This window comes from Impatiens glandulifera, chromosome 9 (assembly GCF_907164915.1).
Source record: "Impatiens glandulifera chromosome 9, dImpGla2.1, whole genome shotgun sequence".
NCBI classification, from domain to species: Eukaryota; Viridiplantae; Streptophyta; class Magnoliopsida; order Ericales; family Balsaminaceae; genus Impatiens; species Impatiens glandulifera.
Window position 1 is genome coordinate 34,527,873 of NC_061870.1, and position 68,393 is coordinate 34,596,265.

Genomic DNA, 68,393 nt, shown 5'->3' on the forward strand with positions numbered 1-68,393 from the left:
TAGTTAATATATTTAATCATTATATATCGGTTTTTAATATATTCTAACTTAATAATCATAATTTTTTTTTTGTTTTCAAAATGAATCGATATAACGGTCAATATATATAAATTATTACTTCAAATATTTATTATTATAATAATATATAAGTAGTGAGAATTTTGAGGTTTAAAACCGACAAAAAATTGTTACATTCACATCAAAAACATATGTACGAGATCACGGATGGATAGCCGCAATATTTCTCGACAACACCTTTATTTCCTTCAAACCAAGAAAATTATATATATATATATATGACCATGATCAAAACCCTTTTTTTTTTTTTTATTGAATTAAACAATTTTTAAATATGTCTTCTTCTTTTCTTCTTTTCTTCTTTTTTTTTTTTTAATAAAATTCAGTTTCCAAATATTTATTTATTTGAACATGTAACTTTCAGAAAAAAAAAGTTTGTTTATTTATTATCTATTTAATCACGAAAAATGAAACTAAATTATGAAATCCATAAAAGAATAAAAAAATCATTAGAAGTTATTATATAAATTATTCAAATGAAAGTTCAAACTCAAAAAATTTATAATTATTAAACCTAACCAAGATAATTGAAATAAACCATGAAACATGGTTACCCACCTATACTTTCTACACTCATACCTCAATATCTGGTGCATTCTGGAAACTATAAAATTAAATTTTATTTTTAGACCATTTGTTAAAATATTTGTTTAGAAATGAAGTAAATATAACATCAGTTCAGATTTATTTACTTTTAGTAATACGCCAGGATTATAAACAATAACGGTGACTACCAAACAATATCAATGCTTAGTATCTAAGTTGATGAAATTATTTTAAAACTAATTTAAGTGTTAAAAGAGTCTTTATTAAGAAATTAAAAACTTTAAATTTAATTTAATTGAAAACATATTAAATTAAAAAAATGCATATTATGAAATTATGCTATTTTTTTTAAAAAAAAATAAAATAAAATAGTAGGGAGACATTAATACATGGGTGGGAGGCCTATAGCTAGCTAGGGTTGGTTACATAATTAACAAAAACAATAATAATATTATTATTAATTATATTTGTTCGTGTGTTTGTCGTTTTACATTCTGAAGGATATGGATGATGTTATGGGCCACTTCCACTTCAAACAATTATATCCCTATATTAATATACCTACCTAACTAGCTTATTTATATATAGTAAAATAAAATGTCACTATTTATAAATAAACTTTAGTTTATTTTTACATTTATTTTATATTTGTGTATTCAATATCAAAATAGGATCCAATTACATGACACCCACAAATGATGTGAACATAAAAATGTTATTCGAGGTTGATCAAATATATATGCAAGATGGGGACTTGAAAAACATGTTATATATGTATGTATGTATTGATTAATAATATTGAGAAATATATTGTCTCATTTATTTGAATGGGCATAGATGGAGACATGCAATTAAAGAACATGTTATATTTGCTTACAAGATTTTCATGCTACTAGTGGCATGCAAATTAAGTTACAAGATCTAATTATATTTGTTGTTTTATGTGATTTGACTATATAGTGATCAATGCTTGTTTAATGTTTGTTTTTATATTACTCCACTTTTTTAACATTTTTATTACATGAGATTAATTATTTGGATTTTTTTTAATCTATAACTCGTGTTAATTAGAGATGAAGTAAAATTAGGCAATAAATTAAGAAAAGTGAAGACAAGGTTGATCTTGAGGTATGTCAATTCAAGAAAAAAATACTTTTAGTTCTTTTTTGGTAGGATTTTATAGTTTTTATTCGAAAACTACTTCGCACTCTAATATTAGCCTATTCTAAAAGACGAGTTCATTCTCATTATCGTGTTGAGAATTCTAATGGTATTTTTTTTTAATAATAAGATAAATAAAAATAATAGTTTAATCACAATAAATATATATATATATATATATATATATATATATATATATATATATATATATAAATTAGCGGAAATAGATTTTTTACAAGAGCAATAAGTACCCTGCTCATATCACATAATTTTCCGATCAAGCCTCAAACAACGTGATTTTAACTGTGAATTATACACAATGACTACAACTATAGTGAAACTTATGTTATAGACAAGGAACTCTAATTTTATTATATATTATAGTTTAATAAACAAAAAAAAAGTTTGAAAGTAGTCTGAATTGAAAATATATTTTGGATGATGATATTAGATGGTAATTTTCTAGATTAATGTCCCAGAAATAAGAAATCAAATAATATAAGGACTTCGAATGCAAATAAAATTAAACATAATTTCATTCCCTTTTTATCTATAACATTATTCAATTCATTGATTAAAATACTAAAATATTTTTAATTTTATTTTTATTTAAAAAAAAATGGTATAGCGGGTTATGCTCATATATAATCCGCAAATACAATTAATCATTATCCCAGACACTGAATCAGAAACTCAGGAGGCTGCGAATATCCACATTTTTGTATATGCTAGGCTAGAAGAGAGGATTTATTTTATTCATATATATTAATATATTTTAAGTCTTTTTATAAAAAAAATATATATATATATATATATATATATATATATATATATATATTACCTCTTTAAAATCATCATTATTTTCTTCTTCCTCTAATTTATTCAAATAACTCTAATCCAAACAAACTCTAACTCTTTTTTCTATTTTTATTTTATTTTTAAATACCGTGTGTTCTTTTTCAATCATTCTATTTTTTTTTGCTAATCAAATTTAATATTAGAGGAAAAAAGACACATTATCTGTTGATATATGTTTGTTTATAATTAAGCAAGTTATACAACATTGATGAAATGCTACTTTTGCTAATATGCATTAATTGAACATTACAAAGAGAATTGACTAGTCAAAAATAACTTAGATTATTATTATTATTATTATTATTATTATTATTATTATTATTATTATTATTATTATTATTATTATTATTATTATTATTATTATTATTATTATTATCTGTTGGACTATGTAACTCAAAGTAATTTATATGCATATTTTTTTATATAGAATAAGACTATGCATAACCTACAAGCTAGAATGATTTAAAAGTTCATATTCATAACTTTGGTTGAAATGCAATTCAATAACCCCTCTTTCCAGCTGAATGTATTGTGGATGCAATAAAGTAAAGTCATGATTTATGTTTGATGATTTAAATTTCCTAAATTAGCTTTAACCTCATTGTTTGTTTTTGATGGGATATTTTAACATAGCAAGCTCGTGGGATCGTGTCAGCCACTCCGAAATAAAATTTGGGTAAAAAAAAATCCCGATACTTTTGTTGTTACAAGCACTAAATTCCATCTTGTTTAACAAAAATAAAAATAAAAAATAAATAGAGAAATCTACAACTAATTAAGTTCAACCAAATAATATGGATTGTAATTTGTAAGGGTGTTCTTAGTGAGCTAGGCAGCCACATTAGATCACCTCCCTTAAGCTCCCAAATGAAAAAGTGATTAATTTATAAGTTTAATATATCTGTAGTATTTAATCAATTAGACTAATTATTTCTATTAATCTAAATATAAAACATGTTTTCAATATATAATATACAATTTTTCTATAAAAAAAAACTATTATGCCCCGGCCAAATTCCCTTTATTTTTTCTACTACATGAATGTACTGTATAGTGTATATGAAAAAAAAAACTAAAAATAAATAAATAAATAGAGTAAAAGAATATGAAAAAATGAATATTATTCAAAGAAGCATTAATTACTATGTACTTGACAAAATCATCTTTTCCTTCTCTTTTTTAAAAGGCTTTCACAAAATCATCTTTTTCTCATCAGCTGGAATCCCAACCTTTCCCCACTATATATCATGCCAATATTTTTATATAGTCCAAGGAAATATACCTAACTTATTTATTTCTTTATTTATTTAAAAATATATAATATTCTGGGTTGCTGTGAATAGAAATCCATCATACTCAAAGTTGAAACATTCATGCATCCATCTAATCCATCAGAATATTATTAACACTTATAAATTATAACTTCAAAACAAATACTTCAGTTTCAACTTTCAATTAGATACTTATGTAAATATAGACTCCATTTAAAATATAAATTGATTGGCCCAAAATAATTTAAATTTATTTTTGGGTATTCTAAACAAATAAATATCACTATAAAATAAAATAAAAACTAGTCTAAATTTATATATAAATAGAAAAATTAAGGAGAAGAGAGAGAAAAAGTTAGAGAGAGAGAGGGAGAAAGAGAGTAAAATATTGGCAAGATCATATCTCTTATAATTCTTTGCTGGAGTAGCACATTTCTTCATCATCAGCATCATCTACATAATAATTAAATGTGATTATACACAAAGTATTTATTAATTAATAATTTCTAGGGTTAGGTTCATCCTGTCAACTGTAAAATAGTCTCATCTCTCCAACCCCACTAACACTCTCTCTATATATAAATATATTAATTATCTAATAATCGATCGATCGATCGAATCCTCTCTGTTCTGTTCGTGCAGACTCTTCCAATATATATCTTATTTATATATATAAGTATATAGAGAGAGAGATTGATTGATCAAATGAAGAAAAGACAGATCAGGAAGGATATGGGATCAAGCAAATTAGTGGATCCTAGTACCTGCGTGACAAGAATTGTCCGATATGCGGAGTGTCAAAAGAATCATGCGGCGAGCATGGGCGGTTACGCCGTCGACGGCTGTCGGGAATTCATGGCTAGAGGCGGCGAAGGGACGCCGGCCGCCCTTGTCTGTGCCGCCTGCGGATGCCATCGGAGTTTTCACCGGAGGGACGAACAGTTGGAAGTAGTAAGTGAGTCATTTTGAATCCATCACTTTAATTTCTATATATAATATGGGTTTATGAATTAGATTACAATTTTTTTTATATGAATATTATAATTGAAAAATCTATTTATTGTGTGTATGTGTTTGTATAATTGTTTGTATCCAATCATATCATCCATATGTATATATCCATCCACTTGCATACGTATGATAAGGAAATTTCATAATTTAAGGCCGTTTATGTTAATTTATTCGATGTGACATCCACCATCAAATTAAAAAGCAACCACTATATTTATTTTCTATGTTAAAACTACATCTTTTCAATTTGGACTTTTAGTTCACCCCTCTCATCTTTTCATTTAATTATAAGGTAGATTCGTATTTTATTTACCATTTCAATATCTCAATAGTATTATTGTGTTATTAAGGATATGTCTTTTTTATTGAATTTGTAAATTATGTCTTATAAATCTTATTATTAATGCATTTTTTTAAATTGAGAAGAAAGAAATGCATGTATAATTAAATTAATTCAAAATAAAGAAAACTAATTAATTAAGACAATACCAACTTTTTTTTATTTAAAAGTGTGACTAACAATTTTTCATTAATTCACCATATGTGAAAATAAACAGTCACTAAACTAATATTTATCACAATTGAATAGACAATATTAAAAATAAAAGTCAAAGCATAAAACAAATTAAGTTGATCAAAAAAATTTGAAGTTGAGATGAATAGATATCAAACCTTGAATGAGCCCCTATTATTATTTTTTTTAAATTAGAAATACAGCATAAATCCTCAATTGAATTTTATGACATTTTGGAAATCAAATTCAAATTTTTTTAGCATGACTTTTTTCTATTTTAATAGGTTACATGAGCCATAATAATGAATGAACCAATTTGATTTTAATTGATCTAAATTTCGACTAACTAGAAAATTGTTTTATTAATTTGGGATTTTATTATTTGTACAAGTTTATTCTAAAGAATATTGTTTGACAAGACTCAAGAGAATGAGTTATTTAAAATAAATTATTAAAATATTTTTTTTATATATTTTAATAAAGAAATTAAATAATTTAATGATAAAATTATATATTAAAAATAAAATCTTAAAATACCCAAGATCAAAATCAATAATAAAGTGAATTATTTTTATATAGAAAATAAAAGGAAATGAAGGGCAGGTGAAAAAGAGATGACAAAAAGAGATTGATCTGTCATTTTGGAAAAGGCAAACAAGGAATTAAAGACTTTCTATTGGACCCACACGTGATCATAAGACTTTCATAATATTCCCTAAATAAAACTATTTTTTATTTAGAAGTTATTTCTGTTTTAATTTTGTTAATTATTATAATATTTCTTAGTATTTAAAATTTAAATAAGTAATTGAATAATTTAATAATTAAAAAGAAATAATATGTAATATGTGAATTTTTGATAAATAAACCCATTAATATCAAACTATTAAGTAACCAAGATGGAAATTTGGAAAAGCACCACCACCATTAAGCAAAGGACCGACAATATTTATTTAAAACTCTTTTTATCCATTCAATTTATTCACTAGTTTTAATGCTCCCTTTATTTAATTGTATAAGTGATCCAAATTTTGTGAATTAATAAATCCTAATAGAAAGTTCTTTAATATTTTGATTGGTGTATTAAAGCCCATTTCTATATATATATTTGTTCCTTGGGTTGGGCCTTTAGCTTTATTCTGATTGGTGTATTAAAGCCCACATAAAACCCAGCACGCCCAAACCACAAAAAAATAAAACTATCTTAATCGGACTCAGACCCGGACCCATCTACAACATTTTTCACCCTGTTTAATAATTTGCGTTAATTTATAGAAAACATGCTGCTAAATTCTAGAGTTACATCTACAATTTGTAAACGTTACTTTAAAAAAATAGTTATGTTTTTATTATTATTATATATATATATATAATTAACTATAAAAATATATAGCATATAATTATAAAATTGATTACATTAATTTATTTATTTCACTATTTTTCCTTTAAATCATAAAATTAAAATTTTTTATAAACTCATAAAATAATTCACAATCATAAATTTAAATATGAAGAATTTTATTAATTTATAATTTTACCTAAATTAGACTAGCTAGTTGTCCTCATATAAAATAAAATCATAAAATATAAAAAGTTAATTCACAATTTGAACTACTTATATACAAAGAATGGGTTAGATATTCTATTTATGGGTAAAATGAATAATAAATATGTTAACCAGCTCATTGTATAATGTCCCATAAGTATAATTATTGAAATTCAGACGTACAAATGGTTAGAGACTTAAATTATAACTCTTTCCTTTTTAGTGAATAGATCATCCTTAATACAATTTATAAATCAAATTATTAAAGCTATACATACAAGATGTATAAATATTATTATTTTCAAATAAAACCTTTTAAAAGAGAAGAAAAAAGCATTGCAAAGGTCAAAATGAAAGACATTAACACTTTTTAGTGTATAGAGGAATGAATGGGTTATATGAGCAGGGTAAGCCCATCAAGCTCGGTCGAGGACAGTCTATTAAATAAAATAAATAATGCATTTTTATAATTTTTTAAACATAAATAAGTTTTGCCTAATGGTTTGGGAAGAAAACATATCATTATGTTATAAGTTCAAACCTCGTAAAAATTTATTTTTATCATTTTTTTAGCAATTAAAAAACACGTTTTTTTTAAGCTACAGCGCATGCATAGAGGATTAGATTGTATTACGCATCTATGTTATTAATTTATTACATTGTAATGGTAATGAGCGAAAATTTAACGTTAATAATGGTGTTGGAAATGAAAATGATATGACAAAACAAGGTTATTGAAAAATAGAATTTATCTCTCCTATTATATTTAAGTCAAATAAAATGTTGGGACGTCATTTTCGACATCATTAATGACATCGATTGTTTTTCGATGTTTATTATATTATAATATATTTTTCAAACAGAATTATTTTGTAGGGTGGGTGCATGTGGGTCCGTTCGGTTGCTTTCTTCTCCGATGGGATATCGACACGTGTCTTCAATCTAAACCCGTGATCTCAGGGACAGATTTGGCATTTAATGGACTTTCATGTGCGAATGTATAATTTTGCCGATAGATTTTACCACTAATAAAGTATGAATTAAATGTGAATGGGACCCACCATTATCATAATTAATCGCTATAAATATTTCTTCTTCTTGTTCATCACTAAAACAACAAGAGAGTGAAAAAGAGAGATAGCCATGGCCAAGTCTGTATTCATTATGCTTCTACTACTCTTCTTCATTGCCATGATCTCCTTTGTGGCCACCACCACCACCACCACCACCACCACTGTAAGTCTCTTTTTATCACGTAAACCCTCTCACCGATTCATTCATTCATTCATTCATTCATTCATTCGTTAATTGAAATGTTTTTATGTAGGTTATGGCTGCAGATGCTCAATACAATCCAACTGTATGTCTCTTCGATCTTGAGCTAGCTAGCTAGCTAGCTCTGTTACAGTCTCTTTGTTTGTATGAATGCCATTATATATTAATTAATTCTTCTAATTGTTTAGGGATATGGGCAGGGAAGTCTGAAGAGCTATCGTAAGTGTTTTCATGTTGATCTATCAATCTATTGATATTGTCATATTGATGAATGAATTAATGGTGTATGCATGTATGCATGCAGAGTGCGGAGGAGAATGCTCTAGGAGATGCGGGAGGACGCAATACAAGAAGCCATGCCTCTTTTTCTGCAACAAATGCTGCTCAAAGTGCTTATGCGTTCCTCCTGGCTACTATGGCAACAAACAGCTTTGCCCTTGCTATAACAACTGGAAGACCAAACGCGGCGGACCCAAGTGCCCTTAATTAAATTCTTTTTCAACAACATCACCTTCTTCTTCATCATCATCATCATCCGATAAGAATAATTAACTTCTCCGGCAGCCCTTTATTATTATAATTATTGGCAAATGGCAGCACCAGCTGCAGTTTAATTAATAATAAGAGATTTTGGAAAATTTAGATCTGGATTGTTGTGTTTTTGTGCAATTAAACTGTGCCAACTTTTTATTATTTTTTATAAAATAAAGATCAATTTTCTGATGTCATGTTGACATATATAAACAATATTTAATCATGTTTAGTTTTAAGAGATTAAATCCCATTAAAAAAAAGTTTTAAATTGATGTAGATGTAATGGGAAAAAAAATCAACAATATTTAATAAATATAGTTAAGAACACAAGTGTGATTTCATTAAATTGAACTAGTATCCCTGTACAAAATAGAGAGAAATTATTCATAGTGAATCCCACTCATTAACAACAAACAAACAAACAAAGCCTAATAATGTAATGTAGACAATTACAATCCTCAAATTTCTTAATTAGTTTCCACTAAAAGTTTGAACAATGGTGTTATGCCATGGATCAGAAAGATGCTGCAACAGATTGTCAAAAGGCCCTTTCCCAGTCACATTGTGTTGAACCACAAATCCCAAGAATGCCAACATAGCCAATCTCCCTGCATCCATTCATTCATTTAAATATGATATTTTCAAATAAACCCAATATTTACATTCAAAACTTAATTAATTAATGCTTACCGTTTGCAATTTCCTTCTCTTTGGCTTCCAAAGTGGGAGCAAAGTTGAGAGGATTGAATATACCACCTGGGTATCCTACTTCACCTGGGGGTAAACTGTAGTTCTTGAATATAGGGTCCTGATTTACGCTTCCCGGGTTCTTTATGTCTTGCCACCGTCGGATCTCAACGTAATGAAACAATATGAACTCGATCACGAACAGGGTTGACGATGATGCAAAGTATTCTTCCTTCCCTGCATCGTACCATTTCGGAACGTTGATTATTCCGATGTTTGTGAATACCTCCGGAAGTAACATTCCGGCCACTCCTAACATCGCCCATCGCCCGTTTACTAACTCGGCCTGTACGAACCATTTTAGGTTTTCTGGGTCCTCTGCTAGTGCCAACGGATCAAACCCATTGTCACCGGCCAGACTACAAACACACACACACAGAGATCTCGATATCAGAGAACCGATCAAGATGAAGAATTGAAATTGAATTTCATTTACCTGCCATTGAGGTATGCCGGCGAGGTTAAACCGGGAAGCCATTCACCCTTCTTAGCTTCAACCTTGAACGATCTAATTGAGGCGTTTGATGACGTCAGTCTAACGGAGACTTCCTTGTTTAGTTTGGCGCCGGTAAGGAATCTCGGCCGGAGAACGGCGACTGATGCTTGAGTGGTGACGGCTGCCATTTTTGTTTTCCGGTGATTTGGTTTTCGTGATGATAGGTGGGAGATGATGAGTATTTATTTCATTTTAATTAGTTACATTCTTGTGGCTATTGTTGATTTCGCAAGATCTTTTTCAATTGGACGGCTGTGATTTCACAATGTGTTTTTTGATTAACCAATAGGGGACGAAGAAACAAATGCCCACCTTATCCTTATCCTAGGGATGCCATATCTACATGATCTATTTCTTTGCTGCTATTGGCTAAGAGAGGATCTTGTCTGATGACGTGGACCAATCACTGTTTCTGATATTTGTTTCAAATATTCCAATTTCTAATCATTCAGTTTATTAACAAAAGAAAAAATAATTACATGAACTGGTATAAGTGGATAGAAATTACAACACAAACATGAATGGAGAAAAGATCAAATGATCATTTTCAAAATTTTATTTAACCTGAAACAGAATAATTCCATGGACAGAAAGGGATGTTAAATCAATAACCTAAAAATAATTCTTATACAAAAGAAGGAATTATTCTTCTACAATGGCATGGAGAAGAAGAAGAAGAAATGGATGTTTTTCCATGTTTGAATTTTAGGGTTTAACCACTTCCATCAATGTGTCCATGAGAAGCAAGATGTGCCATGTATTGCTGCCACCCCCAAAATAAAAACAACAAAAAGTAAGTATTCAATTCCAACACATAATATGGGGAGATTTATACAAGAAACAAAAAAAATCTTACAGAGTGGTATGCATAGGGAGATTTTCCTTGTCTTTCAAAATGTTTAGCCATTACTGACCATTCAATAGGTCCCCACTCCTCCTCCTCAAAGCAATTCCCAAGGGCAGCTTTATACAACTGGTGATTCATTACACAAATTAAATATCAAGTTCATACACAAAACTAAACATCTAATTCGTGTTTCAACTCACCTTCCCAGTGTCTGTTAGGAGCTCTGTTCCAGCAGGGTAGGACGCGTAAAATTGGTCAGCTCTTGAAAATCCAGCTCGAGTCCTAAATTAATATCAAACCTACTACACAATCAGAATCCTCCTAAAATATTATATAACACAAACAATTGATTGCTTAACTGATATAGTACTAACATACGTGTTGCTTGTATAGGCATAATTCAAGACTGCAGAGAAACAAAAGAATACACTGCCTTTAACTATTCTCCTCAACTTCTGGATCTTCAGGATCTCTAAGAAACCATCATACACCTTCCTCATGATTCTTGCCTGCCTGCACACCATATCTTCTTTGTGATAAACAAACAAACAAACAAGCAGATTGACAATAATGATAGAACCATAACTGCTGCTTCAGCTTCTGGGTAGACAGAACACCAGGAAACATTGTCAAGAAATATATAAGATTTCCTTTACAATCTTTTAGACGAAATAAAAAGAAAGAAAAGGTGAGAAAGCTATGCACATTGAAGGAAGGTCTTGGTCCTGTACTCGATGTCACAAAACTTGAAGGAATGACTTCATTTTTTGAAAAGTTTAAAAACTTATTTATGTTGTATGGATGCTGTTAAGAAAATGGTGGCACAATACAAAACCATTACTCATTCATTAACATGAATGACTCTGTATGAAACTGTTTATGGCTAACCTCCACTAGTTCATGTTTCATACCTCAACAGCATCTCAAAAGTGGACATAGAGCAGATGACTTGTCTTCTCTAGTTCCATCTTAATCAAGTTCAAAGCATCAAAAGAACACAATTTGGGTTTATGAAGTCACATAGTTTTAAAGCTTAAACTAGAAAAATGCTTAAAAAAGATTTTGGGTACGATTAGAGAAGGGGAAACATGTTCTTACTAATAGAGATTTTAAAGATTTATTTACCAAGATGATTTAATCTGTCCATGCGTCCCTGAAGTCTGAATATCAATTAAGGCTACATATTCAAATTGAATTTCAAATAAAGAGCAATGTGACACAATGAATTTCAAAGCCATAATTCCAGCAAACACACAGTAATTGTAAGATATTTGTTTATCGCCAATCTAAAATCTGAGAATAAGAGTTCAAAGGACTTACTGCAGCTGCTGGATCCAGAATACTCCGTTGAAGATCCGATCGTTAAGAAGAAGTCGTCACTGGTTGTTAGGAGATGAGAAAGAGAAGAAAAAGATCACGGCAAGTTGTTATGGGAGATTAAAGAGAAGAATCCTCTGAAAATGACCGCCCTCTACTACTTGAAGAAGATAAATAACAACATGAGCTCTGCTCTGTCGTCGGCGACTCAAATCGAAGAATCCTCTGAAAATGGCGTCAAGCCCTCCCCGGTTTCTTTCAGTCCAGAAATGAAGAGAACGGGTCGGACGATCCGATAAATATCATGGGTTAGGCCTCGTTTGGTTACACGCCTATCAAATTAATATTTTCATATCCCTTTTAAACGGGAAATTGGACGAAATGACCCTACAAATAAGGGAAATTGCCTCCGTGGTCACCAGATAATTGAAATTGATCTGATGACCACTTATTTTTTTTTTGACGAATTTACCCTTTTCGCGTAACGCGAAGGGACTTCGCGTTTCGCGAAGTGAGACGCTGTGAAAAGTCCAGAATACCCTTAATATATAATAAAATCCGGCCATCTTTTTTTCATTTCTTTTCTTCTTCTTCTCTCTCTTCTCCCCTCTTCTCCTCCTTCTCTCTATAGGAGGCGGCTTCTGCGGCGACGATGAGCACCACGACGAGCACGAGCATCCCACTTGGTACGTTTATTCTCTTCAAGTTTCATATCTTCATGTTTTTGTTGTTCGTTTATCATCTTCACATCTGCATTTTCGAATCACTGTTTTTGTTTTTGAATCTGCATCTGCACCACGATGAGACTTAGCGTTTCGCTAAGCCTTAGCGTTTCGCTAAGCCTTAGCGTTTCGCTAAGACCTTCTCGTTTCTTTCTTAATCATCAATCACATCTATTTACCCCGATCTGCAGTTTTAGCTAAATCTTATGCTGACTTTTATGGCCAAAAGCAGAGTCTGGATTGAAATATTGTTTATTCAATTAATGTGTCAGTTGAAACCTGAGGAAGGTCCAGATTATGAAATAAATGTGGTTCCTTTAATTGTTTCTTCAACTAATACCTTACCAGTTTTTTTTCTTATGCTTTAGATGATGTCTTACTTTCCTCTTTAGAGAGATGGAAAGCTTCAAGTGGTATGTTTTATAGGGAAATCTTGTGCTTTCTTGCATGATTGAATTGTATCTTTGTTCAGATTGTTATATGTACTAAACCATTTTGAGATCTTATATGTCACTCTCTTTGTTTTCTATGGGGTCTTATATCTAGAGTGCTCTTCAAGCCTCGATAAATGGCAAATAATGAGGTGGAATCGAACGCACTTCGTGGAGTAGAATGGGAAGTTGTTTCACCTACAACATCGGCTGCTGCTGCTGCTGCTGGTACACATGCTAAAGACACAAATGCATTTTGGTCATTATTGGACAGCAGAAGGAAAGGTGGCAGGTTTTATCATTAAGATGGTGAAGGGACATCAATATTGCTAGTAATTTAAAGGGTGGAACTAACTATTGCACTTGTTAATATAAATTGTAGTAATTGGTTGTGAATTGTGATACAATTACTTTGATCATATGCAATGTTTCAAGTTAAAAGTTTTTTCTTTGCATACTTTCATTACAATCATAATGATGTTTTAAACCAAACTTTATTCATAGTGTTCCTAATGATGTTTTAAACCAAACTTTTAAATATATGTTATATTACTAAACAAAACTTTCAATTTTCTTGTTGCTATTTTACTAGCATCTTGTCTTGGTGTAGCATTCTGGATTGGAATTCAGTATTTTTTTCAGATTAACAAATAACAACTCTAGATATAGTCGATGTAATCTTTGTGTTTAGCATTGTTTTTATGAAAAAATCTTTTTAAAAAGAAGCATATTTGGACACTGTTGGACACAAAATTACAGAGGTTATATAACTACCTATATAAGTATATATAATGAGAACATGTTCTAAGAGTTACATCAACCTAGTAATAGTATTCTCATTCGTGGTAAAGAATGATCTTTATTGAGAGGTTTCAAGTTGATGGTGTGGGCAAGGCCTCTCCGGTTCTCCTCTAGTCCACATGATTATGAGATCTCCTCGTTTTCTTCCCAATGTGAACAAAGTGCCTGCATAGACAACAACAACCCATTAATTATGAGGTATCAAATGAAGTAAAAAAGGAAAAACTATAATTTAGATCTTGATAAGAGAAAATAATTGGTAATTTTCCAATAAGATCTTGATTATGAAAGTACAAATAAGCTGAATGAGTATAACCAAATGAAGTAACTAAAACTACACTATCTGGATCATAACCAAAGGAAGAAAAATCACTTTTAATTTTATGTTTGGTAATTTTCCAACAAGATTGTGAATTTGTGAGTATGATGATAGAGATAGTGACAAATACCTAATCCATATGCAATCATTGCCCATAAGAAATATCCTACTCTGAGATTCTTCTTTGATAACCAGTCAAACCTCTTCATATGCGCGCCTTAGCGTTACGCTAAGTGCTTAACGAAACGTTAAGTACTTAGCGTTACGCTAAGTGCTTAACGAAACGTTAAGTGCTTTGCGTAACGCTAAGTGCTTAACGAATCGCTAAGTGCTTAGCGAGACGGGAGACGCGAATCTTCCCTGAAACGGAACTCTAATGAGCTGCAAATATCATCATGAACAATAATGAACCAAAATATCAACCAATATGAAGAATAATGAACCAAATATCAACCAATATCAACAAATATCAACAAATACCAACAAATATCAACCAATATCAACCAAATATAAACAAATATTAACCAATATGAATAGATTAAACGATTTAGGGTTAGAGTTTGGGTTTGAAACATGGATGTGTATGATGAAAATCGATTCAGGTTAGGTTAAGTTTACTTATCTTTCATTTGATGTTGTTTTCCGTAGGCGCCCTCGCCGTCGCTTCGCCGCCACCGTCGAAGTTTCGCCGCCGTCGTTTCGCCGCCGCCGACGAACAGAGAGAGAAGAGAGAGAAGAGAGAGAAACGAAATGAAGAAAATGAAAAAAATTTAGTATATATATTCACACTGTTTCACTTCGCGTTTCGCGAAGTCCCTTCGCGTTACGCGAAAAGGGTAATTTCGTCTAAAAAAAATAAAGTGGTCACCAGATCAAATTTATTATTGGGTGACCACGGAGGCAAATAACCCAATTTTTAGGGTCATTTCGTCCAATTTCCCTTTTAAACTATTCATGTCCGATTCATTTCATTCCGATTATTTCCGCTTGCATCAAACTATTCATTTTAGAATTATGCATAATCTTTAAATTTAAAATAATTCTCTTCAAGTACTAATTTATATAATATAATTCTTTTTAATTTTATGAATCTTTCTTATGTAAATAACTAAAATCTTTTAACAAAATAACCATTAATTAGTTCTTCAAATAATATGATCTTGAACAAGTCCTAAAATACAGGGGAATTCTACAATAAAATTTCAAAACAAAACTATTCAAAAGAATCCAAGTTTGGTGATTATTCTTATTCATTTAATAATTGCGATCCAATGATCATGTTCTTTGACTCCAATTTAGAGCTTCTTAATGAAGATTAAACATAGATTATGATGAATATTTGAGTATGAGTTATAACCAACTACATAATTGAACTTCCATGTATTGTATAACTAGAACTTGATTTTAAGGAAAATAAATTGTATATATATACATTTAAAAAGAAAAAGGGAAGGGGGTTGGTAATAAAAATTATTTCTTAGAAACACCAGCTTCTTCAAGCTCCCTGATCCCTTCAACCTTCTGCTCAATTTCCTCAATCAGTTCTTCCCTCCACAATGCTGCCCTTGAAGATTCTTCAATGTCCTCTTGCTGCAACATTCATTCATATCATTAATATTATCATCAGATTTCTCTCTTTAATTAAATATAATCAAGAACATACCTTTTCATAAACCCAGTGCCCAGTACCATCTCCTCCATCTTTCCTATAGTGTTCTGAATCATAATATGGATCCTACAACCAACCAACCATTTACCCATTTACAAATCATCTAAACTATGCATAGAATGGAAGCAGATGAATTCAGTTGATGACATACTTTTGTGGAACCAAATACACAGCATCCCCAAACAGTGAACATTATATAGAAAGTATCTGTAAAATGAAATTGATCAAATTATGATTTCATTTGATTAGATACATTAATATTGTTTGTACTCACAAACTTTCTTGATGGCTATGTCGTTGAGATGCCAAATGGATTTGTGGGTTATGAGATCCCTTTTTCCTTCTGAGTGTTCAACCATTACTGCCATTAAAACTGACCAATCTATATGCACTATTTCCGGCAACGGCAAAGCCTTCACTTCCATCTTGTTTCTCTTCTTTTGCAACAGACCACCGCCGAAGTTTGATCTCAAACACTGCTTCATCTGCAATTATGGGTCGGGATTAGAAATAAAGAAATCCAAAATATATGAAATGAAATTATATGCATACTGGTCTGGATGAAAATGGGGAAAGATGGTCCAACTTAGATGCTTGAGGTTTGATCATTGTGAAGCTCATCACAGCTTCTGCCATTGTTGGATATTTTCAGGAAGATGAAGAAGAGATAATAAAATTAGGGCTGTAAGTTTATCAAAGAAACAAACAGAGGGAGGAGGAGGATAAGGAGAAGATTTTCGTCCGCCCCATCTAAATATTTATAATTTTCATTATATAATTGTTAGAATTTATTAAGTTATTTCAAAAACATTTATTTTATATACTATTTGACTTTCAATTTCAGTTTGTATCTATATATTTGTAAAACTGTAGTTCCAATGAAAAATTAACACTTTCTAAAATAAATTTATTTATGTACCATCATATAAATAAATTTTTAAATTCAGGTGAGATATATATTTTTTAAGAATTAGTGATGGACTAGGAAAAATAATTTATTTTGGAGGTAAACTATGACATCAATAGATAATTTTATTTTCACGATATTGTCTTTCTTTTTATGTATTTAGACGTCATTTCTAGTTAAAAGTAATAAATAGAGCAGTGTAAATGAAAGAAGAAATTAATAAGAAAAAGTTTATTGCATTTCTGTATCTAGTTTTTAGATAAAAAAATTATCATCTTGAATTATTTTTAAAAATATATATTATTAAATTCATATAACAAGATTTTAATATAACGATTTAAGTAAATAATTATTTTTTTATACTTTTTTTTTTATTTAAAAGAGTTATATATTTAAATAAATATTTGTATATTAAATACAAATAAAATAACTTCAACATTTTGTTTAAATAATTTTTAAAATTAATTATGACTCGGGACGGACCTAAGATTTCGAACGGGGTGGGTTTGAAAAAAATTTAGGGTAAACTTAAAATAATAAAGAAATTTTTTTGAAAAAACAAATATATAAAAGTAAAGTTTTACCATTTTTTTAATAATTAAATAAAAAACAATGAATTATATTAATTTTTTTTAATAAATTAGGGGTAACGTCATATTTCTACCGTAAAAAAAAAAAAAAAAAATTTTCGAAATGAGTTTCAGGCCACCCGAACCCCTACATAGATTCGTCCCTGATTATGACTATTTAGATAATAATTATATAGTATTAAATGATTGTAGAAATCAAAACTAGATAATAGAAATCTCAAGTGACCTATTTAAAAACAAAATAAGAATTTCAAAGTTTTGGTTTATGTTTGATTTCTAAGATTTAATTAAGTAATAATACTAACTACCTTGTTTATCTTCAATTATATTGAGATTTTCCGTTTGGAATATGATTATGATTGGATTTTCATTATTTTCAAAAAAATAAAAATATTTGTTTAATAATAATAAATTAGTAAACTATTAAATAAAACTCACCGGGACTTGATCGAGAAAGGAAGGAAGGGAGTTGTTTTCTATGGCAACCATTCAGGATAAGCAATTGTCGTCGCCTCACAATGCGACACGTGTCAAGCACGCGCTTCTTACAGAATTCCCTCTTTTCAGAAAGAAAGCAAATTCAGATGACGGATTTGCTTGCGGCGGACAAAAACTGAGAAGGAAATCCAGTCTAGAAGAAGAAGAAGAAGCTCAAAGAAGAAGAAGAAAATGTCAACTTCGTCCCTAGGTTCCTTTACTCTTATTCAATCTACAATCAATGGCTCTTCCCAGGGACTTCGTCTACAGAAGTTATCATTCTCCCGCCCTAGTTTACCTAACTTCACTAGGTAAATTCCATTCAATTCGTATTCAAAATCATAGGAGTAATTCGATTCCACTAGTTATAGTGTTTTGCTAGGTCATGTGAAGGTGAATTTATCTTAATATTTGGTTCAATCATATTTCCTGAAGGAAATCTCAATCTCTTGTTGTCAAGGCAACTTCTCGTGTGGATAGATTCTCTAAATCTGACATCATTGTGTCTCCATCTATCCTCTCTGCTAATTTTGCAAAATTGGGAGAACAGGTTTTCAATTTATATCTATTAGTTTGAACTTGAAGGACTGACTGACTGACTGACGATCTTTCAATTGATCTTTATATTTGTAATCTAGGTCAAAGCAGTGGAATTGGCTGGGTGTGACTGGATTCATGTTGATGTAATGGATGGTCGATTCGTTCCAAATATAACAATTGGACCTCTTGTGGTTGATGCTTTGCGTCCTATTACTGATCTTCCATTGGATGTACATCTGGTATATATCATTCCTTTTCATTACGCCTTAAATCACAACTGTCGTAAAACAGTTTAATAGAGTGAATTAAAAGGAACGCATTGCAGATGATTGTGGAACCTGATCAGAGAGTGCCTGATTTTATTAAGGCTGGAGCTGACATTGTTAGTGTTCATTGTGAACAGTCCTCCACGATTCATTTGCATCGTGCAGTTAACCAAGTGAGACATTCTTCATAACATTTTTGGAGTCTGGTCAAGAAATTTTGTTAATGATTGGTTTGCCCTTTGTCTCATAAATGATGTAGATTAAGAGTCTTGGAGCTAAGGCAGGAGTTGTGTTGAACCCTGCTACTCCTTTAAGCACAATTGAGTACATCCTTGATGGCAAGTCTTCTTTGCCTATTTTGTTTACACAATTTTCCATGAATTAAATGAAGTTAACAATCTGGGGTTTTGGTTGTCCACAGTTGTAGACCTAGTCCTAATCATGTCAGTGAACCCTGGTTTTGGTGGTCAGAGCTTTATTGAGAGCCAAGTGAAGAAAATCTCAGATTTAAGGAAATTATGTGCAGAGAAGGTAGTGTCACATTTACTAAAAAAATATGTATATAAATATGAAAAATATGAACATATTCACTTATATATTGTGCAGGGGGTTAATCCCTGGATCGAAGTGGACGGTGGAGTTGGCCCCAATAATGCATACAAGGTCTGTTATTAAGATTCTTTCTCGTCAAAATGTAATCTGGATTGGATTGTTTTTTCCATTTTGCTAAAAACTTTGAGTTTGAACTTGATTCCAGGTTATCGAGGCGGGAGCAAATGCTTTAGTGGCTGGTTCAGCTGTGTTTGGAGCTAAAGACTATGCTGAAGGTATGTGCTTCTACTTATTACATTTATGGATTGGTGGGTCACTCACTGCCCAGAAACTGGAAAGGAAGAATTATGGTGGTCTAATAATGTTTTGGACAAAATGGAATGCAGCTATTAAAGGAATAAAGACTAGCAAAAGGCCAGTTGCTGTTGGTGTATGAAATTCTAGAATCTTCCGATCATCCTAGGTATGAATTCTAGAATGTTCTGATCCGATGCTGTTGGTAAAGCTGGATTTTGGCGTGTAGAGAACATATATGGCAATTGTTGTGAATGATGTTGTGAGATAGTGAAGTAGTAGTATACAATATATGATTCGATTGTGCCTAAAAAAAAGACGGAAAATTGTAATAAGCATATTTTGCAAAAGGAAATGTAGGCTATTGATCGACATTTATGGCTGTAACAAATAATAATGGTCATGTGTGGATGTTTACCATCATTTTTTAGTTCTGAACTTGTTTTAAGTTTGAGATATTCTGAGTCAAAAACTTACTTGTTGTTTTGGCAAAATGGTGACAGATTCAACAAGCAAAGAATGGTTTCACAGACAGACCCATGTTTCATATATATTCTCCATGTTAAGCAAGGGATAATTTACCTTACAAGTTTGTTTGAATCCTTATTTTATTGTGTTAATTTTAATATTGGAAGCTATCCTGTTCTAAAACTAGAAGAACCCATTTAATGTCCCAGTTTTCTAAATTAATAATACAAATATGTCTAATTTATAGATTATATATAATTATATTTAAATATATTTTAAAATTTATTTATATATTTTTTTTAATTAAGACAGAAACGAGTCATATATATATATATATGGGAAATTTAACGAAATGACTCTAAAAAAGAGGATTAAATGCGTCGGTGAACATCGCATAAAATAAATTGCGCTGGTGACTACTTGATTTTTTTTTTTACGAAAACACTCCTTCGCGTTAGGGGAGGATTATCACGCGAAGGGAAGATATGTTAAAAGTTCAGAATGATCCTGCTTTCGCGTGACGATCTTCCACTTCGCGTAAAGATCCTAGCAATTTAATTTATGCTTTGGGTCACCAGAGCATTTAACACTATTTTGAGAGTTATTTCTTCAATTTTCCCAATATATATAGAATAGGATAATATTATTATTTTAGAGTCTTTCTTGCGGTCGAAGCAGTCTTCTTGTTCTTCTTCCCGCCTATAATAAGCCCAAGCAAAACCCCCTTTTTCTTTCCGAATAAAATCTTCCTCCCTCCTTTATAAATTTTCTTAGATCTCAGTTCTTACGCCGCATTTCCATTTCGCTTCATCCTCTCTCTCTCGCTCTCCTCCGTCGATTTGAGATGTTTTCAGGCGGTGATGACCGATCGGAGATAGCATTCTTCGACGTCGAAACTACTGTGCCTACACGATCGGGACAGGGATTCTCCATTCTCGAATTCGGAGCCATTTTGGTCTGCCCTAAGAAGCTTATCGAGCTGGAGAATTACTCGACTCTGGTACATCCATCCGATCTCTCTCACATATCCAATTTGTCCGTTCGATGCAATGGCATCTCTAAAGAAGCTGTCTCCACTGCCCCTAAGTTTGCTGACATAGCCGATAAAGTTTTCGACATTCTCCACGGTCTCTCCTCCCTTATTTTTCTTCCTTTTGCTCTGTTTCATTTGTATGATTTGTGGATTAAGTCGGCGTGTCTTCAATTTGCAGGGAGGATATGGGCGGGTCACAATATACTGAGGTTCGATTGTGCTAGGATAAGAGAATCCTTCTCAGAGATCAATCGTTCGCCTCCAGTGCCTAAGGGAACGATTGACTCTTTGGCTCTGTTGACTCAAAGGTTTGGAAGGAGAGCTGGTGATATGAAGGTACTCTATTTCTTTCTCATTCTAACCCGGAATTCTGATTGTTTCTTTCCTAGCTTAGATTGGAGGTAGGTGAAGGTATTCAAAGAATTAGCTCAATATTTCCTTGAAATTAGCAGTACTGTAGATCTTGTCTATTTTTGGAGTACTGTATTTGAATAATTCACTCCCATTTTTGAATCAAATCAGAAGAAGAGTCTTGCTCAAAGAAATGAATTCATTTATATAATTTCTCTTTGCAGATGGCATCTCTTGCTTCTTATTTTGGTCTTGGGCAGCAAACTCATAGGTATTTTCATATATAATCTGCAAACTATGTTTGTACAGTAACCTGTTAACATGATTCCCTAGTCTTTATTTCTTGTTTGTGAGGTGTTTCAAATAATAAATTCAAATTTCAAATGTGGATCAATCTTTCACGTAATGTAACAAACAACTACTGTTGGTTTGTTCTTGATTCTTCTACTTTTGGGTGTCTGTATGTATTTTTGGTGGATCCTATCTCGACCTGATATCATGGAAATGATAAAAATTTACTTCATTTTTAGACTAGAATATTGAACTTGAAATCTAAGTCCGGATTGGAACAATATGTTATTTTAATTTCTGAGAAATTTGTATGCATGATGATCTTTTTCAGGAGTTTGGATGATGTTCGAATGAATCTGGAAGTTCTGAAGTATTGTGCTACAGTTCTGTTCTTGGTACGATAATATTTAGATGTTTGAGCTTGGGAACATATTCTTTATTAAACAGATTTCTGTAATATATATATGTACAGGAATCCAGTCTTCCCGAGATATTTACAGAAAAGAGTTGGGTCTCTCCAAATGCAACCACAAGAAGTCGTAGTAATGGAAAAGCTTCTTCTCCAAGCTTCGAGACATCTCCATCTAATCAGAACCTGTCGTTATCATCATCATCTGTGAATCAACGAATCGAAGAGAACCATCCAATACTATCACTTGTGACACCAAACACCGGGGAAGAAGAAACCATTAATAGTAATGCGATAAGTCGAGCAGATCCTTTTGACATGAGCCAGCTAAACTATGAGATGGAGAGGGAATCTCACCATTCATCCGATCCCACATGGGAGGAATCTACGACTGTCTCAGATTCTTCTGTGATCTCTAATAGGTATTTTCTTGACTTTGTGAAGCCTGATGAGATTTCTATAGATTCCATAAGGGCGAATCTGGTCCCTTTCTATAGAGGAATTCAAAAAATACAAATACTGCACAAGGACGTCCCTCTTCAGATTTGTTTCGAGAAACTGAAAGTGAGGTTTGGAGTGAGTGCGAGATTCCTCGACTACGCCGGACGGCCGAGATTGAATTTCATGGCAGACGCTGACCCCACTATATGCCGCGTTTTGGATGCATGCGATGGTATTGTTCAGAAGTTGTTGGGTGAGAATTCGGAGTGGAGAAATGTTGTGACGAGGAAGCCCGGATTTTTCAACAAACCTACCATTCGATTGCATATACCTACTGCAGAAGATGCGACTGGTGTTAAATGGCTGACAGAAATATACGAGAAAGAATCACCCTCGTCGTCAACTAAGAGGGTTGTGTTCAGCAGATTCGATATTACGGAAATTGATTTGTTGTTGACTCCAGGAAGCCTTGTAGATGCTTACTTTTCATTGGAACCTTATGACTATCAGCAGAATGCGGGCATAAGATTGGTGGCTAAGAAACTGATTGTGCATTCGTATTGATTGGGGTAGTGTTATTACTTCTTAAGTTTGTGTGTTGTTGTAGGTGAAACTCCTCCTAATGCTACTTATTATTATTATTATTAATTCATTGTCCTACTCTTATCTTGAACAATATTAATATTAGAGAAAAATTTATATTTGATTAGAGATGATCTTTTAAGTGAATTAATTTATTATTATTTTATTAATTTGAATTTTCATGTTAAATTTTAGTCCATAATTAAGGATGAAATTGTCCAACGGTAACTAAATTGAATTATTCTGTTTGGAGCGGTTTTTTCTCCAAAATCGAATGGGATGGAGTGAGCATGATATTTGTGTCTCCGTCTCAATTCTACTCTTAACACTATAAAAACACAATTGAATATATAAAATTATTAATATATTTATTTATTATATTTTATAAGATTTGTAAGTTTATTTTTTATAATTATATAAAATTTCAATATATATTATATTAAAAAATTTGTTTATATAATTTTATTTTATAATTTTTTATTTTTTTTTTAAATTATTTTATAAATTGTATCCCACAGAACTTTTTTAAAATCGAATGAGGCGATGATATTAAAAAAATCCTGTAAATAAAAATAAAACGAAAATGATAAATGCATTGCATTCCATTCCCTACCTTAATAGAATGAGCAAGAACATTTAATGTGTAGGCTCTTATCTTCTCATCCCTAATTATTATAATAGAATGAGCAAGAACATTTAATGTGTAAGAAGTAATGAAATATAATGTATATAAAGTTTTGGATAAAAATTGTGCAAGTAATAAAACTTACGGAGAATATTGAAGTTAATATATCTTAAAATAAATAAATAAATAAATTAGGCTTCGCCCCTACGCGTCGGTATTATATTATATATATATATTGTTTCTCTTTCTTACGTCTTAAAGTTAGCAAGAAGAGGCCGAGTGTGAAAACTGGTGGCATTATTTCTATCTTCCATCCATCCATCCAACCGAAGAAAGAAGAAGAAGAAAAAAGAAGAAAGAAAGTAAAGGCAAGGCAAGATGGGATCTGGCGCTGGAAGTTTTCTGAAGGTTTTGGCCGCAAATTTTGATGTTCTTGCTGGGTATGTCAAATGTCACTGTAGTATCTCCTTTACCTAATTATTAAGCCTAGAGAACAACCTCTACTCAACTCAACTAAACTAATCATCATTATTATTATTAGTAGACTATAGTCCTTCCCTGCTTGCGAATTCAACTCAACTCAATTCCTTACCTAATTTGTTTACTACATTCATCTGATTTCTGATTTCTGATTTCTGATTTCTAATTTCTAATTTCTAATTGCAGGCCCGTGGTCAGTCTAGTTTATCCACTGTAAGTTTAGATTCTCTATATTTCTATTGTATTGTAGCTCAGATTTATTAGAAGAAAAAGAAGAATGTTCTTCTGACTCTTCCCCTCATATACTTTTGCTTTTTAGATATGCATCAATTAGGGCAATCGAAACCAAATCTGCTGAAGACGATAGGCAATGGCTTACTTATTGGATTCTTTATTCCATGATTACCCTCTTCGAGCTTACCTTTGCCAAACTTATTGAATGGTAATTTTTCTTTCTTTCTTTCTTTGATTGGTTGGATGGCAGTTTGAGGAAAACTGATGAATCATTTTGTACCCAATTAGAAAAAAGAAGAAACTTTTGTGTGTTAGAATCCACTTGAATTGCAAGAGGAATGTAAATGACTTGTGTTTTGTTGGGCAGGATTCCGATTTGGTCATATGCTAAGTTATTTGGGACCTGCTGGCTGGTGATACCATACTTCAGTGGTGCTGCATATGTTTATGAGCATTATCTAAGGCCATTGTTTGTAAATCCTCAGAGTATTAACATCTGGTATGTCCCGAGGAAGAAGAATGACAAGGATTTATTCAGTAAGCCCGATGATATCATCACTGCTGCAGAGAAGTACATTGCACAAAACGGCCCTGATGCATTTGAGAAGCTCATTCATAAGGTATGATTTTAATCTTATTTGTTTTTATGCAACTAATTGAAAATTTCACTGAAATCTCTTGCATATGGTGCAGACTGATAAGGAGTCAAAGATGAGGAGCGAGAGTTATAATCCATTTTTTGAAGATCATCACTCCCATGAGTACAGATACTGAGCTTTGCGACTTATCGTTGCCTTTATGATGAAGACTATTTGTTTAGATCGGGATGGATGGAATGATGTATTATTATTATTAGTTACGTGTGTGTTGATGCTACTTAAGATTAAGATGATGATGATGTTTTGCTGTTTGTTGCAGCAAATACAGTTCATGTTCTTTCTTTTTTATAAGGTTGCTAGAGACAACTAAACTAAACTTGGCTATGTAGATATAATTGTTTTAACTTGTGTGCTTCATGTGGCATTAATATATAATGTTCTTTTTTTCAGCACTTTTGACATTCATCGTCTTTTTATTTTGATTGTTTTTATATATGATTAAAAACAAATTCTAGAGTTTACTCTTAAAAAATATACAAGTTTGATTTTATGACGTAGGACTATTCAAGAGGTACTCTTCGTGATACCTTGTTCCTACTATTGGGTCGGTTTTGATACCACTTGTAACGCACCAAACTCAAGTATCGTTACCCATTAAGAAATATACTAAAAGTATCTCGAGACCAGTATTATCAACCTAGAGGTACCCTATAAAGGTATTTATAGTTTATTAGTGAAGTTCATATTTACTATAAACGTATCTATTGTTTATTAGTGAAAAATATATATTAACTGTAATTGATACAAATAAACAAATAATCTATGCTCTTTGTAACACTACAAAAAGCTCTGGGCTCCTGCTACACTACAAAAAGCTCCAGTCCTTTCCTCGGGTTCGTAGAATTGAGTTTCGTTTACCCACAACGGAGGAGCCCCACCATACAGGTAGCCAAAGTAGCTAGGAACAAGATGTCGTCAACCTCAATGAAACTCCAAAAGAAAATTTATTGGAAAGTCAATTGTATTTTTATCGCTTCTATTTCTGTTTCCTCTTAGAGAAGATCAACATTTTCTTTGAAAACATATATGCTTTCTTCTAATTTAATAACATCATTTAAAAAATGTTATTTGAATAAAAATGATCAATATTATAAATTTTGGTGGCAAGTCAGCTCAAAAATTAAAATATATTAGATAAAATAATAGGATAAAGTGTTAACCATTATTTTCTTATAAATTAATTACAATTTGTAAATATCTATTATATTATCTTACATATACTAAATTTATTTAAAAAAATGCTCACCCTAAAAAGATAAATAGAATTAAATTATAATTTTAAAAAAATAGAATTGTAATTTAATGTTAATTATTGTAAATTAAAATTAAAAATCATTACTTTAGAGTCAATTTCAAAGTTAAAAATTAGAATGGATTAGAAAATGAAAATGTTTGACAAGGGTTAACAAAAAACAAGAAACTAGCCTTAGCCATTCAAAGAAAACATTACTAAAATGCTTAAAACCAATGAGTTAGTTTTGGTTAAACAAACATGAAGAAGAACAAAAACAATCAATCAGTATTCCTCTCCTTCATCATCATCTTCACCATCACCACCTTCAGCACCAACTTCTTCATAATCCTTCTCCAAAGCAGCCAAATCCTCTCGAGCTTCTGAAAATTCACCTTCTTCCATTCCTTCACCAACATACCAATGCACAAACGCCCGTTTAGCATACATCAAATCAAACTTATGATCAATCCTCGAAAACACTTCCGCTACACTCGTCGAATTCGAAATCATACAAACAGCTCTCTGAACTTTCGCCAAATCACCATTTGGAACCACAGTTGGTGGTTGATAGTTTATACCACATTTAAAACCAGTCGGGCACCAATCCACGAATTGAATCGTTCTTTTCGTTTTAATCATAGCCACTGCAGCATTCACATCTTTAGGAACAACATCTCCTCTGTACATCAAACAACAAGCCATGTATTTCCCATGACGGGGATCACATTTCGCCATCATAGAAGCCGGTTCAAAGGCGCTGTTGGTGATTTCAGCAACTGAAAGCTGTTCATGGTATGCTTTCTCTGCAGAGATGACAGGTGCGTATGATGAAAGCATGAAGTGAATGCGAGGATAAGGAACGAGATTGGTTTGGAACTCTGTAACGTCGACATTGAGTGCTCCGTCGAATCTAAGGGAGGCTGTTAAAGAAGAGATGACTTGAGAAACAAGCCTGTTAAGATTGGTGTATGATGGTTTCTCTATGTCGAGTGATTTGTTGCAGATATCGTAAATTGCTTCGTTGTCTAGTAGAATCGAAACATCAGTATGTTCGAGAAGGGAATGAGTTGATAGAACGCTGTTGTAAGGCTCAACAACAGAGGTTGAAACTTGCGGAGATGGATATACTGTGAATCCAAGCTTCGATTTCTTTCCATAATCAACTGATAATCTCTCCAGCAACAACGAACCAAGACCAGATCCAGTTCCGCCTCCCACGGCATGAAAGACTAGAAAACCTTGCAGGCCGGTGCAGTTATCAGCCAATTTCCTTATCCGATCCAAGCAGAGATCAACAATCTCTTTACCAACTGCACATAGTAGTCAAATCTTACAACATTTCTTAAGTTTTGATTCTATTCTACAAATACAGCTAACTTGCTATAGATTCATGTCATCAATCCATAGATCGATTGATTTCTTAAGTTGTTAACAAAGTAGGAATTAGTACGATCTTACTTGTATAATGGCCACGAGCGAAGTTGTTAGCGGCGTCTTCCTTGCCGCTGATGAGTTGCTCAGGGTGAAATAACTGACGATAAGTACCAGTTCGGACTTCATCAATGACTGTAGGTTCGAGATCGACGAAAACAGCTCTAGGAACGTGTTTGCCTGCTCCGGTTTCGCTGAAGAAAGTGTTGAAGGCGTCGTCTCCTCCGCCGACGGTTTTGTCACCAGGCATTTGTCCATCAGGCTACAATAATCGTAATCGTTAATGAAAACAGTACTAATGGAGAAATTGATAAGAGTTTTTGGATCGAAGTTGTATGTATGTATCGCACCTGTATACCGTGTTCGAGGCAGTAGAGCTCCCAGCAGGAATTGCCGACCTGAATACCAGCTTGACCGATGTGGATTGAGATGCATTCTCTCATCTTGAACTGAAATATATGAACACTGAGAGAGAAAGAGGATGATGAACTGGATTTCTGTTATTCTGAACGGGGAGAAAGCTGGAAATGGTATAGCCTTGAGAATTATAAAGGAGAAAAGAAGCGGGAGAATGAGGTGTGGATATCCGTTTGAAATGAATTCAAAATTTGAAATGTAATTATAGAAATTCATTTCTTTGGTAAGAAATATATTATTCTTACCTTTAAAGCTGCAATTGACCGTACATAGAAATTTGGTCCTAGTTGGAAACCATGAATACCGTTCAAATTTGTATTATTATTAGAGAAAGGGACAACTGAAAATAAAAGAAAGAGATAACTTTTGGTTCCACTTACTTTTTCTTTTCAAATAATTTATTAATCCTTTTAGCAAAACAAAAAAAATTAATTCAAAAAAAATTTGAACTGCCTGATAATTTGTATGTTCTTTTTCAAGTTATTATTATCATATTGAAAAATAAAGTTTGAAACTTTTGTTTTGTTGTTAATGTGTTGCTTGATGCTTACAAGGGTTTTGATTTTGTATACTTTCTTTTAAGCGGGTTTTTTCACTTATTTTGAATAAAATTGGACATCAAAACTCAATTAAAATAATGATGAGCTCTAATATGATTTGAATGAAATAGTATTAAGACTCCAATAAGTATGACAATTTTAAGCATATTTTTTTTGTTTATCGAGAATTGTAACTGATGATTCATTATATGACCAAACAACTCATTTTTTGGATTTTGAGTTTCAACATTTTTTTTTTATCTTCTCAATTATTCATGTGAGCGTGAAGACAGAGTTGATCCCGAGTTTCCGGGCTCGATAAAAAAAAATCTTGATATTTTTTGTTGTCCTAGGTATAGTTAAATTTTTTTTTTTTTTTTTGTTGAGATTAAAACAATAACAAAATAAAACTCTAACTTTTAATCTTAAATCACTAGGCTACAATCTTCTATGTTTAAAAATAAGATTTAACTAAACATCTTACTATTTGAAATAAATGGTATGCCTGGAAATGAGCGGCCCTAGCCCCGAGTATTTGCCGGACTTACCCCAGGGTCGGCCCTTCGTGGAAAGACCTAACTAGCCCATATAGATTTAGGCATAATCAATGAAATTGAAACCTAAGAGTGGAAGTGGACAAGTGCAGAGCAAAAATTTAAAAATACACAACTTGGTTTTGGAAGATATGGCACTCAAAGTTGTATAGCTGGTCGTCTTTCATATCGAGCCATTGAAGCAGCGCGTCGGGCTATAATAGATCTACTATAACTATAGATCCACGGTAAGGCCCAAGAATACATATTTACTCTTAGTAATAGCATAAGTGTCTCATTACCCATCTGAGAGGTCGTCTGTCTCAGGACCTCATGCTTATGATAGGTATCGTATCGTATCATGGCACCTTATCAGGTGTGATCCAAGTACCACAACACCGATCGTCTTTGGGGCATTCTCTTTCCCCTGGGAGATGTGATCTTTGGACCAAAAAGCCGAGCCTATCTTTCCTTCCAGTCAGTCTAAGATTCAATGGAAGTATAAGCATTTGAGCTAGACCAGTGAGCTATTACGCTTTCTTCAAAGGATGGCTGCTTCCAAGCCCACCTCCTGGTTGTCATCGCTCAATCACTTCCTTTTCCACTACGTCTGCTCCGGATGAAAGGAGAATAAGGGTATTAAGAAAAGGGATTTCCCAGCACTCACTGAGTAAGGAATCAAAAATATCTCTCGACAGAATTGATTATGTGTCCAGGTCGATCAGAGGTTCGACTTCCTTCTCCCCCACCTTTTAACCTTCCCTAAAAAAATAAAAAATAAAATAGTGAATTAAGATCTAAAAAATAACCCTTCAAAGCAGAGAGCTTGGAGCCAGACGAAACTGGAGTAGAAATGGGCTTGGCCGTAAGCCTACAGAACCCCGAAGAGGTTCTTACTATAGTCCACACTAATGGGAACTTAATTCATCGGCCTCAGTAAACAACTTACGGATGGAGAAGAGTCTCAACTGGTGAATAGTCATTATCTCTTCAACTCTATCCTGTGGGAGCCTTGCACCAGCTATCGCCTGAGAACTCGTAAAGCACTTCAAAAAGGCTTGATGACTCAAATTCCCGCTTGATTCAGCTTTCAAATTAACTAGCTTGGAGAGCATACTTGCCCTTGACTCTGACCTTGTGAAACTTACTTACTTTTGGTTCATTCTTTGACTGCTCCCCCACCAACAAAACCGGCTTTCTTCACCTTCCTCCGATGAAGCAGTCGAGAAGTCAATGGAAAAGGTACCATACCCGCGGATAGCAAGACAAAGAAGCTGCGATCACAACATGAAGAAGCAAAAAAGAGGGTCTTTCATCAAAACTACTTCTTTAGCTATTACCTTCTCCATTACTATGTTCTCATACGCGGGAATACCCCGTTTTCCATGAAGAAGATTTGGCTCGGCATGTTCTATTCAATATAGGTAGGAGAAGACCCCGAATCGGTAAAAGAATGGAGGAAGCAGAACCAGAAAGATCAGCTTTTGACAATAAATCTATTTCGGGTTCCAAACTGCGACCTCATCAATCCGAATAACTTCGCTGTAAAAACATAATTATAAATATTTGGAAACTTCTTGTTACTTACAATCTCCATACTTTTCGATAACAACGGTATTTTTTTGTCGTTATTGTCATTTACATACAAAATATTTTGAACCGACTAGACTTGAAGTGGATGAATTTGTCACCAACTTAATTGTGTCTAGCTATATAGAAAAAAAAACGAACCTTAAAGTCTTGAAAGTCAATTTTTAACTTTTATTTTTTTAGTCTTTAAAATTATATATTACTTTCCCTACATTTTCAATGATGCTATAAACAATATTAATTAGTTGATTCAGTTATAGATTATCATGAGCAATGTCATTCCTGATTCAATCTTTATGTATTGGCTTTATTGGATCAGAATTATTTAAAAAAACTCATTGGATTATATAACCTTTTTAGGATATAGATAGTAAAATATCTTGTTGTATTAATATAATAATAAATAAATAAAAGATGTTTTAATATTTTAATTGATGAGTGAATAAGAAAAGTATTAATTTATTTTAAATAATATAATTTTCAAATAATCCATAATTTAAAAATGATAATGGGTTTGATAAAGAGGAGTTGACTTACCATCCTGCATTCTCTTTCTGATTTTTTTTTTATTACCATCTTGTAAATTTTAAAAAAAATCTGCATACTGTATACGGTTTATATTATATTTTGAATAAATAAATAAAATTATCTTTTTATGTATAATTTAATATTGTTATTAAAAAATAAATATAATAAGAAACTAATAAAATAGAAATAATAAATAAATATATTAGATTATTTATGCTGTGTGAGATTAATTAGAATTGATGATGAGTAAAAGCTGCTTGTGATTAAATAAGAACCGTCCGATGAAAATTGGCTTCTCTTCCACGACCCCTCTGAAAGGAAACTTCCGATTGATTAGCGTTGTTGTTCTTCCTTCCCGCACACACAAAGAGAGACAAGAGTGAAGGAGATTGATTGATTGATTGATTAATAACAAGGTTAGATTCGAGTTTCCATTCAAAATTTGGATTAACTTTGATTCTCTTTCATTTCCGATTTCATTTGATACTCATTTGCTGATCTAGGGTTTAATTATCTAAAACTCAATCCGATTCTCCTTGTAGTTGTTTGTTTTGATCACATTGCGTACTGGCATATCCAAATTAACCTATTGTATTGGATTGTTTTAATTGATTTGTGAAGTTGTTGTTATTTCAGAAGTCGTATAAGTACTTGTGCTGATCATACTTTAGGGAAGAGAGAAAGGATGGTCTTGGTACTGGCCTTGGGGGATCTTCACATACCCCATAGGGCCCATGATCTGCCTGCTAAATTCAAGTCTATGCTCGTTCCTGGGAAGATCCAACATGTCATTTGCACTGGCAATCTAAGCATCAAAGTAAGTATTCTAATGCAAAGAAGATCTTATTCTAGGTCAACCTATTTCAATGAATTTGGTGTTTTTCGAGCTTTACTCAAGACATGCATTTGATTCAGGGTCACATTAAAGTTCAGTTGTTTCCAAATGTGATCTAATATGATCCACATCTGAATGATAATTTCAAATGAAACAGTTACTTGTTTGGTTTTTGTATCTCACATTTTATATGTTCAGGAAGTTCATGACTACTTAAAGAGTATATGCCCCGACCTGCATATTACTAAAGGGGAGTATGATGAGAGCACCCGTTACCCCGAGACTAAGACACTCACTATTGGTCAATTCAAGCTTGGCGTGTGCCACGGCCATCAGGTCTATATCATGCTTCTTTTCCATTCTCATTTTCTTTTCTTTTTTGAATTCTGAGGGATATTGGTTTACTTTATCCTCCATATGATGTCAACTTGATTACTTTTTTTTTTAATAAAGGTCATTGGTATTCATAGTATTTATTTGATTTTGTTCAATGCCCTTGTCTATTTACTGTTGTGAAGGTAATTCCTTGGGGAGATCTAGATTCACTAGCCATGCTTCAGAGACAGTTGGATGTAGACATACTTGTTACAGGCCATACCCATCAGTTCACTGCCTACAAACATGAGGCAGGTGTTGTCATAAACCCCGGTTCTGCAACAGGTGCACACAGCAGCATCACTTATGACGTGAACCCTAGCTTTGTTCTCATGGACATTGATGGCCTTCGTGTTGTTGTTTACGTCTATGAACTCATCGATGGAGAAGTTAAGGTTGACAAGATTGACTTCAAGAAAACTACTACTACTACTCACTAAGCACCACACTGAATTCTGTTTTTTCTTTCTTTTTCATATTAAGGAAGGATCTTAACAAGTGAGTCAGTGACTGACCCTCTTTGTTATATATGATCATTTGTATTAATCTCTTTTGCTTGCTTGTTTGAAGAACATGTGGTTATGTAGATGTTGTTGGTAACAAGTTTAAACAGATATTTGTTGAAATGGAAAAGTTGTTTTTTCTTTGTTTGGTTTATAAGTTAAAAAGCATTACATTAATCATATGTACTGATCAAAAAATTTATTCCCGGGATAGTTAGCATCACCCTTACAAATAGATCATAAGAAAACTCTTAGTTCATCTCTAACTCGATAGCAAAATCATAAGAAAACCGAGTCAAATGTGTGCTCAAATTGTGAACGGCACGATAAATATCATTCGACAAAGGATGAGAAGTATCTCTAACCAAAAATTTATTTACCTTATTCCCCAACTCTATCCAACTACAAGCAGCTGTCTTCTGTAAATTCTGGGTTTTCATCAAATTCCTGAATTTACAAACCTCTTGCCATTTATCTACACTAGCATACACATTTGATAGAAGAACATAGTTCCCAGAATTATCAGGCTCTTGTTCTATCAACTTATTCAATGAGATCTCAGCAAGTTCTAAATTCGATTGAATTCTACTCGCACTTAGTAAAGTCCCCCATACTACACCATTCGGCTCGAATTCCATTTCACATATAAATTTATAAGCTTCTTCAACTCTACCCGACCTGCAGAGAAGATCTACAATACAAGAATAATGTTCTATCTCCGGTTTAATCCCATGTTCTTCCCTCATGCTTTTAAAGAACTCGAAACCTAGCTGGACTAGCCCTGCGTGAGCACAGGCGGTTAGGAGACCCACATATGTTATACTATCAGGTTGAGTCCCGGTTTCTACCATTTTGGCAAACATAAGGAATGCGTCTTCGGCTAGACCATTTATGGCTAGCCCGGTTATGATGGAATTCCACGCCACTGTATCCTTTTGGGGCATTTTATTGAACACTTCACGGGCTTTCTCGATGTTCCCACATTTTGAGTACATAGCGAGTAAGGCTGAGGCGACGTACTTGTCTGAATCAAATCCGCGTTTCTCTATGTAGCCGCCGATTCTGTTACCAGTTTCTGCAGAGCCCAACTGAGAGCAAGCGGATAAAACACTAACGAGAGTGATATTATTCGGTTTGATGACTTTATCTTCCATTTTCTCGAATAGTTCTAGTGCTTCAGATGATCTTCCGTTTTGAGCATATCCAGAAATCATTGATGTCCATGCTACGGTATCTCGTTTAAGCATTTTGTCGAACACTTTACGGGCATCTTCTACTGCCCCACATTTTACATACATTTCTAGAAGTGCAGTCGAGACTACCATATTGTTATGCCAACCATTGTCATCAATAATCTGCTTTAAACTCATTCCCATTTCAAAATCCCCAAGCTTAGCACACATGGAGAGTGCAATTGCTACAGTCCACTCATTAGGTTGGAATTTCTCAGATTTCATTTGATCTAATATTCTAAACCCATCTTGATAAGCACCATTGTTTGCATAGCAAGATAGAATGGCATTCCAGGAGACAAGTGTTCTTTCAGGCATTTCATCGAACAGCTCTCGTGCCATGGAAATATTGCCATGCCTTGAATACCCAGATATCAAAGTATTATACATCATAGGATCCTTAACCAGAACCCCATCAAAAACTAATTTTGCAGAATTCAAATCACCAAATTTAGAATAGAAACCCAATAAAGAAGTCTGAACAAAAACACTTGATTCCAACCCATGCTTTACAACCAAAGAATGGACCTGTTTTTCAAACCCAGTATCTGAAGAAATTGAAGAACAAGACTTGAGGACAGAAGCAAAAGCATAACAATCGGTCCAAATACCTTTTTGGCGCATAGAAGAAAAGTGATGGATGGCTTCTCTGTTCAAAGAAAGCCTGGAGTAGGCAGATATGAAATGGTTGTAGAGAGTATGATCTGGGTGAGGAATTTCATCGAGCACCTGATGTGCATATTGTAAGAAGGATAGATTCAAGAGCTTCCTGGTGAAAAGCGGCATGAGAGATGGGAAGTTGGTGATGAGCAGGCCATGGATTTGGTTGATCTGAGCTATGTGGAGAGTTGATGAGTGGAGTAAGTTTTTCACATGAAGCTCCATACCTGGACTTGGACTGGATATATCGAGTTGCCACAATAAAAAAGATAGGAGTTTAAAAAATAATTATAACACGCTTAATATGTAATTCAATGAGACTATACATTAATATATATATTTGGAATTTAAGAAACTAGTTAAACTTTCCATAAACATATTATGTCCCTTGTACTAAAGATCGTTTTTGAAAATTTTTTAATTGAATATTTTTATATACAATTATATTTTTATAAAGATTTTCTTTTAAAAATTTGTTTTTCCTGTTAGGACTTGTTCATTCAGGTTATTTAAATAACCTAACTTAGTGGGTAAATGAGTCGAGTCGAATATCGAAATCGACTTAATTTGCATTATATATATTCGAACTCGATCTCGAATCAAATATCAAATATCAAATTTATACTTGAACTGAACTGGTTCACAATTTGAATTACAACTCGAAAATTAAATTTTATTAATTAAAATTACCTATTTTATTCTATGTTTATTTGATTATTTTCATGGTTGGAAAGTGAAAGGTGGCAGATCGAGGATGAAACATGTAGAATATCAATTTGCTCAATTGATTATACGGGAGATAAGAGGCAGAAGAAAATGATGAATTTTGAGGGAAGACTTGATAAAATATTATATATTATTATTATTATTATATAATATAATATATTATAAATATAAATGTTATAATGGAACTAAAAATATAAAACTCCAACTCTATTACAAATTTGAGTTCTTTGAATTTGACTCAACCTCTGTCTTCCTTTTTTACTGACCAATTCATAAAAAAAAATGGACTCATTTACACCCTAATTCAACCGAGTCAAACTTATTTTATTTTTTCTAAAATTTATCATTTCATTCATTTTATTAATTAAAATACTATTTATTTAAAATTATTATTTATTTTATCATTATATATTAGTATTTTAAATTTTTTATTAAAAAAATTATCTAATTCTCAAAATCATCATTAATTGTTATTTTATTAAATAAGTCATATTATAACCAAAACCCAAATTCCAAACAAACCCTTATGATTATCTTGCCTATTTTATTTTTATTTTTTTCATAACCATCTCAAATAAGAAACATTTAACTTTTTTGAATAATTGTACGTTTTTTATATCATTTGCTGAATTATCATAATAGAGACAGTTAGAGAAAGAAAATATAACTTTAAAAGTTAGTAAACTCTAAATGTGGAAAATATAAAAAGTGTAATAAGAAGTTAAATTTTTTGGATTCAAAATAGAACACAAATTGATTGTAACTCATTCTTACATAAAAGCGGTTATAGGTCGGATGATAAACATCAGAGGGACAAATGAAGATATTATTATATAGCGGCCTTAAAATTTGAAGTATTATAAGAAAAAAAATTGTTATTATTATTTGTTTCATTTGCTATATTTGAAGTTATATTAAAAAGATAATCTTATTGCAATTAATTAAAGTAATTTAGTATATATAATTTGTTAAATATTATGTTAATATATATTATGATTCATATTTAAACATTTTTACATACATTTCTTTACCTTTTTTAGGTCATAAGTTTGTTTTACAAGTATTTATTATAGTTTTTATATAGTAGCACTATTGAAAAAAATAATAATTATCTTTATTTGTGCATATAAGACACGAGATTAAATGAATACAACAATGTAGTAATTGGACATGTACTAAAAAAAATATAACAACTTAATTAATTTAAAGACTTTCAATCAACATCATCATATTATATGAATGTTTAAGGAGGTAGTTCTAGAACTGGCTAATTAGTCTCTCCGGTGCAACAGAATTCCAGAACTTCATTATTGAGTTGATGTTGATATGATGCTTCGATTTATGTATAGTTATGATAAAGTACTCTTTCTTTATTCTTGATCTAAATCTGCAAGGTAACAAACAAATATTTAGCTAAAGTTTATAAATTGATGATTTAATTAGATAAAGACGAGACTTACATTAAAACTGGTGGAATGGAAGGATCTAGTTATACTTAGTAAAGAAATGCTGATGGAGGAGGAGATGCTGATGGTGGCGGTGGGGATTTATAATAATATGGAGGTGGTGGAGATGGGGATGGTGGGGGTGGAGACTTGTAATAATAAGGTGGTGGAGATGGATCTGGTGGTGGTGGAGATTTATAGTAGTAAGGAGGTGGTGGAGATGGGGATGGGGATGGTGGTGGGGGAGATTTATAATAGTATGGTGGAGGAGGAGACGGTGAGGGAGGTGGTGGTGATTTATAGTAGTATGGAGGTGGCGGTGATGGATCGGGTGGTGGTGGAGATTTATAATAGTATGGTGGAGGAGGAGACGGCGAGGGAGGTGGTGGAGATTTATAATAGTATGGTGGAGGAGGAGACGGTGAAGGAGGTGGTGGAGATTTATAGTGGTATGGAGGTGGCGGTGATGGGTCTGGTGGTGGTGGAGATTTATAGTAGTATGGAGGTGGTGGAGAGGGGGATGGTGGTGGTGGAGATTTATAATAGTAGGGTGGAGGTGGCGATGGTGAAGGAGGTGGAGGAGATTTATAGTAGTAGGGTGGAGGCGGCGATGGTGAAGGCGGTGGTGGAGATTTATAGTAGTATGGTGGTGGTGGTGATGGATCTGGTGGTGGTGGAGATTTGTAATAGTATGGAGGTGGTGGAGATGGAGATGGTGGTGGTGGAGATTTGTAATAATAAGGTGGAGGAGGAGATGGTGATGGTGGTGGTGGAGATTTGTAATAATAAGGTGGAGGAGGAGATGGTGATGGAGGTGGTGGAGATTTATAATAGTATGGTGGTGGTGGCGATGGTGAAGGCGGTGGTGGAGATTTATAGTAGTATGGTGGAGGTGGAGATGGTGACGGAGGTGGTGGAGATTTATAGTAGTATGGTGGTGGTGGCGATGGATCCGGTGGTGGTGGAGATTTATAGTAGTACGGAGGTGGGGGTGATGGAGACGGTGGTGGTGGAGATTTATAATAATAAGGAGGTGGGGGTGATGGAGACGGTGGTGGTGGAGATTTATAGTAATATGGTGGTGGTGAAGATGGATCTGGTGGTGGTGGAGATTTGTAGTAATATGGCGGTGGAGGAGATGGAGACGGAGGGGGTGGCGATTTATAGTAGTAAGGATGAGGAGGAGATGGGGAAGGAGAAGGAGGTGGAGGCGATTTGTAATAGTAAGGTTGAGGTGGTGGAGGTGGTGACTTGTAGTAATAAGGAGATGGAGTCAATGGCTTAGTACATTCTTTAGATGGGGTTTTAGTGGCATAAGAAAAAGGTTTGGCATATAGCACAACTTCGTATTTTGACTTTGATTTTACTTTAAGAATGGCATCTTTCAATCCGTTTATTGCAACATTGCATGATGATCCTTTCGGTGGTGCGTGAAGCTTAGCTTTGCATGCGCTAGCTCCGTATTTTTTGTAATCAAATCCTTCAATAGTAACGGCAAACTTCCCATTTACTTTGGTTGTGCCATAACTTACTATTTCCTTTTTCTCATCTTTACATGTTACCTCTACAATAGCCCCTGTTAAATGAAATAATAATGAATAAAAGGTAAGTCATGACATATAAAGTATGCATGTTTTATAAATTGACTAATGTTAATTAATTACATTTTAATAATAAATGATATTTGGGTATCTTAATTGACTAAAATAGATAGGAGTGTTAACTACATATGGGAGAAGTCTTTGTTAATATATATAGATAAAAATAAAAATAAATTACCTTTAAGATGCTTTTTGTTATGGGACTTCTTGGGGTATGTCCAATCATAGCATTTGTAACAATAGACCTTTCCTATAACCTTCACAATAAGATGTTGATGGTGGTGGTGGGGAGGGTGATATGGTGGTGGAGGAGACTTGTAGACATAAACCGGTGAAGGTGGAGGTGGTGACTTGTAGACATATGCCGGTGAAGGTGGAGGTGGTGACTTGTAGACATATACCGGTGAAGGTGGTGAAGAAGGATCAGCGGATGGAGGAGGAGGAGATTTGTAATAATATGGTGGTGGAGGTGAAGGTGATGGTGGAGGAGGTGATTTATAGTAATAAGGCGGTGGTGGAGATGGTGAAGGTGGTGGTGGAGATTTGTAATAGTACGGTGGTGGTGGAGATGGAAAAGGTGGCGGTGGAGATTTGTAATAGTACGGTGGTGGTGGAGACGGTGACGGTGGAGGCGGTGATTTATAGTAATATGGAGGAGGTGGAGAAGGATCGGGAGGAGGAGGAGACTTGTAATAATATGGTGGTGGAGGAGAAGGTGATGGTGGAGGAGGTGATTTATAGTAATAAGGTGGTGGTGGAGATGGAGAAGGTGGTGGTGGGGATTTGTAGTAATATGGTGGTGGTGGAGATGGAGAAGGTGGTGGTGGAGACTTGTAATAGTATGGTGGGGGTGGAGATGGAGAAGGTGGTGGTGGAGACTTGTAATAGTATGGTGGTGGTGGAGACGGATCAGGAGGAGGAGGAGACTTGTAATAATATGGTGGTGGAGGTGAAGGTGACGGTGGAGGAGGTGATTTATAGTAATAAGGTGGTGGTGGAGATGGAGAAGGTGGTGGAGGAGATTTGTAATAGTATGGTGGTGGTGGAGAAGGTGAAGGTGGAGGTGGTGATTTATAATAATAAGGCGGTGGTGGAGATGGGAAAGGTGGTGGTGGGGTAGATGAATCCAAGGGCGGTGGTGGAGATTTGTAATAGTACGGTGGTGGAGGAGAAGGTGACGGTGGAGGTGGTGATTTATAGTAATATGGAGGAGGCGTAGATGGATCGGATGGTGGTGGCGGAGAATTGTATTGATAAGGTGGAGGAGGTGACGACGAAGGAGGGGGAGGTGAGTGGTAGTAATAAGGTGGTGGCGGCGAAGACAAAGGTGGAGGAGGAGAAGTATACAAGTAGGGCGGTGGAGAGTGAGATCCATAAGGAGCAGCCAACGAAAATGATGTTGAAGATATTGTCAATACGACGACAAAAAGTAGACGACCCCAAATGGGGCCGCTACTATGAGACCTCATTGAGTCTTGCAAATATAGAGATATGAGAAGTGTTAGTTGAGTTGTGAATTGAACAATGAAGCTTGAAGTATTTATACAAGGATGAAGAATGGATTGATCTAGGTAATATTTAGTAGTAGAAGTTAGTGCATGAAATTGAATTAATTTAAAAGGTCAACTTATTGCTAATTAATAAATTAATTGTTTAAAGGATTGTGTAAGCTTATAATTCGGAACTCTTCACATGGAGACTATGAATTGTTAAAAGTTATCACTTCATGAATCCTGACAGTTATTCATTTTTAAACATAAATAAATAATATTAATAATATTCTTCCAATTTATTTTAATCAACACGATCTCTCCTCTTACCATGTGCAAAGGAAGGAAGGAAGACAGGAAGCAACATGATTCTTAGAAATAAATAAATAAATAATTAGCATGATTCAAGTAAAATATTGTAACATATAATTGATAATAAGTACAAGTAAAATATTTTTAAATGATAGTGTATGTGGTATTTAAAAATATCTTAATTTAAAATTTAGATTGTATTAGTATAAATAATATTAATAAGTGTAAAAATCTTATTTTTAAAAAATAGTCATTAATTTATAAATATATAGATAAATGGTATTAATCAATTTTAGCAAAAAAAAATGCTGAAATCAGCAATATCATTACATGTTTAAAAATTTGTCAAATTTTAATTAATAATAATATAGATATATAAATAGTAATTAACATTAATTTTAATCTAATGACCCTAGTTAGTAGGATACCTGTTTTGACCATGTTTATTTATCTAAGCAATGTGCTTTAGTATTAAATTAGTGTGGATTGTCAAGTGGGAAGATTTTGTTTTTTAACTTCTTTCAAGTTAAATTATTATTATTTAAATGTAGGAAATTGTCACTATTTCATGACATTTAATCTCTCATACACCAATTATTATTATTAGAACGATAAAAGATCTAAAATTCAATATTTCAGGATATTTAAAGTGTTTACCCTCTATATTTGATGAAGAATGAATGGTAATTAAATTAAATAGTAGCCGCTTTGAACCACCTTAGTTTTACGGGTCATTACTAACAGTAGACATTTGTTCAATAGAGTATTTGTTTTGCATTGACTTTTCCTGCCTAGAGATTTCTATTTTGTGCACATGAATTCTAACATTTAAATAATATACTTTAAATGAATTACCATTCTCTTTGAAAACCCACCTTCTTTCATATTAAAAAAAAAAATCAGATTCAAATAAATATTTACTTATTAAAATAGTAAAAGTAAAAATAGTATGGTTTAAAAGAAAAAATATATTATATTCGATTTTCACTAATAACACGTCAATAAACTTATTGGTTAAGAGAAATATGTTAATTTCGTACCTAAAAAAAATAAAATTAATGGAGGCCAAGGGCACCGAATCTATGTTAGGACTTAGTCCAATTCGTTTTTTTTTATTGAATGCGACATATTTCTAAGTTATTAATTTTAGTCGCTTAATATCATAGTTAACTATGATGTCTCTATCAATCTAGATAATAAGTTATGATTTAAAATAAATAAATAACATAATGTCTATTGACCCTTACAGCAGCATTGACCAAACAATACGGCCTAGCATGTCAATATGCATATGCTTATACTGATAAAAACCCGATTTCAAAAATAACATCTTATTTACGACGGGTTTATGGATATATTGCCTTCTTTAGCGACATTTTCTTACACAGTTTAATATTAGTCACAGTTCATTTTGAATTTATGCGGTTTTTTTTATTATTATTATTTTAAACTATTTTCAAATACTTGTAATATTATATTTATTTCTTCAAATTTAATATAGTTTTTTTTTCTAACTAAAAATAAATCAAATTAAAATTTCAAATATATTAAATTTTATAACTCCCTAAAGCACTAAATATGAATAACCATGAACATAAAAGAAAAAATATATATATGTATATATATTTCTTTTTTTAATACATTTTATGCCAAAGTATTTTAGATATATAGCAAAGTGCTATCAAGTTTTGTAATTTGAGAAAAGAAAAATGAATACATAGACTTCATTTAAAAACAATTTTTTTATGGGAATATTTTTAATGTGAGATTATATATTTAAATACTACACAAATAAAATTTATTAATAATTTTATTGAATGAGATATATTGTTGAGTTATCAGTTATCACAGGGCACGGCTCCAGCCAAGTATGGCAATTGACTGGTAGCTAACTAATACTTTTTATTTAATGTGAAATATGTCATTTTATTAAATTATTATTATTTTTTATATTAATTTAGTTCGAACTCATAATTTTTACCATTTGAGGAATGACGCATGTTATAAAATAATATTTTTATTTATTTATATATTATTATTTTTTAAATTATCAACATAAATTAAAAATAATAAAAAACCTGTAAACAAAAAGAAAAGCATAAAAATAAATAAATATAAAAATAGAATACAACTACTTTACCAATATATTTTAGATGTAGATCCATTTATATATATTGTTATTATAAAATTAATAATAAATACTAAACTTTTAAATTTTAATATTTATTTATTGTATATACAATTAATGTTAAATTATTAATATTTGTTGTCCATAAATATGTAGATTTGTTTTTGTAAGATTTTGTTTGTATATGCTAACATTGAATCTAAATGAATCATATTTAACTTTAAGTGCATTAATATGATATTTCTTTGAGATTACGATTATACACAATAATCTTGTAATGATAATAACTTGATTTGAAAATAAATAAAATTACATATTTTATTTTTGCTGTTAAGCTTAAGTTTCAACTTATTTTTCATTAATTAATTATACTCAAATAAAAAAATAAAAAATAAATTGTATTTAAACTTTTTGAATGATCACATTTTATATTTTATTATTGAGTTTATAATTCAGACAAACTATATAATTAAATTATGTTGTCAATTAATAATAAGTCAAAAAGTATTTTTTTGTAAAATTATTATTTTATCACAATTATCATCCTGATAATTACAAACAACTTTATAATTACAATTATTTAAAAAAAAAAGTAAAAGGTGGAGGTGATTTATTTTTAATATGATATATATAATTAAATTAGATATAAATAAAATTAAATTATATAAAAAGTTTGAAAGAAAAAAGATTACCAAATAAATATATAGTCTTAATTAGGCCACAAATCAGATCATTTTCAATTTAATTAAAAAAATATCACTCTTGATTTAATTTAGATACTTTTCTAATATAATACAAAATAACAAAATTTAAATCATAATTAATAGCTTTGGATATGATCCAATTAGCCTTAGATCATCTTGAATTGAATTTGGCATTAGTAACGGGAAATTAGACTAATTATTTCAAATATTATGATTTAATTAATTAATTAATTAATTAATTAAATTCAAAATTTGAATTCCTAAGTTCAAAATAAAGAGCGTTCTAATAAGACATCAGCAGGCTGTCGCGGGACCGATAATGGGTCCCAGATAATGAGCCGTTTCACCTTTCTTTCTTTTTCTCTAAGATCTGTTTGTTTTACACTAAAAATAATCACTTCCTCCACTGTGTTTACTTCAAGTAACCAAACAGGGCAGAAGGATATTTTGAGTTCTCAAATTTCCCGCCCATATGGGGCCACGTGTCGGATGAAGCTCAGTTATCTTATTTTCTCAACTTCCGCAGTGCTATAAATTCAGGCATTCTCTCTTTCCTTCATCAAATTGCTTGCTATCTTAATACAACAACAAAAATTCAGATAAGATCAGATCGTTAACTGCAAACAATGGAAGGATCAATGGAGGAATCCACCAAAGAACAATCTTCTGCACCGCCTGGTAAACTATGCTTTAAACCTCTATAATCATGAATAGAAATGACCGATTATTGATTGAATCGGTCCTTATCGTTCTGAATTTGCTTTGCAGTTAGCGCAGGGAAGACAACTACGAAACTTCGATATCCGCTGCGATCGGCAACTACGAAATCCAAGGAGGAGAAACCGTCAGTTACTGAATTGAACAAATCATCTGCTTCGAAGAGGTTCGATATCTCTTGATCTCCCTCTTTAAACTCGTTTTCAACTTGAATAGGCTGCCTGTTTCTGAAAATATACCTTATCTGAATTGTTGTTCATTTTGTAATATATAACAATTTTGCTTGATTTCTATTTCATCACATTTGTTGGAGGAGTATTTGATGAAACATTCTGTAGAATCTCATATTGTCTAGTGTCAAGGCAATTTCCGATTAGGTTTTTCAATTGAATAGTTTTATTATTATTATTATTATTCAGGGGTAGACCACCATCCAGTGTAGCCAAAAGTGTGAGTGTCCTTGATCTATCTGGCAAGAACAGATCATCGGCTAAGCCTCCTAGAAGGCTCTCTGTTCCTTCAAAACCTACTCCCAGTTCTAATCCTAGACCAGTTGGTAACATTTCTCCCATCTCTGAGGCAAACAAGGCGAAAAGGCTGTTTGGTAGTCAAGGAAAAAACGGCACACCAGCTTCAGATTATTCCAGATCCTACTTAACAACAAGCAGGGGAAAGAATCTGTTATCATCAACCTCATATTGGCTATCACATATTAAGCAATCTGAATCTGCAGCCAAGCACAATATTTCACTTGGATTCTTTAAACTCGCACTAGAAGCTGGATGCGAGGTAGGTACTCTATACTTTTATATAACATTCAAATCCAAATATACATTTCTTGATTGATGATCACTCTTAAAATTACATGGCAGCCGATTCAGAAAATGAGAGATGAACTGAAATCCTATGCGCGTAGACATAATATTGTTGTTTTGGGAGAAGCTGTGGCAGCAACAGGGAAAGAGTTATTTGAAAGCTATAACATCTCAGAACACTTTGAGCAGTTACAGATGTCTGATACGAGTTCCCAAGTCCCTGAAGATGGAAGAAGTCGGTCATCTGATGATGATGTGAGGAGCTCTTCCTCCATTACTAGAGGAGGAGGAGCTCGAGAAGTAAAAACAAGATCTTTGAAAGCTCTTACTACTCCGACTTCTAAAGCAGCAGCAACAGCAGCTTCTTTAGCCATCATCCCACCATTATCAAACGAGACCAATAAGAAGGATAATAACCCTGGAACAAAGATGGCCACAAGGGTATCTTCTACTTCTTATTATAGGAAAGCAACATCAACAACTAACAAAACTGGTTCTGGTTCAGAAAGAGGAGGCAATTTAGATAAAAGTAGTAGTCAGATGAAGAAGAAGCCACGCAGGCAAGAGATGGAGAAAGGAGGAGCCAAGGAAGATAATGATAATAATGCAACTAATGAAAAAAAGGGTATGTTTTATTTATTTAGTAGTATTATGATCCTGATTCAATATAATAAAAAACTTAATTACCCATTATTATTTTATAGGTGAAGTTGATGATAGCTCACCAACTAAGAAGGTCGATGTCCTGCTTCAAGAGAACAAAGAGAACCTGGTAAGAGAGTTGTTGTTCTTCTTCAAAGCATTACTATTACAAAGATGAAGTGTTTTAATAAATGATTTATCAATTTTGTTATGCAGGATGCTCTTCAGAAGATGGGAGAAATGAGTTTAACAACCACTATCCAAGTTTAAACAGGAAGAAATCCAAGAGTGCAGTTGAAAGTAAATGATGACTAAAGAGTGCTTTTTTTTTTTGAATTATTGTGTGGGTTGTTGTTGGAAGAAGAAACTGGTTATATGGTAAAAGTGTGAAATTTGAAAGATTTATTTTCTTAATTTGGGATGTTTTTTTTTATATATATATTATAATGGTCTTTTGTACTGTACTAAGTAGTACTTATCATTATCCTCAAACTCAATGGTTTATTGTGATTGAGTGGTTGATTGGGACAAATCCTTATATATACATTATATTGAAAATAATATATTTTGTTTTTCTTTCTTTTTAGAAGTGTTAAAAATTGTGTATTATTTTTTTTTTTTAGAGCTCGATACTGGGTTCTCTTTATAGTATAGATCAAACGCAAGACTTTGTATTCGGAGGGAGGATGGACAAGTGTGGGTGGGGAAGGAATAACCAACTATATAGAAAAGGCATATAGCATCATTTATTTTAATTTAAAGAATCTAACTTTCTTTCTTCCTTACTTTATCCTCTCTAAAAGTATCTGATTCTTGAGGCCATTAACAAATCTTCTACAACAAAATAATAATAATTTGAAATTGAAAAAATAAAAATCTTGTTATTGAACAATAATAATAATGTTTATTTCAGACTGTGTCAGAGGTGCCTATCTGTCTGTCTCTCCCCCACTTACTGCAAAATGCAAATGGCCCTCAGGGACTCCAGTTGTTTTTCATAGTATGGGGATGGAGGTTTATCAAAAATAGAGTTTGATTCGTAGCCTTTTGGTTAATTTGACATTTTTTCATAAATTGTCACATTTTTGTTTGAAAGAATAACAAGTAAAGGACTTGTTTGTGAAGAATTATTATTATATTTGTGTATTTCCTCCTATAAACAACTTCACTTCAAAGGCATGTTAGATCATTGATTTTACCTACCAAATGGGGGTTATTAATTAAGTTTGACAATTGATGAATAAGAAGAGATGAAGGAAAGGAGATAAATAGACAAGGAAAGAAAAGGGAGATGCTGATGCTTCTATTCCTATTCCTTATATAGTTATTCATATTCCTATTCTTCTATTCAAACTTTATTCAAAATGTTGCAGACTTAGCTTTTTGGTTTTACTAAAAGGGAAGAGGTCCCTCCAGATATATTTTCTAACTGTCTCAAACAAGCAATCTTTTCTTCTTCTTTCTTTCTTTCTTTCTTTCTTTCTTTCTTTCAGATTGATTAACTACTAGGCCAACAACAACAACAGCTTTAAATTCTATTTTTATAAATATAACAATCACAAAACTTACCAAAACACATCATACTGTTCTAATCAAGACAATCTTACATGGGGTTAAAATTTAACAACTCAAGTGTCAAATGATTTTCATTCACATCAGACCCCCTATTTCATTCTCTCTAAGAATGCAGTTCAGATCTTCTGCTACCGATTGCCGTGTTCCCCTGTGGCGCACCAATCAGATTGCAGCATTATTAATTTAATAATAAATAAATCTGGGCAGGAGACGGAGGGAGGGAGAATCCGGAATCCGGGTTTAGGCCCGGGTTCACACAAGACGCCGTTAACGGAAGCGCCCGTTAACGCCAGGAAATAATATAATATTCAGATAATACCCAGATAAGATATCTTCGCTCTGATCTACACGCCCGTTGCCATGATCCTCATGTAAACCCCGCATACCCACCCATGAGAAGAACGCCTGCCGTTCATGAAAATACACTTACACGTCCATGTAAAGACCGAATTGACATGCATATTATATTTACGTTTTTTAAATATTAGTTTAATTTATTAAATAATACAGGCAGCGATATAATATTCGCTTCAATTAATTCAATCTTTTATTTTCTCGGATTTTATATTTTTTTTTTATGTAATTATTTTTTACCTCGAGACTCTCTGGAGCGAAGATATATATGCTTCAATTAATTTTAATAAAAACCTCATGTAAAACCCCCCTACCCACCCATGTGAAGACCGCTTGCCTACCATGTAAAGACACTTACCCGTTTATGTGAAGGCCAAAATGACATGGATTTTATATTTCCGTTTATTAAATATTAATTCAATTAATTGAGGATGACATGCAGCGACCGAACAAATCTTCGCCTCAATTACCGGCTTGTTTTCTTTTTCCATTTTTTTTTTATTTCATTTTTTTTGCCCCGAGACTCTCTGGAGCGAAGATATATTTGCTTCCATTAAGTTTAATAGAAACCTCATGTAAAACCCCCCTACCCACCCATGTAAAGACCTCTTGCCTACCATGTAAAGACACTTACCCGTTTATGTAAAGACCAGAATGACATGGATTTTATATTCCCGTTTATTAAATATTAATTCAATTAATTGAAGATGACATGCAGCAACCGAACAAATCTTCGCTTCCATTCCTTGGCCACATTTTTTTTTTATTCCGTTTATTAATAAATGTTAATGTAATTAATTTAAATTGAAAATCAGTACACGACCAAATATTCGCTTGAATTTTGTTTTTCGAGTAGACGATTGAAAGCGAAGATTTCTTATTTTCCAATAATTTTAGCCTGACGTTCATGTAAAACAACCTCCCCTCACATGAGAAGCCAACTTGACTGTCATGTAAATTCACTTACCCGTGCATTTACATTCCACGAATAAATCTTCGCTTCTATGAATACTATCTCTTTTACATTTATTTTTATCATTTCTTTATGAATTTACGATATCGAACGAATATTTATTCGCTTCCATTACTAGTTGATATAATTTCAATTTCCCGCTACAAGCCGACTATCCCTCTATTTCATTTTCATAAGCAACTGTTCATATTCTTCTCTCTCTATCTCCCGGCGATAATCCAAACACTGAACGTCGAAACCCTAGATATTTCGTTTATACTACAAGGATTTCTTCTGAACATGTCGGGTAACCAAGGCAACAACATGGAAGTGGATCATCCCATCGACTCCCGAGAGGTCGTCTTGCAAGTTTGTAGGAGCATAACCGAAAACGAAACTGCACCCACTCCGGCATCCAACGTCAATCCCAGCACTAAACCAGAGAGGTATGTTCATCTTATTGTGTTTATACTAATTTTACACATGTTTATTCAATTTATTTCGTTGAATACTGATTTATGCTATCCCACCCAAAATAATGACTTCGAGGTTTAATAACTTTACATATGAAAGGAAGAGGAAGAGAAATCCGAAGACGAATACTAAGTCGTCGATGACTGCTGAATCAGTTTCCACAGTTGCTGTCGAAGCTACTGATGTTGCTGCAGGTACTGATGAGATTTTACCACCACCTTTTCCCCCTAAAAAAAAACGAAATGTTATTCATACCTCCACTCCAACAGTCGATGAAGAGTTACCAGAAGCACCCCCAGAAACCACTAATATTTCTCCGTCTACTACCCCATTCGATGAAGAGTTTCCCCCCTCTCCCCAAAAAACCAAAACCCGCAAGAAACGTCCAGTGACATTTCTAACCAGATCATCACCTCATGGCCTCGCTCAACTCATTCCTCAATTGAGCGTAGAACAGAGGGAAGCCGTTAAGGAAATCGGGTTTGGTTCTCTTCTTACAATGGGCGTCTCCAAGTGCCTTGCTCATTTTTCTAAACATGTAATCCAATCTTTTGACCCGGATAAGAGTTCTCTGGTATTGGCCAACGGTGATGAGATCCGTATCGATGAAGATCTCGTACAGCTCGTGATGAACCTCCCTAGAGGCTCAATGAACGTAGTCGAGTCCGTTGGGTTGGACAAGACTAAGGACCCTGCTTATTTTAATTTCTTGAGGGATTGGAAGACCAGATGGACCGGGGAAGACTCCAAAGCTCCCGAAACACTTTCTATGATCCCCAAGATATTAAGTAACACAAGTGCAGACAACGATTTCAAAATAGACTTCGTTGTCTTTGTTGTCTCTAGTTTTTTATGTCCTGTTCAAAATTCACGAGCCAGGTAAACATGTATTCAAACCTCTTATATATCTAATTGTATTTTTGAATACTGACAAATGTATTTTTTTCATTTCAGGTTCAAAATTCTCAAATCCTTAATGGAGGTTGATAACATAAAGGAACTGAACTGGTGCCACTTTACACTTCAACGATTGATTGACAGTGTAAGAAGTTGGAAAGAAAAAGCAAGTAAAAATAAAAATCCATATTTCGATGGACCTATAACCCTTTTATCGGTAAGTATTGTTGCCTCTCTTATATATGATTTATAGATATGTAATATTTTCTAACATGTCTCCCACTCCTTTACTCCAGATTTGCTACCTAGATGGTGTTTTTGTGGAAGGTGAACGTATCCCCTACGAAAGAAAATTTCCAATCATCTCCTGTTGGGATGACGTCAGCGTGTTGGAGTTTACCAACTTAGAAGGTCGTGCCGGTGGTTTTGGGCTTGGCAGGGCAAGGGCGCGCCTAGCAGTTAGACAACCCGAGAATCCAGTTGACTCGGTTGAAGTAAAAGAAGACGATAATGAGGTATGTGGAAACAATAAATTGACTCCCATTGTTCTTTATTATCCTGTTTTCAAGATTAATGAAGTATGTTTTTCATAATGTACAGTTGTTGACATCCAAAATCCTGCAAACTTTTAAAGATACAGCCCAACAGCTGAATTACCTATCAGGGGAGTTGGAGAAACGCAACATCGATCCGAAGCCCTTTTTTGAGGCCGGTTTCCTGAACCTCAGAGAGTCTGAAGGCTTCATGAAACACTTGAAGGTGGTGTTCGATGGTCCGGTTCATGTAGGTGTGGAAGATCCTACAAGGGAGGCACTTGTGGACACTTTACCGTGTGCGGGCTTGAAAGTCATTAGTCCCCGGGTTGATTACACATGTGAGACTGCATTGGAGGACCATGCAGACAATCCAACAACACGGGTTGAACAGAATGATTTAGAGGATGCAGTTATGCCCCATCAAGAAAATCGTTCAGATCAGGTAGAACCGAATGATCTCGATGATGCAGTTCTGCACAATGAAGATCAGTCACTCCCTGTTCAAACGAAAGATGTTGAGGATGTAGGTCATGACATTGACGATGAATCACTCCTTGTTGAACAGGAAGTTGTACAGGCTGCATTTCAGCCCATTCAAGCCCAGTCACCCCCTTTTCAACCGGACGAACCTGAGGATGCAGTTATGCCCCCTGATGAAAATCGTTCGGATCACGTGGAACCGAATGATCTCGATGATGCAGTTCTGCACACTGAAGATCAGTCACTCCCTGTTCAAACGAAAGATTTTGAGGATGTAGGTGTGGACATTGACGATGAATCACTCCTTGTTGAACTGGAAGATGTACAGGCTGCAGTTCAGCCCATTCAAGCGAAGTCACCCCCTTTTCAACCGGACGAACCTGAGGATACAGTTCTTCCCAACAAAGATGCCTCACCCCGTGTTGAACCAACTGATCATGATGGCGAAGTCAAGGAACCGGATGAGGTACCCCCAGTGCAGACACCCACTCTTGAAGACGATGATCAGGGTGAAGGCAAGCAACAGGTTGAGGAACCCAAATCTCATCATTTAGAACCGAATGATCATGGTGCAGGGAAGGAAAATGTCGAGGAACCCCAAGCTCAGTCTGTTGCACCAACTGATCAGGGTGAGGGCAAGCAACAGGTTGAGGCTTCTAAGGCGGTTGAATCTTCTGAAGATGAAGATGAAGGTGATGGGGGGGGCGCATCAACATTAAAGAATATCCTAAGAGGAAGATCTCAAAAATTCCTGTGCACCTTCGATCCCCTTACATGCAACAGGTGGCTGATATGTTGGACCACAAAATAACCAACAAGGAACAGAGATTAGCCGATTTTGTGTTTGATGAAGACCTCCCTGGATCGTAAGTTATTTCGCCTTGTTTTAGAAATTTTAAAAATGAAATTATTTAGTTATGGTCTTCTAAATGAATGTATTTTGCAGTGACGTTCTGTACGTAGGTGCACCTGGTAATATCACCCGGGAATTACTTCGTTCAATGAAAATGGGTCGCGAAATTTCGAGCGAAGTGATTGACACTTGGTCCATAATTGTGCACTTCAAATGCCGTAGGTTGCCAAGGCTCATCCCAAGAATAATTTGTTTCTCATCATGTTCACATGTAAGTGCATCTCTTTTTTTTTGCTATGTATTGTTTGATGTTCATGACTTTGATGCTCTGCCCTTATTTTGCAGGTTAATATGCAGCATGATGCCACGTTATTTTCCCAATCCATTGAAGAAGACATGAGAAACTACCAAGTCACAAAAGAAGACCTCATCTTCGCTGACGTGGTCTGTACATATCCCTCAATTCCAAGTAAATAATATGCAATAATGTATTAAATGTTTGTGTTCTTTTTGCAGATATTCCTACCCGTTGTCGTTTCCCGACATTTCTTCCTTGTTTGTGTGAATATTAAGGACTCCAAAATCGTTGTAATAGACAACTCCGGCCGTCCTCATGGAATGAAAATTTTGGACAAGTATGTCACTTTGAGTAAACAACTCGATTGTTTTGTGAAATTCTTGTTAAGTCAAGGCATGGACAGAATGGCTGCCAAGGTTAAAAAATACAGGATAACGGCACCAAAGCTGGACTGGCAAGACAAAACAAACAAGACAGACTGTGGTGTATACTTAATGAGACATATGGAAACATATAGAGGAACGGCGAAGAATTGGTCTATTGACATCAACGAAAATAATGTAAGTGTTATACCATATCTAATTTTTAGTAGATGACATTGAACAATTTTAGATGTTCTTATACTTTCTCTTGTTCTTTTGAAGGCCGAAGAAGCTTTGAGTACGTTGAGGATTAAATATTTATACAGAATTCTTATGTCTGAGCACAATGTCAATAGGTTCAAGTTAAAGACTGCAATTAGATCAAGATATTAGGGATTTGTATGTCTTATACGGAATTATACTTGTACAGTAATTCTTATGTTTACACAGGTCAATTCACATTTTTTAATGTATGGATGTTTGATAGTGAATTATAACTTATAATGCAATTCAGATCTTAATGTATGGACTGCAATTCAGATGTTAATGTATGGAGTTATAATGTATTGATGTTTGATGTGTCTTCTTGTACCGATTTTTTTAAAATCATAAACGAGGACATTTTCTTAACTGTGTGTTTTAATATTCTTAAACGAAGATATATTGTCAACATCATGAAACTGAAAAACTTGCAACCGTAATATCTTCTTCACTGAAAATTTTGAAATTCTTAAACGAAGATATCTTCTTATGTTAATTTTTGGTGAAATCCATATTTTGGAAATCCGAGACGAAGATATCTTCTTCACTATATGTTTTTAAATTCATAAACGAAGATATCCTCGCAACTATACATTTTGTAAATCATAAACGAAGATATCTTCTTATGTTAATTTTTGGTGCAATCCATATTTTTAATATCCGAGACGAAGATGTCTTCTTCACTATATGTTTGCCAATTCATAAACGAAGATATCCTCGCAACATGTAATGCAACCACCTGTGGTATGTATTGATTTCAATTCAAGAATGAAAACTCATTTATTAACTTCAACTACTGCTGTATCAAGATCATCACTCTCATACCCTCACTCTCACTCTCACTCTCACATTACACTCTTACTCCTTCCCGAATCTCTATCTACCGTTGTCTTTCCTTAAGCGTAAAACTCATAAGATGGATGTAGAGATGGACCCAGACATGCTGGTTTTATCGCAGCAACAACTGGAGCGATACTTAAGTCTGATCAACGATGACCCTGTCCCTTTTAGTGTCTATCATGTAGATGAGATTCTTCCTCTATTACGAATAAACGTTAACGACGGACTGATGGCCCACATGCAAAGCAGATGGGATACGGACTCTCGTTCTTTTGTTATTGGGGAAATGCACATATGCCCGACGCTAGAGGACTTTGCTTCAATCCTTAGGTGTGGTACAAATGCACTCATGATCTTGCCTGTCCATCAAGATCCTCATATGGCCGTCCACATTTGCGACAGCTTCTATGGATGTACAATGCTTGATGCTCTCTTGTTTACCCTCCAACATGGATTTCTGAATATGACAAACATAGACGAGTACATTTGGCGTGTCCAGGGAGCTGAGAGGACCATCACCCACACACAAAGCAAACTGATCATGCTTGTGGTTCTGGCTCATTTTTTTTTATGTCCGGCTGCAGGACGCCGGCCTTCGGAAAGGCTCCTGCGTGTAGTTCCTGCACTGATGGGAAACGCCCCAAACCTGGCTAGCCTGGTACTTGCTGAGACATTACTTGGTCTTAACGAATTTGTTCCCGAGGAAAACAACTATTCTCGCCGTGGATCACCTTTGGTTCTATACCTCTGGTTGTTAGACAAGTTGCATTGGTTGCCCCGTCCTTCAATTCCCTACACTTCCTTTGCCAATCTACAAGTGCAAAGGGTCAATGGACTCGTGCCTCCGAATTTTATTTCGGATATTCACCCAATTAGGTTCATTGTTCCGTGGTATCTGTTTACTGAAATGATGTACGAGATGAGGGGTTCTCCATTCATCATTTTGTTGGGCCTTCAGGGAACTACCTCCTACTGCACAAGTGTCATATACAGACAATTTGGCCTACGGAATCCCCTACCTTCAAATGGAGACAATCCTCCGGAGGACTTCATGTTTACTCCTCAACATCTTTACTTAGAGTACGCATCAATAATTGAAAATTCTTTGACGGTTTTCATCCCCAACCGATGGATCAATGCTGTGAACGAAGCCATTCAGCTATACATTCCACCCGTCATCGAACATGAGGTCGTGTCGCTGACAGGACCGATAGACGAGTCATCCTCTCATGAATCAGACTAGAGCTTCATTTGTATTGTTGAACATCTCTATTTTTGGTTAATCTGTGCAGTACTTATGTAAACGGATTATGGAATGTTTTTGTGTATTCATCAATATTATGAAGTTATGTTTGATTATAGTCTGAAGTTATATTTTACATTATGTAGTTCGTTTATTCTGTAGTGATATAAATCGACTCATTGTCGTTAGCTTTGATTCATTCTTTGATTGCAATTTGGATGTCATGATCAATTCAAAGTATAATGTAAAACAACTGATCTGTTCATGTAAACCCCTTCGATTGATCAATCGATTGGTTGCTCGCTTCCTTACACCATATCTATTCAGTAAATCGAACGGACATTTCTTCGCCTGTAAAACCCTTAAAAACGAAGATGATGTCGCATCCAATCTTTGAAGTTACATATTATTGTTGACACTTTCATGTCATACTGTAATGAATTGGAAAACGAAGATTCATTCGCCTGTAAGTTTCTATATGAAACAAAACATTGTTACGAAACGACATAATATTCGCTTGATCTTCATATTTCAGGTCGACCACATTCAACGGAAATGTATTGAAAATATCTTTCATCATTCAAAAAAGAAAAGAAGATTGTTTTCGTATAAAACCCTATAAAGAAATCATTTCATATCTCTGGATTACTGTATGTAGCCTGTAATGACATATCAAATCGGAACAGTGTGCCGTATTGTTGTCACATCAAAAAAATTAATAAATATTGTATTTTAATGAAGTTGCAAATTATGTTTTTTTTTCAATTTTTAAGCACATGACTTCATCTAATTATATTTGAAAAGAAGCGAACATATATTCGTGTGCAGAACTAATTTGAAGCGAATAAATATTCGCTTGAATGAATTCTAGGTTGACTTACATGTGAAACGCACAACCCCTACATGAGAATACCCTTTACACCTGATGTAAGTACACCAACGCTTGTATGTGAAGACCAAAATGATGAACGAATGTGGGAGGAAATTACACGCCGCGAATAAATCTTCGCTACAAACCATTTTCCAATTTCTTTCCGTTAATCACATATAATTTTTATTTATAATCATTACACATCGAATCGGACCAAAACTTACATTTAAAATTATGGCAATGATATGATAATACTTTATTATTTTTAACAATTTCGTTATTTTATTAATGTTTAATGACATTTGCATGAAAATATAAATAACAAATAAATATTATCATTCGACGTACAAATTTTCATTACAAGTTTCATAAACATTTCCCCGTTTCATAAACATTTGTACATTTTAACAATATTCATCTGCATCTCCAGCTTCAAGGCATCTCCATTGAAGCAACCACAGCGGATCTCTCACGCATAACTGGGGTCCTACACCTGTTGAGTTATCTCTTGAGATGTTTTCCATCCCAGGGAATCTCCCAAATGATACATCCCAGGGAAGCAACCACAGCAGTGTACACGAATGATCTTCATTTGATCGGTAGTTTCTACTTGAGTTACCAAGCATTCGTGTACACTGAAGATGTTTTCCACCACTTGATCTTGATTGTACAAGTTTTCCATCACAGAGAATCTCCCAAATGATACATCCCAACAAACTATATGAAAAAAACACACACTCTCAACAAAAACGCTCAATAGATATTTCATGCTGCCGACGAAGATTGTTCATGTAATCCCTACATTTATAGCAAAAAGAAAATCTGTTTTCTTCATAAATTATTTAGATCTATTGATTCAGAAAAAGTAAATTTCCCGTGATGAAATATCAAATCCGAACAGTGTGTAGTCACTTTGTCACATCATGAAAAAGTAATTTCATTCACGAAAATGTAATAACACTTAATAATATTAAAAATAATACATTATTCAATATTGTCATTCACATTATATTAGATAATAAATTATTTCAACATGAATAAACACATTTTCATGAATAATTATAAAATTATATTCAATATAATACGTAGGATGTGTTTGGTAGACAGTAGTACACTGTTATAATTATTTCAATATAATTATAAAAGTATATTTATCCCAATAGTAAAATTATAAGGGTGTTTGGTTGAACTGGTTTTATATGTATAGTAATTATTTAAATTTATTTGTAATATTTTTTAATCTTATTCTTTTAATATTAACATTAATTCTTTTTATTAAGTTTTAATTAAAGTTTAATTATTAAGCTTTTATTATTTTTAATTTAAGTTTAATTATTTTTAATATTTGTTAATCTTATTCTTTTAATATTAACATTAATCCTTTGTTTTGTCACATCGTGCAGAAATTAGATGTCATCATTGAAAAAGAGGTGTGTTTTTGTATAAAACCCTATAAAGAAATCATTTCATATCTATGGATTCAGTAAAAGTATTATGCATGTCATGACATGTCAAATCGGAACAGTGTGCAGTATTGTTGTCACATCACAAAAAGTAAGAAATAGTATATTTTAATACAGTTTCCAATTGCACAACATTTTTCTATTTTTAAACACATGCAATCATCTAATTATACAAGAAAAGAAGCGAACATATATCCGTGTTCAGTGAAACTTGCAAATTATGAGAAACTAATCTGAAGCGAATAAATATTCGCTTGAATGGATTCTAGGTTGACTTACATGTGAAACACACAACCCCTACATGAGAATACCCTTTACACCTGATGTAAGTACAACAAAGCTTGTATGTGAATACCTAAATTATGAATGAATGTGGGTGGCAAACACACTAACGCGAATAAATCTTCGCTACAAACCATTTCTCAATTTCTATCCCCTGGATCACATTTCATTTTTTTTTATAATTCATTGCCGACATATTTTTGTACGTTACATCATATCTTAAACTAATCATTATACATCGAATCGGACCAGTCTTCATTATTTTAGATAGGGAACATCAATCATAATTTATATATTGTTAATTAAAAAGTTTAGGTGATGTTTGATCTTATCTTGTTACACTCATTATAGGAATCAAAAATTTATATTAAAAAATGCTGAAGACTACGGTCATAAATTAAAATATTACATTTACTATAATTAACATTATATGAAATATTAAATTATTCATACATAACAAACCTTATATTTATTACATGAGCGTCAAAGTAAAATATATACAATGTCATTTATATTCCAAAAAAAATTATAAAAAAATTTAATTGACAGCTCAATTAAAAAGGAAATTAGTACAATGAAGCGCCAAAAAAATTACCACATGTCAAGTCAACTGTCACAAAGTCTCAGACTTTGTGACGCCGGTCAGTGAATCGCTACCATCGAATCAAACGTCATTCCTTTAGATTGGATACGATCTGTTAGATTGGCAGATCGAAGATTTGTTCGCTTATTCAGCATTGAGAATCAAATAGTTGTTTCTTTTGTGGGAATTTTTTTTCAAATAATGTGAAACATGAAAGACATGTACTAAGCGAAGATATATTCGTACAGTGCGGAGTTCTGCACGAATACATCCTCGTCTATTGTCGTATGTTACTTTTCATAATGCATAATTACCTTTCACACTACAAAAGCGAATATCGCTTCGACTCGTACGAAGTTCATGAGAAACTCCTTATTCATGTTTGTGAAAACCGATACGGCCTCATGAAAATACATTCACACTAAGAGTGCACTTTGTATAGTAAAACTGTAAAACATCTGAAGCCCGAATTCGGCCGTAAGACACCCAGGTTATTCTACCATCTGACCTAGCGCTGTCGTCTCCGGCATTTCGACTACGAACCCATTTGTCTTCCGGTTAGTATCTTCGGCTCCAGCGAAAATGGTAAGAAGTATTTACGGTTGCATGCTTGTGTCTATTTCGTTTTCTTAGTTTAGGTCGTTAGAATCTAAATGTGACTTTAACATCTCAGAATCAGGATTCCGATATGCAATAGTTCCATATACTGAATCCACGACTGAAGTGAACACACTAAGGTAATTACGCGAATGTTACAATTGTTAAAATTTGACTCTATTTGGATTAGGTAAGTAATCCAATTTGCTAATGATAATGTAGTGTTCAACAAAGGAAACGAAAACCCGATGCATCAGGCACGCCCACGACACCACTGGATATTCTGGCCAACGCGGCGAATGAAGCACTTAGTGAGAACCAGGTTCAGAAGAAAAGAAGAAGGACTCGTGACCCTGATGTCGATTTCAAGAGCAGAACCTCTCCATCGGGCCTTCATCACCTGATTAACAGGTTATCTGAAGAACAGAAGCAGGCTGTGAAGGACATCGGATTTGGTTCCCTTCTGTCACTTGGCATATCAAAATGCCCACTTCAATTCTCACGGTGCATTGTGAGTCTATTCAATCCCAGAAGGAGGAGCATCGTCCTACACAGTGGAGAGGAGATGCAGATTGATGAAGAGGATGTTCAATGTGTATTGAACATACCCAGAGGTGAATTAGTTGTGGCAGAGTGTTTAGGAAATCACACGGACGACAAGGTGTACAAGGAACATCTCACGGCGTGGAGAAGGAGATGGGGATTCGAGAACAGTGGAGGTCCTTCAACCTACCACATGCCTGACAAAATTCTACAGAACACAGAAGGAGACAGTAACTTCAAGATGGACTTCGTGGTGTTTGTTGTATCCAGTTTTTTGTGGACATCCCAAAATCCACAGTGCAGGTAAACCCAAAGAACCTAGCATTAATTCTGTGATCTCATTTAGAACTTCAATATCATTTTACATGGCTTGAGTCACTACTTTTTTATTTTCAGATTCAAAGTACTGAAATCCCTCCAGGATGTATCTAAAATCAAAGACTACAACTGGTGCAAGTTCACGTTAGACGGGCTAGTCGACAGTGTTTATAAGTGGAAAGCAAAGAAGACATCCTATTTCCATGGACCATTAACCTTTCTTTTGGTGAGTGTAGAAATCTATTTGCTGGAGGTTGTCCATTCATAATTTTTTGATGACTTTGAACGTAACATATATTTGTTCATGCTAATGTATCAGTTGTGCTACTTGGACCGTGTGGTTGAGTTCAAGGTAAACAGTAAGATCTCAAGGAGTTTTCCTATTCTAGGATGCTGGGACGAGAAGAAGATGTACGAAAGGGTTGAGTATGAGGCTGCACAGGGGGGGTTTGGACATGGTAGGGTGGTTGCTCGCATAGCCATGCCGAATGAGCAACCACCGATGCAACAAAATGTGCAGCCAACACCACCACAAACTGGAGATGACCATCCAACTGAGCATGCTCCAATTACACAAAACCTGGCGTCATGTTTGAGGAAGGTTGCTGCCGCTGCCGAAGAATTGGCACAAGGGGCTAAATATCTGAATGAGATGCACCAGATAAACGCCATGGAACTTGTACAGTCTGCGTTTGAGCCCTTGGCCACGGTGCTAAACTCCAATGCAATCCTGAGGGAAGGCTTACAGCGGAGTCTGGACCAAAACAAAAAGCAGCAGCCCAGAGGAAGTGGCATTAACCCCCACACGGAAGCCACCACCCAAGCGAAAGGCAACACCCTTCCTACCAACAACCATGCCAACACCAATCCAACGGCCCCATCGAACAAGAACACATTCACCCCCTCCACCGAAACGAAGACAAAAGCCAACCACCCACCAACGGCCCCATCCAACAAGAGCACACTTTCTCCCAACATCCAAAAAAATATCAACGCAGACAACCAAGCCAAATCCAACACCCATCCTCTAAACACCCTAGACCACACACAACCCACCCTCACACCAACACCCCAATCCCACAAGAACCCCCTTCCACTCAAAACAGTTACCCAAACCCCAGCCCCACCCCCTCCAATGGCACAAGCCAACGCCAACCCCCTTCCTCCAATCATAACCACACCCACTCCAGTGGCACAAGCCAAAGCCAACCCCATTCCTTCACTCAAAACCACACCCCCTCCAATGGCACAAGCCAAGCCCAAAACAAACCCCATTCCTCCACTCAAAACCACACCCCCTCCAATGGCACAAGCCAACGCCAACCCCCTTCCTCCAATCATAACCCCACCCCCTCCAGTGGCACAAGCCAAAGCCAACCCCATTCCTCCACTCAAAACCACACCCCCTCCATTGGCACAAGCCAAGCCCAAAACAAACCCCATTCCTCCACTCAAAACCACACCCCCTCCAATGGCACAAGCCAAAGCCAACCCCATTCCTCCAATCATAACCACACCCCCTCCAATGGCACAAGCCAAGCCCAAAACCAACCCCATTCCTCCACTCAAAACCACACCCCCTCCATTGGCACAAGACAAGCCTAAAGCCAACCCCATTCCTCCACTCAAAACCACACCCCCTACATTGGCACAAGACAAGCCCTCAGCAAACCCCATTCCTCCACTCAAAACCACACCCCCTCCAATGGCACAAGACAAGCCCAAAGCAAACCACATTCCTCCACTCAAAACCACAACCCCTCCAATGGCACAAGCCAAAACCAAAGCCAACCCAATTACTCCCAAAACAGAAACCAACACGAACCCCAGCACTACAACCACCCCAGCCTTGCCTCCTACCCTAATTATCCAAAAAAATGAGGAAGCAGGACCTTCAAAGGCCTTAAATGTCCAAAGAAAAGCCCCACGAAATTTGAAAACTGATTGGTTAACCGATGTCATCAAAACCGAAACCAACAAAAACTCCCCTTCTTTGGCGATAGTTAAAAAGGAACCTGAAGAATGCATCTCCAGTCTACCACAGCCACTTCAAACCGCCTCGTCATTGGAGACAGTGAAGAATGAACCTGAAGAAGGCATCTCCAGTCTACTAACGCCATTTCACACCGCCTATTCTTTGGAGATAGTAAAGAATGAACCGGAAGAAGGCATCTCCAGTGTACTACCGCCACTTCAAACTGGCTCTTCTCGTCCAAACATGCGAACGACAGAATGGGTTAAAGCATTGGAATTGCCTACAGCTTTGAAAACACCACAATTCAATAAAATGTTTAGGGATGACAAGAAACTAACAAACTTTCAGAAGATTTTTGTGGGTTTCGTATTTGCTGGAGGACTTGATCCAAGGTAATGTTTGCTGCAAATGCTTAATTATTCATAAAAAATAGGAATTGCACACCATCTTGAAAAATGTTTTGCTGTTTCCATGCAGTGAAATGTTATTTATTGCGGAACACCTATGTCTACACGTGACGCGCGGGGACATGCTCACAATGGCTAATGAAACCTGGGTAGACAGTATGATTATTGATGTTTGGTCATACATTTTGCACAACCTTTGTAGGAAAAATGTCAAATCTCGTTACAAGAAGATTTTCTACACAACCGTGCTCACCGTAAGTTGTACTAGCACTGTTATTTATCAATTATGTTATTCTTGTGAGACTAAAGACTGCTGTAAACAGATTTTTCGTGAAGGTGGGATAACTACGCGAGAAAAATTCAATGACAGGTTCTGTCTAGAAGGTCGTGCTTTCCAAATTTCAAAAATGGACCTCTGGGAAGTGGACCTCGTAAGTACATCTTTGGCTGTCATACCTTATAATATCATTTACCACTCAGTTCAAATCTAATCTTTTCTAATTCTATCCACAGTTGTTTTTCCCAATCATTGATGACAGACATTTCTACCTTGTTTGCTATAACTTCATACAAAGGCAATTTCAAGTAATTGATAACCGCGAGTCACCTATGCAATCGCCCTTTGAAAGAAGATATAAGAATGCACAAATCTTGGTATGACACTACAATTAAAATTTAAAACAGTTCAATTTTGGAATTCTAGTAGCACTAAAATACATTACATAATGTTGTTTGTAATGATGTATCAGGATGACTACATTCAACAATATATGAACGACGTAGACCCCGTTCTTGCTAAAAAGTATGGCGGTTTGGAAAAGACATGTCTGAAATTGCCATGGCAGGATTCAAAGAATTACACTGACTGCGGCATTTATTGCATGAGACACATGGAGACGTATGAAGGTGAGGTGAAGGGGTGGAAAACTGGCTTTGGAGTTAAAAGAAATGTAAGGAACCAAATAAGGACATTGAGGATGGAATACTGTTGGCGTGTCATTGGCTCGGAGCTCAACAAGGCCAGGAGCGAGGTCTACAATTCCTGCCGTAAATGGATAAGTCAATGATTTAGGAACTGTATACATATTGTGTAATTAAATTTTACAAATAATTTTAGTTCACATGAGTACAATAATGTACTCATAGACAGATGGGGTAATTAAACTATTCCTATAATTGTAATGATTTATTGTTACAATAAAGAATATGTTGTGTAATTTCAATTCTAAAAAATTGTTACTTCACATCCTCACACTTAGGAACGTGTTTACATGAAGTGTTTTTTTTATGAAATTTGATTTTCAAATACTTGTTCAATTATGTGTTAAATGAATAAATTAAGTGAAATAAACATGAGCCGCATAAATATTCGCTTCAAACACCTTCTCTTCATAAAATATGTATGTGAAGCCTCTAATTTCATGAAAGAAATATGAAGAGAATAAATATTCGCCTCTAATACATATTTTCGATGAAGCGAATACATATTCGCCTCACGTTACTAATAATGTAAAGCCACCATCTCATCCATGAGAAGCGGGATGACTTGTCATGTCACTGCACTTACCACGACATGTAAATACCAGTTTCAACATAAAGATCAATTTCATCAGACAAAGATGGTTAGGTTCAAGCGAAAACATCTTCGCCTCAGTATTATGTTTCATTTTCTCAATTTGCAACTAAAAGGATACTTAATATTAGTTGACTTGGGGCGAATAAATATTCGATTCATATAGGTGTTTGTAATTTTTTAGAAATGAATTAGTGTGGTCATTCATTTGGTATTTCATAAAACTTCGCATGCATACATTCGACCTTATTCTTTGTTTCAAATCCAACGTACATACAATACTATATACATATCAGATTTCACATGAAACTGGAATTCGATAGTTGAGATGACAAAAGAACAGTGAACGGAGTATTGGCGTCCATGCTGAAACTTTCGTCCCATTGTTGAGGAGTTGAGAACTGAGGAGTTGTCGTTGGCATTGCACTTGATGGCTGGAAAGGAAGATCAAATTTATTTAAAAGTATGTTATTATATGAATATTAATAACACAATTATTAGTAAAGAAGGGTAAGTCAGCAATTTCATACCGGAATATGTGATTCACTAGTTATTCTTGTTGATTTTCGTTTTCTTGAGTTCTTCTCCAGTCCACCTTTCCTTCTCTTACCCGACTTTGTTGGCTTCTTAGTTTTCATTCCTTTTGCTTGCACAGGGGCACCCTCGGCCGAACGTGATAAACCGGTTGGTGGAGTTTGCATATTTAAACTCTCCTGCAATTTTTTATCCACAAACGTGCACTGGCTCAGCATGATTTCTTTGACATGATAAGTGTCATCTCTTTCGGCTGCCTTGTTAAATAAATGCATGGACAACCCACACAAATCTCTGTATCTTATGTTATGAAGCTCACTCGGATCAACATTAGTACTGTCCACGGTTGGATCAGTTCCAAATATTCCATCTTTGGCTGTTCTTGTCCACCTCTTCAATATCAACGCCGGAGGAATCTTCAACACGTCAATCGTTGTGAAAATCTTTAGGATGTGAGCACACAAAATCCCTCCAAATTCAAATTTACAGCAGCTACACTCGATATTCTTATCGTCATTCTTATGAACTGTAACTGTATGAGAGCATCTCCTAGTGTGGGGTGTTACCTTGTATTTTCTGTGTGTGTCAACATCCTCTAACATTTCAACACCACAATCATGCGACATAAACCATTGTTGTTCAAAGCACTTAAAGACCTCTGGGGTGTAAACTTTGCAGGCATCCTTTAAGATCAAAACTGGATAGTTAAGACTTGGTTGGCTGGTAATTGATTTGAAATCAGCCTTCAACACATCATATCTTCTTTCATCAAGTAGTCTTTCAAAGTGTTTGAAAAATTCTAAAAACTTGTGTTTGTAGGAGCAGTACCTTTTCAACATACTGTTCATACTCTCACTTCTCTGTGTTGTCGTCATATCAGCACAAAACATTTGTCGTCCATACACTAATGCCCACTTTCGCCTGATGCTAAACATGCGTTTCAACCAATCGTTGTTTTCAAGCCCGTAGTTTGTCAACATTTGATTCCAAGCTTCAACAAACTCTATCTCTTCTTCAAAATCATATATACACGAAGAAAAATCCTTAGAAAAATCTCTGAAATTATGGAACACCGAGCTAAGATGTATGGCTGCATTTTGAAATATGTGCCAAATACAGAGACGATGATTTGTTTCGGGCCATTGAGACGCCAAGGCCTTAGCCATGGCCGCGTCTTGATCTGTAAGAATGGTTTTTGGTTTTTTCCCATGCATAGCTTTGGTGAAAGTCTCAAACAACCAATCAAAAGTCATCGCAGTTTCATCGTATAATAGAGCTGCTCCAAAAAGAATTGATTGTTTGTGATGATTGACACCTACAAAAAGCGCAACTGGACGACCTTCATTATTCTTCTTGTATGTGGTGTCAAAACTGACCACGTCTCCGAAGTATGAATAATCGGACCGCATGTTGGAATCACACCAAAAAATATTCGTTATCAAATCGTCCGCATCAAGTTGAAAAGCATTATAAAAACCAGGATCATTGGATTGTTTGTTCTGCAAATACTCTAATACACCCCCTGTTTCCCCAAAATTACACTCTCTGGTTCTTTTCGTGCGCAGGTAATTTTTGTAATCCTCAGGAAGAAAACCTAGATTCTCCCTTCCACCGATTTGTTTAGACATTAGAGCATGTGATGACTTAGGAGGAATTCCCACGTTAGTGGCCATCTCGATATGTAAGCCTGCAACTGCAGAAATATTCCTATGGCATCTATACAGGTGAGTTTTCTTTGGACTTGCAAGAGGATGACTATGATCACTAATAAAATTTACCACTTGGAACTTTCCATTGTCTGCACGCTTTATCCTCAATTTCGCTTCACAACAGAACCGAGTCACAGAACGTCTACGTTTCACATAGACATCACGTTTGTCCTTTCCCCGTTCACCCTGTGCACTACAACAAAAAACTCTATCCAGTATTTTACCCTCCTTGTCTACATGTTTTGAACTGCGCCTTATACCAAATCCTATTAGTTTAGCGTATGCTAAGTAGAATACGTAGCCTTCTTCTTCACTCTCAAATTCTCTACCTAAAAGTGGAATTAAGTTGGATTCGATGTCCTCCAAAGGTTGGCCGTTTCCATCGAAATTCAATTGACGACGACAAGTAGCAGATTCGCTGTTCAGTTTGAACAAGTGGAAAATAAAGGTTTGTAGATTATTGGAAAATGAAAACAATATAAGCGAAGAATGCTTCACTTCAACAGTATGAAGAATGTAATATTAGGCGAATATAGTTTCGCTTCATAAGATATTATCTCATAATGTAGTAGTGAAGAGATCTTCGCTTACATGTGCACTACAAAAATTGGAGAAGTTAAAAATGTTACCTTAAATCAATAATATCATTCTCGTCCATATCATTCTCGCTGATACGTATTCCTTCCTGATAATCAAAAAGAACATGACCTTTTCATGTCGATGATTCAAAAAACATAGAAAAGGTTGGGAAGAAAAGTAAAGGAGGTATAGATGACATTCAAAAACAAACCATTTTATAATTTAGGAAGACGGATTGATATTATAATGAAGTCTCCGGCGAAGGAGAGGTCGATGGTAGACAATGTAGTATAACTCCGGCGAAGAAATGGTCGTACAGTAGAGAGAGAGAAGAGTACAAAGTTGTCTAGCTTAGCAGCATGGCTTGCTGCATGCAGCATTTAATGAAACCTGTGTTAGGTGGCGGTGAGGTGACTTGTTAAAAAAATTATTTCATTTTAATAATTAAATGACAAAAATTATTATGAAATTAAATTAATAAATCAATCAATCAATCAGTAAGCGAAGATTTCTTCACATTATTGTTTTGACAATTGTTTCACAAATATTATTTTGACAGTAGTTTTAAAAAATAATAATTATTTATCAAATTTATACTTCAATTTATACAGTATTTGTTAATGTTTCAAGATTTAGTTAAATATAAGGCTGATGTTTAAAAAAAAAACAATTCGAAGAACAAAAAACATAATTCTGAAATCAAATATGACATTGAATTTTCAAGAATGCAAAATATTCAAATATTAAGTAAAAATTAAACCAACACATGTCTATTACAAAAACAAATCACAAGCAGCAATGGATTCTAGCAAGCTTGTGTGAGGAACACCAAACACATCCAAATATGTCTTCAGAGGATTCTCTGCCTCAAATACCCAAACAAGTTCATTAACATCGTGCCTAGACTTGTCGTATACAACTATAGTTTTGTCGTCCTCGGGCTCGACAAATGGATTCTCCATTTCTTTAGTTGTACCTCCTCCAGCAATTACAAACCCCATAAGATCAAGTTTGTAAGCCGGGATGAATTCCCCTGCAAATATGAAGGTGTAACTGTCGAAGAGTTTGGGCAGCTGAAAGAAAATACAATACATTATTAGTAATGATGGACAATTGAATATCATATGGAGGAGGGAATAAGACAAAACTTACATTGTTCAAATAACGCATTCTGCCAGCTCTTGGACCGCCCACAGTCCCATGATTATCTCGCTGCACCTCGTATGGTTCCTCGTCCACGTAACAGTTAAATCTGATTGATGATTTTATCCCTGTATAAAAGCAATAGGTGTTTTTAGTTTCATATATGTGAAAATGAATATTGAGTTAACAGTAAAGGGTTAAGAATAACAGAGTCTCACAATCAATGGTAAGGACCCAACTCCCGTTCAATATGCCCTTCAATACTTTGATAGTGCGACCGCATCCACCATTAGAATCGGTGGATGCTATGACGTGGGTAACATCGTCTCGCCACCTCATTGACACCGTGGCACCACATGTGTTAGCATATTGTTGCATCAAGTGCTGTTTAAGAACAATCATAAATATTTCAGTTAAACAGGATGAAAACTTAAACAATATGGAAAAAAAAAGGGAGAAATGTAACGAAGAGTACTATCTCTTCACTTGTTAATTGATTTGGGCATAAAATCCAATCTTTGCCAAAGTTTTGGACGGATGCTGAGGCAGCCTGCACGTGCATGAAAAAAAAAACGGTCTTTGTGAGTATGTACTAGGGTTTCAGGGAAATAATATCACAAAACACAACACTAGGTAAGTTTTCCTAAATAACATTGATTTACAGTCAAGGTAACATTTTGAGAGTAGGGTTTCCAAAAGATTAAAGAGACAACAACATCACATAACAGAATCTAGTGTAGTAGTTCCATAATCCTAAATATTAAAAGCTACTAGTCAGGAATACGTACCATTGTGGAGTCGTGAAGATGTGGATTCAGGTTCGGTCGACGGGGAGCCGGTTACGAATCGCCGTGAAAAGGAGGCAGGAAGAGAGAGAGATGAATCGGGCGGA

General features: G+C 34.2%; 13 protein-coding genes across 13 annotated transcripts; 7 read left to right on the top strand and 6 right to left on the bottom strand.

The window, feature by feature from the left end:
• Positions 1 to 4,604: 4,604 nt before the first annotated feature.
• Positions 4,605 to 5,100, top strand: LOC124916562 (mini zinc finger protein 2-like). The gene has a single exon (XM_047457294.1). It carries the CDS (start codon positions 4,620 to 4,622, stop codon positions 4,881 to 4,883), a length of 264 nt encoding a protein of 87 aa, XP_047313250.1. The 5' UTR covers positions 4,605 to 4,619; the 3' UTR covers positions 4,884 to 5,100.
• Positions 5,101 to 8,099: 2,999 nt separating this feature from the next.
• LOC124915633 (gibberellin-regulated protein 6-like) lies at positions 8,100 to 8,888 on the top strand. Its single transcript, XM_047456388.1, has 4 exons — positions 8,100 to 8,221; positions 8,313 to 8,345; positions 8,449 to 8,479; positions 8,565 to 8,888. The coding sequence occupies exons 1-4, from the start codon at positions 8,129 to 8,131 to the stop codon at positions 8,744 to 8,746; spliced, it is 339 nt and encodes a 112-aa protein (XP_047312344.1). The 5' UTR covers positions 8,100 to 8,128; the 3' UTR covers positions 8,747 to 8,888.
• Positions 8,889 to 9,112: 224 nt separating this feature from the next.
• LOC124914563 (chlorophyll a-b binding protein 4, chloroplastic-like) lies at positions 9,113 to 10,201 on the bottom strand. Its single transcript, XM_047455142.1, has 3 exons — positions 9,978 to 10,201; positions 9,485 to 9,900; positions 9,113 to 9,402 (listed from the first exon to the last, which is right to left on the bottom strand). Exons 1-3 carry the CDS (start codon positions 10,163 to 10,165, stop codon positions 9,266 to 9,268), a joined length of 741 nt encoding a protein of 246 aa, XP_047311098.1. The 5' UTR covers positions 10,166 to 10,201; the 3' UTR covers positions 9,113 to 9,265.
• On the bottom strand, positions 10,165 to 12,471 carry LOC124914564. Its single transcript, XM_047455143.1, has 5 exons — positions 12,205 to 12,471; positions 11,263 to 11,397; positions 11,085 to 11,166; positions 10,894 to 11,010; positions 10,165 to 10,800 (listed from the first exon to the last, which is right to left on the bottom strand). The coding sequence occupies exons 2-5, from the start codon at positions 11,382 to 11,384 to the stop codon at positions 10,750 to 10,752; spliced, it is 372 nt and encodes a 123-aa protein (XP_047311099.1). The 5' UTR covers positions 11,385 to 11,397; positions 12,205 to 12,471; the 3' UTR covers positions 10,165 to 10,749.
• Positions 12,472 to 15,791: 3,320 nt separating this feature from the next.
• On the bottom strand, positions 15,792 to 16,861 carry LOC124915066 (photosynthetic NDH subunit of subcomplex B 4, chloroplastic). The gene is made up of 5 exons (XM_047455715.1): positions 16,696 to 16,861; positions 16,418 to 16,628; positions 16,295 to 16,350; positions 16,138 to 16,209; positions 15,792 to 16,064 (listed from the first exon to the last, which is right to left on the bottom strand). The coding sequence occupies exons 1-5, from the start codon at positions 16,777 to 16,779 to the stop codon at positions 15,945 to 15,947; spliced, it is 543 nt and encodes a 180-aa protein (XP_047311671.1). The 5' UTR covers positions 16,780 to 16,861; the 3' UTR covers positions 15,792 to 15,944.
• A 1,349-nt stretch (positions 16,862 to 18,210) lies between these two features.
• LOC124915798 (ribulose-phosphate 3-epimerase, chloroplastic) lies at positions 18,211 to 20,203 on the top strand. The gene is made up of 9 exons (XM_047456557.1): positions 18,211 to 18,428; positions 18,553 to 18,667; positions 18,756 to 18,896; positions 18,983 to 19,096; positions 19,183 to 19,261; positions 19,345 to 19,454; positions 19,530 to 19,586; positions 19,681 to 19,750; positions 19,862 to 20,203. The coding sequence occupies exons 1-9, from the start codon at positions 18,310 to 18,312 to the stop codon at positions 19,909 to 19,911; spliced, it is 855 nt and encodes a 284-aa protein (XP_047312513.1). The 5' UTR covers positions 18,211 to 18,309; the 3' UTR covers positions 19,912 to 20,203.
• Positions 20,204 to 20,942: 739 nt separating this feature from the next.
• On the top strand, positions 20,943 to 23,435 carry LOC124914096 (protein NEN1-like). Its single transcript, XM_047454573.1, has 5 exons — positions 20,943 to 21,364; positions 21,449 to 21,606; positions 21,846 to 21,892; positions 22,244 to 22,307; positions 22,385 to 23,435. Exons 1-5 carry the CDS (start codon positions 21,082 to 21,084, stop codon positions 23,324 to 23,326), a joined length of 1,494 nt encoding a protein of 497 aa, XP_047310529.1. The 5' UTR covers positions 20,943 to 21,081; the 3' UTR covers positions 23,327 to 23,435.
• Positions 23,436 to 24,220: 785 nt separating this feature from the next.
• On the top strand, positions 24,221 to 25,734 carry LOC124914913 (HVA22-like protein a). The gene is made up of 5 exons (XM_047455541.1): positions 24,221 to 24,409; positions 24,636 to 24,662; positions 24,769 to 24,891; positions 25,051 to 25,303; positions 25,377 to 25,734. Exons 1-5 carry the CDS (start codon positions 24,348 to 24,350, stop codon positions 25,455 to 25,457), a joined length of 546 nt encoding a protein of 181 aa, XP_047311497.1. The 5' UTR covers positions 24,221 to 24,347; the 3' UTR covers positions 25,458 to 25,734.
• Positions 25,735 to 26,727: 993 nt separating this feature from the next.
• LOC124913870 (tubulin alpha-1 chain) lies at positions 26,728 to 28,543 on the bottom strand. Its single transcript, XM_047454303.1, has 3 exons — positions 28,358 to 28,543; positions 28,035 to 28,269; positions 26,728 to 27,886 (listed from the first exon to the last, which is right to left on the bottom strand). Exons 1-3 carry the CDS (start codon positions 28,448 to 28,450, stop codon positions 26,859 to 26,861), a joined length of 1,356 nt encoding a protein of 451 aa, XP_047310259.1. The 5' UTR covers positions 28,451 to 28,543; the 3' UTR covers positions 26,728 to 26,858.
• Positions 28,544 to 31,884: 3,341 nt separating this feature from the next.
• On the top strand, positions 31,885 to 33,472 carry LOC124914334 (vacuolar protein sorting-associated protein 29). The gene is made up of 4 exons (XM_047454855.1): positions 31,885 to 32,030; positions 32,251 to 32,431; positions 32,648 to 32,785; positions 32,968 to 33,472. The coding sequence occupies exons 2-4, from the start codon at positions 32,300 to 32,302 to the stop codon at positions 33,262 to 33,264; spliced, it is 567 nt and encodes a 188-aa protein (XP_047310811.1). The 5' UTR covers positions 31,885 to 32,030; positions 32,251 to 32,299; the 3' UTR covers positions 33,265 to 33,472.
• LOC124914333 (pentatricopeptide repeat-containing protein At1g08070, chloroplastic-like) lies at positions 33,294 to 35,485 on the bottom strand. Its single transcript, XM_047454854.1, has one exon. It carries the CDS (start codon positions 35,442 to 35,444, stop codon positions 33,579 to 33,581), a length of 1,866 nt encoding a protein of 621 aa, XP_047310810.1. The 5' UTR covers positions 35,445 to 35,485; the 3' UTR covers positions 33,294 to 33,578.
• Positions 35,486 to 37,440: 1,955 nt separating this feature from the next.
• Positions 37,441 to 40,460, bottom strand: LOC124916315 (extensin-2-like). Its single transcript, XM_047457040.1, has 2 exons — positions 39,170 to 40,460; positions 37,441 to 38,966 (listed from the first exon to the last, which is right to left on the bottom strand). The coding sequence occupies exons 1-2, from the start codon at positions 40,458 to 40,460 to the stop codon at positions 37,441 to 37,443; spliced, it is 2,817 nt and encodes a 938-aa protein (XP_047312996.1).
• A 3,681-nt stretch (positions 40,461 to 44,141) lies between these two features.
• LOC124915113 lies at positions 44,142 to 46,380 on the top strand. Its single transcript, XM_047455771.1, has 6 exons — positions 44,142 to 44,303; positions 44,394 to 44,508; positions 44,762 to 45,131; positions 45,215 to 45,782; positions 45,862 to 45,929; positions 46,016 to 46,380. The coding sequence occupies exons 1-6, from the start codon at positions 44,252 to 44,254 to the stop codon at positions 46,067 to 46,069; spliced, it is 1,227 nt and encodes a 408-aa protein (XP_047311727.1). The 5' UTR covers positions 44,142 to 44,251; the 3' UTR covers positions 46,070 to 46,380.
• The last annotated feature ends 22,013 nt before the right edge of the window (positions 46,381 to 68,393 follow it).

Excerpts from the sequence above, each read along its gene's own strand:
- LOC124915798 (XM_047456557.1), top strand. The coding sequence starts at position 18,310 with ATGTCAACTTCGTCCCTAGGTTCCTTTACTCTTATTCAATCTACAATC. Across the intron at positions 18,897-18,982 it reads TTCCATTGGATGTACATCTG|ATGATTGTGGAACCTGATCA; the intron begins GTATATATCATT and ends AACGCATTGCAG. Across the intron at positions 19,455-19,529 it reads GGAAATTATGTGCAGAGAAG|GGGGTTAATCCCTGGATCGA; the intron begins GTAGTGTCACAT and ends TATATTGTGCAG.
- LOC124916562 (XM_047457294.1), top strand. The coding sequence starts at position 4,620 with ATGAAGAAAAGACAGATCAGGAAGGATATGGGATCAAGCAAATTAGTG.
- LOC124914564 (XM_047455143.1), bottom strand. The coding sequence starts at position 11,384 with ATGAGGAAGGTGTATGATGGTTTCTTAGAGATCCTGAAGATCCAGAAG. Across the intron at positions 11,167-11,262 it reads TATGCCTATACAAGCAACAC|GACTCGAGCTGGATTTTCAA; the intron begins GTATGTTAGTAC and ends ATATTAATTTAG. Across the intron at positions 10,801-10,893 it reads CTCCCTATGCATACCACTCT|CAATACATGGCACATCTTGC; the intron begins GTAAGATTTTTT and ends TGGGGGTGGCAG.
- LOC124915113 (XM_047455771.1), top strand. The coding sequence starts at position 44,252 with ATGGAAGGATCAATGGAGGAATCCACCAAAGAACAATCTTCTGCACCG. Across the intron at positions 45,132-45,214 it reads CACTAGAAGCTGGATGCGAG|CCGATTCAGAAAATGAGAGA; the intron begins GTAGGTACTCTA and ends ATTACATGGCAG. Across the intron at positions 45,930-46,015 it reads AAGAGAACAAAGAGAACCTG|GATGCTCTTCAGAAGATGGG; the intron begins GTAAGAGAGTTG and ends TTTGTTATGCAG.
- LOC124914334 (XM_047454855.1), top strand. The coding sequence starts at position 32,300 with ATGGTCTTGGTACTGGCCTTGGGGGATCTTCACATACCCCATAGGGCC. Across the intron at positions 32,432-32,647 it reads CTGGCAATCTAAGCATCAAA|GAAGTTCATGACTACTTAAA; the intron begins GTAAGTATTCTA and ends TTATATGTTCAG. Across the intron at positions 32,786-32,967 it reads GCGTGTGCCACGGCCATCAG|GTAATTCCTTGGGGAGATCT; the intron begins GTCTATATCATG and ends ACTGTTGTGAAG.
- LOC124915066 (XM_047455715.1), bottom strand. The coding sequence starts at position 16,779 with ATGGCAGAAGCTGTGATGAGCTTCACAATGATCAAACCTCAAGCATCT. Across the intron at positions 16,629-16,695 it reads CCCCATTTTCATCCAGACCA|ATGAAGCAGTGTTTGAGATC; the intron begins GTATGCATATAA and ends CCATAATTGCAG. Across the intron at positions 16,351-16,417 it reads CATAGCCATCAAGAAAGTTT|ATACTTTCTATATAATGTTC; the intron begins GTGAGTACAAAC and ends TTCATTTTACAG.
- LOC124913870 (XM_047454303.1), bottom strand. The coding sequence starts at position 28,450 with ATGAGAGAATGCATCTCAATCCACATCGGTCAAGCTGGTATTCAGGTC. Across the intron at positions 28,270-28,357 it reads GCCTCGAACACGGTATACAG|CCTGATGGACAAATGCCTGG; the intron begins GTGCGATACATA and ends CGATTATTGTAG. Across the intron at positions 27,887-28,034 it reads CGCTCGTGGCCATTATACAA|TTGGTAAAGAGATTGTTGAT; the intron begins GTAAGATCGTAC and ends TACTATGTGCAG.
- LOC124914563 (XM_047455142.1), bottom strand. The coding sequence starts at position 10,165 with ATGGCAGCCGTCACCACTCAAGCATCAGTCGCCGTTCTCCGGCCGAGA. Across the intron at positions 9,901-9,977 it reads CCGGCATACCTCAATGGCAG|TCTGGCCGGTGACAATGGGT; the intron begins GTAAATGAAATT and ends GTGTGTTTGTAG. Across the intron at positions 9,403-9,484 it reads AGAGAAGGAAATTGCAAACG|GGAGATTGGCTATGTTGGCA; the intron begins GTAAGCATTAAT and ends GAATGGATGCAG.
- LOC124914913 (XM_047455541.1), top strand. The coding sequence starts at position 24,348 with ATGGGATCTGGCGCTGGAAGTTTTCTGAAGGTTTTGGCCGCAAATTTT. Across the intron at positions 24,663-24,768 it reads GTCAGTCTAGTTTATCCACT|ATATGCATCAATTAGGGCAA; the intron begins GTAAGTTTAGAT and ends TTTGCTTTTTAG. Across the intron at positions 25,304-25,376 it reads TTGAGAAGCTCATTCATAAG|ACTGATAAGGAGTCAAAGAT; the intron begins GTATGATTTTAA and ends CATATGGTGCAG.
- LOC124915633 (XM_047456388.1), top strand. The coding sequence starts at position 8,129 with ATGGCCAAGTCTGTATTCATTATGCTTCTACTACTCTTCTTCATTGCC. Across the intron at positions 8,222-8,312 it reads CCACCACCACCACCACCACT|GTTATGGCTGCAGATGCTCA; the intron begins GTAAGTCTCTTT and ends GTTTTTATGTAG. Across the intron at positions 8,346-8,448 it reads ATGCTCAATACAATCCAACT|GGATATGGGCAGGGAAGTCT; the intron begins GTATGTCTCTTC and ends CTAATTGTTTAG.
- LOC124916315 (XM_047457040.1), bottom strand. The coding sequence starts at position 40,460 with ATGAGGTCTCATAGTAGCGGCCCCATTTGGGGTCGTCTACTTTTTGTC. Across the intron at positions 38,967-39,169 it reads TAACAAAAAGCATCTTAAAG|GGGCTATTGTAGAGGTAACA; the intron begins GTAATTTATTTT and ends TTCATTTAACAG.
- LOC124914333 (XM_047454854.1), bottom strand. The coding sequence starts at position 35,444 with ATGGAGCTTCATGTGAAAAACTTACTCCACTCATCAACTCTCCACATA.
- LOC124914096 (XM_047454573.1), top strand. The coding sequence starts at position 21,082 with ATGTTTTCAGGCGGTGATGACCGATCGGAGATAGCATTCTTCGACGTC. Across the intron at positions 21,365-21,448 it reads AGTTTTCGACATTCTCCACG|GGAGGATATGGGCGGGTCAC; the intron begins GTCTCTCCTCCC and ends TTCAATTTGCAG. Across the intron at positions 22,308-22,384 it reads GTGCTACAGTTCTGTTCTTG|GAATCCAGTCTTCCCGAGAT; the intron begins GTACGATAATAT and ends ATATATGTACAG.